At 39.8% G+C, this 70017-nt stretch overlaps 8 protein-coding genes and 1 long non-coding RNA gene across 9 annotated transcripts; 6 read left to right on the top strand and 3 right to left on the bottom strand.

Moving 5' to 3' along the window:
* The first annotated feature begins 11347 nt into the window (after nt 1-11347).
* On the top strand, nt 11348-14605 carry LOC122012084 (F-box/LRR-repeat protein At3g48880-like). Its single transcript, XM_042568539.1, has 4 exons — nt 11348-11872; nt 11956-13029; nt 14020-14182; nt 14278-14605. The coding sequence occupies exons 1-2, from the start codon at nt 11457-11459 to the stop codon at nt 12437-12439; spliced, it is 900 nt and encodes a 299-aa protein (XP_042424473.1). The 5' UTR covers nt 11348-11456; the 3' UTR covers nt 12440-13029; nt 14020-14182; nt 14278-14605.
* LOC122009826 lies at nt 12951-14494 on the top strand. Its single transcript, XM_042566130.1, has 3 exons — nt 12951-13029; nt 14020-14182; nt 14278-14494. The coding sequence occupies exons 1-3, from the start codon at nt 12951-12953 to the stop codon at nt 14492-14494; spliced, it is 459 nt and encodes a 152-aa protein (XP_042422064.1).
* Nucleotides 14606-17734: 3129 nt separating the features above from the next.
* LOC122007805 (cytochrome b5-like) lies at nt 17735-20223 on the top strand. Its single transcript, XM_042563331.1, has 3 exons — nt 17735-17925; nt 19604-19670; nt 19808-20223. The coding sequence occupies exons 1-3, from the start codon at nt 17842-17844 to the stop codon at nt 20050-20052; spliced, it is 396 nt and encodes a 131-aa protein (XP_042419265.1). The 5' UTR covers nt 17735-17841; the 3' UTR covers nt 20053-20223.
* A 17797-nt stretch (nt 20224-38020) lies between these two features.
* Nucleotides 38021-38847, top strand: LOC122012859. The gene has a single exon (XM_042569517.1). It carries the CDS (start codon nt 38174-38176, stop codon nt 38672-38674), a length of 501 nt encoding a protein of 166 aa, XP_042425451.1. The 5' UTR covers nt 38021-38173; the 3' UTR covers nt 38675-38847.
* Nucleotides 38848-39061: 214 nt separating this feature from the next.
* On the top strand, nt 39062-40207 carry LOC122012858 (RING-H2 finger protein ATL79-like). The gene has a single exon (XM_042569516.1). The coding sequence runs from the start codon at nt 39408-39410 to the stop codon at nt 39996-39998; it is 591 nt and encodes a 196-aa protein (XP_042425450.1). The 5' UTR covers nt 39062-39407; the 3' UTR covers nt 39999-40207.
* A 1095-nt stretch (nt 40208-41302) lies between these two features.
* On the bottom strand, nt 41303-46735 carry LOC122012077 (phosphatidylglycerophosphate phosphatase PTPMT2-like). The gene is made up of 7 exons (XM_042568534.1): nt 46414-46735; nt 46057-46306; nt 45235-45357; nt 42839-42932; nt 42325-42407; nt 42152-42241; nt 41303-41872 (listed from the first exon to the last, which is right to left on the bottom strand). The coding sequence occupies exons 2-7, from the start codon at nt 46267-46269 to the stop codon at nt 41540-41542; spliced, it is 936 nt and encodes a 311-aa protein (XP_042424468.1). The 5' UTR covers nt 46270-46306; nt 46414-46735; the 3' UTR covers nt 41303-41539.
* A 156-nt stretch (nt 46736-46891) lies between these two features.
* Nucleotides 46892-48152, bottom strand: LOC122012079 (homeobox-leucine zipper protein ATHB-4-like). The gene is made up of 3 exons (XM_042568536.1): nt 47855-48152; nt 47596-47780; nt 46892-47486 (listed from the first exon to the last, which is right to left on the bottom strand). Exons 1-3 carry the CDS (start codon nt 47979-47981, stop codon nt 47124-47126), a joined length of 675 nt encoding a protein of 224 aa, XP_042424470.1. The 5' UTR covers nt 47982-48152; the 3' UTR covers nt 46892-47123.
* A 1485-nt stretch (nt 48153-49637) lies between these two features.
* On the bottom strand, nt 49638-50272 carry LOC122012081. The gene is made up of 2 exons (XR_006120113.1): nt 50140-50272; nt 49638-49900 (listed from the first exon to the last, which is right to left on the bottom strand). It is a non-coding gene; the product is annotated as an uncharacterized LOC122012081 (long non-coding RNA).
* A 12-nt stretch (nt 50273-50284) lies between these two features.
* LOC122012078 (GATA transcription factor 4-like) lies at nt 50285-51689 on the top strand. Its single transcript, XM_042568535.1, has 2 exons — nt 50285-50860; nt 50935-51689. The coding sequence occupies exons 1-2, from the start codon at nt 50588-50590 to the stop codon at nt 51574-51576; spliced, it is 915 nt and encodes a 304-aa protein (XP_042424469.1). The 5' UTR covers nt 50285-50587; the 3' UTR covers nt 51577-51689.
* Nucleotides 51690-70017: the final 18328 nt, after the last annotated feature.

Raw genomic sequence — 70017 nt, 5'->3', positions numbered from 1 at the left:
ACAACGAGCCGTGTACAACAAATCAGGACTCGGTTACAAACCCAAACAAACAAACAAATCATACTTGTCTCTAATTAGTCAAAAAGTTAGAAGTCAAGTCCAAGCATGGGTCCAAACAAAACATTTAATCAAACCAATTAAACCAAACATCTATTTAATCCCTAAGAGTCAAATTCATTACTTAAATAGACCTTATCTAAGCTATGACTCAGGGGGAGCAACTAGAAAAATAATTCAACCAACTTGATTAACCAAACTCATATACTTAGGATTAGGTTTATTTCTGCTTAGAATGGTTAGACGAAAAAGGTTTACCAACCCCTACAACATAGCATCGGAATGGATTGGGATGATAGTACGTCAAGGAAGTTTTGTCGAAGGCATGTCTAGGCTGAATATGGAATTCTACCTGGTGCACTAGACTTAGTGGATCTGACCGAAGCTACCCCAATCAAATATGAGCTAGTTAGACCAAAATTTAGTATTAAGTTTTTTGGGTGGGAAAAGTTTGGAAAGTCTTCAGCAAGTGGTCTAATGATATTCAAGTAGGCCATATGCCTCGCCACTGAACTGAAAGCTTATCCTTAGGACGCCTGCTTGATTAACCCAAAGCTAAGTTTGAATCTAACATGGGTTCAATAACCTTTTTAAATAAATTAAATTCAAACTTAATCTAAACATAATTCAAACTTAATTAAATCTAAACTTAAATTCAAACTTAATCTAAACTTAATTAAATCTAAACTTAATTCAAACATAATTCAAACTTAATCTAAACTTAATTCAAACTTAATTAAATCTAAATTTAATTTAAATTCAAATTTAATCTAAACTTAATTCAAACTTAATTAAATCTAAACTTAATTCAAACTTAAATTCAAACTTAATTAAATCTAAACTTAAATTCAAACTTAATCTAAACTTAATTCAAACTTAATTAAATCTAAACTTAATTTAAATTCAAACTTAATCTAAACTTAATTCAAATTTAATCTAAACTTAATTCAAACTTAATTAAATTCAAACTTAAATTCAAACATAATTCAAACTTAATTAAATCTAAACTTTAATTCAAACTTAATCTAAACTTAATTCAAACTTAATCAAAACTTAATTCAAACTCAATTAATTTCAAACTTAATTAAACTAAAAAATTTATTAAAATTATTTTAAAAACCTAATCAAAATTATTTTAAAACTTAATTAAATTTTTTTTATTATTGTAAAACTTAATTAAAAAATTTAATTAAAATTATTTTAATACTTAATTAAAATTATTTTAATACTTAATTAAAATATTTTAAAACTTAATTAAAAGTATTTTAAAACTTAAATTAAAATTATTATTAAAATTATTTCAAAACATAACTTAAATTTTTTTTTTAAAAAACTTAATTATTTTAAAACTTAATTAAAATTATTTTAAAACTTAATTTATCTACTTTTTCAAAAAAAAAAAAATTATCTTTATACACTTCGTAAAATTCTTGGATTTCTAAATTTCTTAAAGCGTTCAAAATTAATCTTGAAAACATTTTCAAAAATTTTTCACTTAGTATAATTCTTCCATATTTTTAGAACTTTAATACATGTTCAAAATTAATTTCTTTATTTTTGAAATATTCACTAAAACTTTTAAGATCAAGGGTTGGACAAGGGTTGGACATTTCATCATAAGGACAAATTTTCCTTAGCTTTTCTAACCATGCTTGGAATTTTAGGGTTTTATCAATTCTAGGGGGAGCTTCAAACTCAATTTTACTTAGTTCTTTCAAATTTATTTTACTTAGTAAATTTTAAAATTATTTTTCTATTCAATATTAATTTTAAATTTAGTAAATTATTTTCTTAGTAATATTTCTCAAACTTTTATTCTTTTCAGCATTATTTTACTTAGCAAATCTTTTTAAATTTTTATTTTTGTCTTAGTATGTTTTAGCGAAAATTTTCAAAATTCTATCTTTTTCTAAATTCTTTTTAACTTAGAATGTATATTCAAAATTATTTTTTTCCTTAGTAATATTTTTATCAAAATATTATTCTTTTCAAAAATAATAATTTTATTTTGATTTGGTAAATTATTACTATACCTTGAGAAGTTTAATTATACTGAGGTGTTAGTTTTTCTTTTACAAACAAAAGGTTAACTCTCTTTTTAAACATAGCTAAACTTTTTAGAGTGTTAAACCTTTTCACTTTTATGTATTCTTACTTATGCTTGGTTTTTTAGTCTTCCCCTATTTTTTGATGTGTGTCAAAGGGGGAGAGATAGTGAATTCAGAGGGAGTTGCTTAACTCAGGGGGAGAATTAAAAGTTATATTGCTTGTTTATTTAGTTGTTGCATATTTTTAACTTAACTTTGAACCTTGGTTGCCAAACATCAAAAAGGGGGAGATTGTTGGTGCAAGTTACACCAGAATCAAACCTAAGTTTTGATGTTGTCAAAGGTTCAAGTTAAGTCTTGTAATGATCTGATGATTTGGCTAAGTGTGCAGGCTATCGGGAAAGTCCTAATCACTGCTAGACAGTAAAGTCCAAACAGGTCTGGAGGACCCAACGTTTGGCAGGTAGGGTGAGGTAAATAACTGAAGGAGCGATGGTGAGGTCGGTTCCTGAAGGGAACAACCTAAGGTCGCTGATCCAACTGAAGAAACCGGGAAGGTTTCCAAGTTGAGATCAAGACAGTTCTACTGTCTTATATTACTCATGCATATTACTACTCATGTATTATAACTGTGCTAACTTTGTTTTGCAGGAATATTATTGTTATATCGAACTAACTTTGTGTTGCAGAATCATATGACCCTTTGGACTTCAAATGGTCATAACTTTTGACTCAGAACTCAGAATCAGGCTCTGTCAGCGGCCACGCGTCCAGCACTCAGAAACCTCCACCTCCAGCATCTTCAAACTCGCCAATTTGTTCCAAGATGTTGCTTGGCAATAAATTGACCAAAAGCTTGGTCACTTTGTCATTGGCCTCACATCTTTGGATTTGGTCTTTGCTCCACTTGCTCCTTTTGAGTACTTTGCCCTTGGAATTTGTGGGAGCTTCAAAACCTTCCATGAGAGCAAACCATTGCTCTATCTCCATCATAAGAAAATTTTCGATTCTTGATTTCCAAGAATCGAAGCTTGTAGATGAATATGGTGGAGCCACCCTTGTGTCAAATCCAAATCCATCTTGGAATTGCATCTTGAAGTTGAGCTTGATAAAATCTTGAACTTGAAGAATTTGCTCCAACTTCTTCACCCCTCTAGCTTTTCTTGTTATGCTTGACCCTTCCGGCGATGATTCCGGTGAAGAGCGGCCTTGCTCTGATACCACTTGTTAGGACCAAAAGTAGCTAGAGGGGGTGAATAGCTCGTCGCGTTCGCTCGTTGCTCGGCGTTGCTTGTTCCTTCAAAGATATGCAGCGGAAATACAAAGAAACAATCACACAACGCTAACACGGTTGGTTTACTTGGTATCCACCTCACAAGAGGTGACTAATCCAAGGATCCACACCAACACACACACCCTCCACTAAATAAACCTCTCCTTTATGGTAACTACCAAGGGCGGAGAAGCCCTACAAGACTCAATACAAGAAGAGAGGGAAAGGATACAAGAAATACAAGCGCAAAGCTTACAATGAGTACAGAAAACCCTAACCCTAGCTTCTCTTCTTGCCTTTGATCCGCCTCTTGACTTGGAAAGCTTCCAAGATCCTTCAAGAACTGGCGATCTGATATTCGAGAGCACTGTGGAGGAGCTGACGAGTAATCTAGAGTGAATCGGAGAAGCGGTGTCGCAGCCATCACACGCCTGCAGCTATAAACGACGCCAACGGTCGGATCCCGATCGATTCGAATATTCCCAATCGATCGGGGAGGCTTTGGATCGATCCACGGATCGATCCAGAGCGCCTCTGTGCTCTGGAAACGCGCCTGGATCGATCCACGGATCGATCCAGCGCTTATCGCGTGAAGCAGCCGCGTCCCAATCGATCCACTGATCGATTGGGACCTCTGGATCGATACACGGATCGATCCAGAGGCTCTCTGTTCGCTGGGACAGGTCTGGATCGATCCACTGATCGATCCAGATCGATCGACTGATCAGTTGATCAACCCAAAACTCAAGTCAAGGTTCACAACCCCAACATCCAATCAACTATGACATGTTGGGACTCTCTCATGCCTAGCATCTAGTCAATCATGATCTGCTGGGACTTCGTCACCAAGTGTCCAGTCAATCCATTGACACACATAGACTTTTCTCCCCATGCCAAGTGTCCGATCAACATTTGACCCACTTGGACTTTTCTCCCTGTGCCAAGTGTTTGGTCAATCTTTGATCTACTTGGACTTCTAGACACTAGGTATCTGGTCAGCCTTGACCCGCCTAAATTTTCACTGCTTAGCTTCACTCACTAGGGCTTTCACCTGGATTCACTTACTAAGATTTTCTAATTGCCTAGCTTCACTCACTAGGACTTTCACCTGGCTTCACTCACCAAGATTTCCATCTACCTGACTTCACTCACTAGGACTTTCACCTGACTTCACTCACCAGGATTTCCATCTGCCTAGCTTCACTCACTAGGACTTCCTTCTGCCTGGCTTCACTCACCAGGACTTTTCTTCTGCCTGGCTTCACTCACCAGGACTTTCATACTGCCTAACTTCACTCACTAGGTCTTTCATTTTGCCTAACATCCCAGTTAGGACTTCCCAGTCAAGTATCCAGTCAACCTTGACCTACTTGACTCTTCTTCAATCAATATCTTATTGTCAAACATCTAAACCCAAACCAAGACTCAGCTTGGTTACCCAGGTCAACCTTGACCTGAGGGATATTGCACCAACAAAAAATACTAGGGAAGTCATCCCTAAGAGTATTTTTGCAATAAATGTGACTAAGACTTCTAAGAAGTCTAAGAAAGTCACAAGGAAGGTTACAAGGGAAGCTATCCCTAGAGTTGACCTAGAAACTGTGACCAAGACTTCTAAGAAGCCCAACAAGGTCACTAGGAAGGTATCTAGGGAAGTTATCCCTAGTGAGTACCTAGAGCATCCAAGGAGCACCAATAGGTGTTGGGTTCCTAGGAGCATCTTCTCTACCCCATAGATGGGTTAGAGAGTGTCAACTCCGATTAGAAGTGTAGTTAACCCAACTTTGAGGAAATTGACACTCAAGGAGCATTTTCAAGGTTTTAGTTAACCTTTGAAAATGAAATGGAATTATTGATTACTCCTTGAAAGAGTAAAATGTGTCTAATGGTAAAAAAAAAAAAATTGTTTTTATCTTAAATTGGCACAAATTGGGAAAACCTTGAGAAATACCAAGTTGGGATTTTGGTATTCTCTTGGAAATTTAAGGCAATCCGGGCCTTGATTTATGTAATCACTCTTGAGGAAAAATGGAATATGCCAACATTTGAGGACATGTTTATTTTCAATTGGCATACATTAAATCAAGGAAATTAGAAATGCCAATTTAGGCTTTGGCATTCTCTTGTAGCACTTTAGGGCAATCTAGGTTTAAGGTGTAAGTTTAGCTAAGACTTTAAGGATACTTAGATAGTTAATCTAGGTATATTTTATTTATGCTAAATCTTGCTATGATTGTTTGCCCATCATATGCCATGACATCATGTCTAGTTTTGCATTCATGTTTTATTATGAAAAATCCAAAAATACCATGTCATGACATTCATACATCATGTAGTAATAGGATATTTTCTTTTGAAAATTATTTTCTTTTGATTTATGCCATAACATAATCATGCATTAAGTTTAATTCCTTGTAATTAAGGACAAATGGCATTTAACGACACTTATTGACAAGTGACATCCTAGGTGGATGTCTAATATTTCTAAAATGCCTAGATAGATATGCATGATCCCTAGATTAGGGCAAAAACCAAAATCTACATCTCACAAAGACTATAAGGTGACTTGTATGTGATTAGTGCACATTAGATACAAGTGAGATGTTAGGAAGATGAACAAAACTCAAGATATTGACTTAGTGCATTCTTTTGAGTTTTAGGTTCATCAAAACACATAGTTATGTGTTTTCCCATCATTGGGAAAGCTAATGTACAAGTAATGTGCATTATGCCCAAGGAACATGATGGGATATTGGTTTTGAAAATGTTTTTAAAATGTTTTTGGAAAACCTTGGTGAAGGCTATCTTTTGATAGTAATCACCATTGAATAGTTAGACACAAAATTGAAGAAAAACACTAAAGTTTTTGCAAGTTTTCAAGTTTGTGTCAATCTTTGAAAATATGATGTATTTTCATAGAAAGCTATTTTTCCATGATTAAGTATGCCCTAAATAATGTCTACACGAAATTTCATGATTTTTGGATTTTTGTAGAATTTTCTAGGGGTTTCTGAAGTTGACTGAAATGGAATTTCAGCAACTATCAGAACTCCGATCGATCCATGGATCGATTGGAGTTCCTGAATCGATCCGTGGATCGATTCAGAAGGCAAATCTCGCGAGCAGTAGCTCGCTGGATCGATCAGCCGATCGATCCAGGTAGTCTGAATCGATCAGTGGATCGATTCAGAAAGGTTCAATCGATTGGAACCCAACTCCAATCGATCCAAGTTGCTGATTTTGGCTGGGAAGGCTTGATTTCAGCATCTTTGAACCTCTTTGAGTCTAGGTAACCATTCCAAATCCCTAAAATACATTTGTATACATACAAAGGGTGTTTTCATGTTGAAAACAAGGATGGATTGGTTAAGGAAGGCTTCATTGAAGTTTAGGTTGAGGTTTGTTTCAAATTTTGAGTATTTGAACCTCAAAACTTCTAAATTTGGGTTTCCTAAAGGTTTTAGGGATTCCAAGTCATTGTTGGTGCAATGACAGAAGTCACCACCATGTCTTTAGGGGGAGGGACTCTTTAAAGACATGAAAAATTACTTTTCATGAACCTTGGAAGGTGGTTAACCTTCTTTAAAGAAAATGCTCATGTATGAGCTTTTGAACTTGAAATGGGGAGTGGATATCCTCATTATTTCAAGTGGGAACTCAAGTGGTTAGATAATGCTCACGGTTGGGTATTTGTCTACATTGAGGGAAAAGTTAAGGATAAATGAAGGGTATAGGACCTTCATTATCGTGTTGATCACAACGAGTGATGTTGTGAACAATGATGAGTAACTCTTCAGGGGAAGAGTCGTCAACAAATGGATTTGTTGATGTGTACCCAAAATTGGGGCATGGGTTGTTGTGTGCCCAAAGATGGGTTGATGTGTGCCAATAGGGGGAGAATGAAAGGACCTATGAATGGGTATAAGTTAGGCTTTCATTACCTAGAGGGAGTGTGCCCTCGTAGGGGGAGAATGAAGAGCTTAATTTATATGTTCATTACCTAGTGGCATGAAGATTGAGGTTATAGGATTAGCCTAACTTACATGTGGTATTGTAAGTGTTATTGTGGTATTGTCAAACATCAAAAAGGGGGAGATTGTTGGTGCAATATCCCTCAGGTCAAGGTTGACCTGGGTGACCAAGCTGAGTCTTGGTTTGAGTTTAGATGTTTGACAATAAGAGATTGATTGAAGAAGAGTCAAGTAGGTCAAGGTTGACCGGATACTTGACAGGGAAGTCCTGGTGAGTGAAGCCAGGCAGAAGGAAAACCCTAGTGAGTGAAGCTAGGTGTGAAAGTCCTGGTGAGTGAAGTCAGGTGAAAACCCTAGTGAGTGAAGCTAGGTGAAAGTCCTGGTGAGTGAAGCCAGGTGAAAGCCCTAGTGAGTGAAGCTAGGCAGATGGAAAGCCCTAGTGAGTGAAGCTAGGCAGAAGGAAAACCCTAGTGAGTGAAGCTAGGTGAAAGTCCTGGTGAGTGAAGCCAGGTGAAAGCCCTAGTGAGTGAAGCTAGGCAAATGGAAAACCCTAGTGAGTGAAGCTAGGTGAAAGTCCTGGTGAGTGAAGCCAGGCAAGGGAAAATCCAGATGGATCAAGGATGATCGGACATCTGGTGTTGGGAAGTCCAAGTAGGTCAAGGGAGTGACCAGATACTTGGCATGGATAGAAAAGTCTAAGTGGGTCAAAGGGATTGACCAAACACTTGGTGGGAAGTCCTAGCAGGTCAAAGGAGTGACCAGATGCTAGGCATGATGTACCAACAGATCAAGGTTGACTGGATGTTGGTTTGAGAGGCTTGGAACTTGGTTTTGGGCAAAAACCAAGTGTTGGATCGATCAGTGGATCGATCCAGGAGCTGGATCGATCCGTGGATCGATCCAGATGTTCCAATCGATCGGTGGATCGATTGGGACGCGGCTGCTTCGCGCGATAAGCGCTGGATCGATCCGTGGATCGATCCAGGCGCTTTCGAGCGATAAGCGCTGGATCGATCCGTGGATCGATCCAAAGCCTCCCCGATCGATTGGGAACATTCGAATCGATCGGGATCCGACCGTTGGCGTCGATAAAGGCCGCAGGCGTTCATTTCCTTCGGTATCTCTTCACTGTTTCATCTCAGATCTTCGCCAGCTCCTCCACAGCACTCTCAAAGCTCGTGATCGCCAGTTCTTGAAGGTTCTTGGAAGCTCTCCGAGTCAAGAGGCGGATCAAAGGCAAGAAGAGAAGCTAGGGTTAGGGTTTTCTGCATTCATTGTAAGCTTTGCGCTTGTATTTTGTTTCCCTTTCCTTCTTCTTGTACCGAGAGTCTTGTAGGGCTTCTCCGCCCTTGGTAGTTACCATAAAGGAGAGTTTTATTTAGTGGAGGGTGTGTGTGTTGGTGTGGATCCTTGGATTAGTCACCTCTTGTGAGGTGGATACCAAGTAAACCAACCGTGTTAGCGTTGTTGTATTTGTTTCTGTATTTTCCGCTGCATATTCTTGAAGAAACAAGCAACGCCGAGCAACGAGCGAACGCGACGAGCTATTCACCCCCCCCCTCTAGCTACTTTTGGTCCTAACAGTTGCCTTCAGTGCTTTCTTTGTCTTGATTGTTCCTGCAAATAACGCAACACCTTCCTCGGTCGGAATAGCATTAGTCTGCTCAAACAATTTGTTTATTAAAACATGCTTACCTATTTTCGTATCAAGCATACCTTCGTGTAGCTCAATCAGATTCTCCCACAACTCCTTGGCGCTTGAGAATAGGCCGGCGCGATTTAGCTCCTTATTCGTTAAGCCACACTGAAGTGTATACGTTGCTTTTGCGTTTGCTTCTACCTTTTTGATAAGGTTCGCGTCCCAGTTCTCGTACGGTAGTGGCTTGCCGGCGCCGTCAGTTGGCAGTTGAAGCCTGATTTTGACGATCATCCAGACTTCAAAGTGAGTCTGGAGATACGCCTCCATCCGACCCTTCCAATCTCCGAAATCATCTCCGGAGAAGAGCGGTGGGCGAGCAGTGTTGTAGCCGTCTTGATGGGCCATTTTAGAAAGACAATCTCGCAAAATAAACACAATAAAACTTGTTCCAAGACTTAGTCTTGGATTAGTAGTGCGGGAGAGAAATAAAGATAGTAATTCAGGAATTTCGAAAAACAATAATAAAATATTATTAAAAAATATTTTAAAAAATATTATTTCAAGTTTTGCCAAATTCAATATTTTATCAATACTAATAAACCGTGAAAGGATGAAAATAAATTTTTTGAAAATAGTTTTGGAGGGAAAAAACGAAAGGCGTAAGGTTTTATTTTTAGCCTAAATAGACGAAAAAGCCACAAAAGAAATGATTGAATGGTGGTTTCACCTATTTGAAGCGACCCCGCTCTGATACCAATTGTTGGATCGATACGCGCTAGAAGGGGGGGGTGAATAGCGCTCGTGGCTATTTCGTTCGATTATCGAAATCGTAAAACTATCGGAGTAATTAAAACGCAGCGGAATAAAATAAAGAAACACAAACACAGAGGAATTTACTTCGTTCGGAGCCTAAGGCGACTCCTACTCGAAGGCCCGCGATCCTTGATCGCTTTCCGTGGGCAACAACTATAAGTTCGTTAAAAGTACAATAAGAGATTTACAATTGTAAGCACAATAAGAAATTATACCGACAATAACAGAATCAAAGTTGATGTTCCAGGTCGTCGGTATGTCGCAACAGCACCTCGGAATGATCTTGTTAGCAGCACGTTGAAGAAAGAAAGTCTGGGAGTTGTTGTTTTGAAGTGCTGCTCGAACCCTGCTTTTAAACAGTGTCCAAGGCGCCTTAAACAAGCTCCAAGGCGCCTTGAAGCTAAGTTCTATCCCGATCAGTTCGCTGCGATAAGTCTTTGACTGCTGGGACCTGAAGGCGCCTTCAACGCCCTTCAAGGCGCCTTCAGTCTTCTGTCCAAGGCGCCTTGGCTTCCTCCAAGGCGCCTCCAAGCTGGTTTCGCAGCCAGATCATGTTTTGCCCCCGAGGCGCCTCCAAACTCCATGGAGGCGCCTCAGACACTGTTCATCCGAGGGTAATTGTGCACTTTGGTCCCTGCAAGATATGTTAATCACAAAAAACACCTTGCAACACAAAGTTAGCATAAAATGACAGTATAAATATGATAAAGAATATCGTGACAGTCACAGGACTGTCCGGGTTTGACTTCGGATTTCCGACCGGAAACCCTAGGTCGACCCGACGCTTATTGTTCCTTCTACGGGGAACGCGTCCTCACCTACTCCACTCAGGAGATTTACCTGTTGCCAGTGCGATCCTCCAGATCGATTGAACTTTTGCTCAACACTCGACGCTTCCGGACTTTTTGCTGGACATCCGCTTCCCGGCTAGTCCAGTCTTTCACCTGGTTCGCGACACCAGGACTTTCCACCTAGGGTTACCACCCTCTAGGACTTTTGCCTGAAGCCATCGACCTGCCAAGACTTTCCGCATAGGGTTACCACCCCCTATGACCTAGGGTTCCCACCTCCTAGGGTTTTCCCTTTGCCTAATCGCAGTTAGAACTTTTCTCCACCTAGGGTTACCGCCCCCTAGGACCTAGGGTTACTACCCCCTAGGGTTTTCACCTACCTAACAACAGTTAGGACTTTCCTGAAATACTCATTCAACATGTTAGATAACAACAAGACTTAACTTTGAACCCTTTGTCATTATCAAAATTTGGGTTCGATCGTCGGATGCTTTCCGCATTAGTTCTACTAATTATATCAATGTTTTTAAAAAATAATTTGTTATAATATATTAAAAAATAATAATTTTTTAAATAGGAATAAGCCATTAAAAAACATCTGTCTATTTTAATAAATAAAAATTATCCCGACCAATTGTTATTCCGTAGGGGTAAATAAATTAAGCGGCGTAAAATGGGACTATGGTGGGGGCATTTTTAAAGTTGGATACGTCATCTGATATTTAGAAAACTGAGCTCTTCGGTAAGAAAAAATTGAATGGAGCAAACAAAACTTTTAAGACCGAGTCCCCCTGATCGTTGCGTGCGTAGCCGGACCCAGATTAGTGCCCAAACAAGACCGGTGTTGCCGACAGGCGACCCGATATGGTTTTCGTTTCCTCGCCTTCCCTGTCACACCTTTCATCGAACATGTTGAAGGCAGCAGTGGAAGAGGAAGGGGATCGGCGCTGGGACGAGATGCAGGCCGATTGCCTCATCAATATCTTCCGCCGCCTCGCCATCGGAGATCTCGCCGTCGCCGTCCCCTTCGTCTGCAAGTCCTGGTACCGCGCCTCCCTCGACCCTAGCTGCTGGCGCCGCCTCAACTTCCGCTCCCTCGATTTCACGCCCTGGAGCCCTTTCTCCCGCGCCTTTGCGCTCCGCTACCGCCTCCACTCCCCCCTCTCCTTCTCCGCCTTCCTCCGTTTCGCTCTCCACCGCTCCCGGGGCGTCGTCGACCAACTCGCCTTCCCCCTCTCCTCTGCCGTCTCCATCCACGACCTCGCCTATGCCTCTGTCAAGTGAGTCTACGCCTCCTTCTGGTTTCGTCGCCCTCATCGCTCACTACCTGTTCGACGAATTTGCTCATCGGTTATTAGCGCAGATGCCCGAGATTGAAGGCGCTGGCTTTGCCGGACAACCTGATGCTGGAGGACGACCTTCGCATCCCGGAGCTGGTGCGGCGGTGGAAGGATCTGGAGCATCTGGAGATGGAGACCAAGCCCTCCTCGTTCCTGGAGGCGGTCGCCGAGATCGGCCGTAACTGCCCGCGGTTCGTCGGGTTGAAGGTGCGCGGGCTAATCGGGCGCGAGGACGCCAAGGCCCTGGCGCGGTGCCTGCCGGAGCTGAAGCACCTGGAGTTGAGCAAGTCCTACTTGACCAAGGACGAGCTGTTGGTGGTCATCGGCGGCTGCCGGAAGCTGGAAACGTTGACCGTAAAGGATTGCCTCGGATTCCAGGCGGACGACGAGATTCTGAAGCTGGTGTCGCGCATCGAGCGGTTCGAGCACGAGGGGTCGACGCTTCTCGATGATTACGGGTACGAGACCGATGAGTCGGAGCAACAAACCGGATTCTTCCACCGGTGACGGTCTCCTCTTCTCGTCCCTCTTTGCCCTCGCCTTTTTTTTGTCCCCCACGAGTAATATATTTTAAAAAAATCGCAAAATGTTTCAAAAATGAACTGGCTTGCAAGAGGATTGAACCGGAGGCGAACCGTTCATTGATGATTTCAAACGTTGGTGAACTACGCTCGTAACGCTGGGAAAAAAAAGAATTTTGTGGTGGTTGTGTTATCGTGACGTCAGCGATGATCAAATTTGACTTGAATAAGAAATTAAATAAGGGAGGGGTTTGTTTATGTGATGATCGGCTACTCTTAAATTTTATAATAATAATAATTATTAATGATAATTCAACTCCCCAACATTATGTAAGTAACTCATGTGTGCGCGGGGCCCAGAGATAAAAAATGGAAATAAAATTTAAAAGTCAAAAAAATGGATCGATTGGATCACAAAGGAAGCGAGCGGAAAGAAAAGGGGTCAAAGGGAAGCATCGGATCTGCAGCCTGCTGCCTGCCTTTCGGCTCAGGATGAGATGGAGAGATTGCCGGGGGAGTTGCTGCTTCGGATCTTCCACCCCTTGGACCATCGCTCGCTCGCCGCCGCTCGTCAAGGTTGGCCATCCTTACTTAGTGTTTCCCCTTAACTCTTCCTTCTCCGGTGGACATTGTGCCTTTTCGAATTCTTCATCTTCACTGAGTTTTCACGAATTTTGCTTTCCGTTGCACGTCTTTGTCCTGCAGCTTATCGAATTCTTCATTCGGTCTGAAAAGTTTGCTTCTTGTCGTGTTTTTTCTGCGGGTCTTCCATCTCTTCACATTTTCCCCTTTCGAATTCTTCGTATTGATGGAAGATTCTCAAAATTTGCTTCCCTTTGCATGTTTCCGTCCTTCCGCCGGCTAAATTCTTCATTCATGTCGATGAAGTTTGCTTCTTTTTGTAATTTTCTGTCGCCATTGACTTTTATGATTGTTGTGGTTGGTAAATTAATTCTTCACCTCGATGATTGTTTCTTCGAATTAGCGACGTGTTTATGAGTCAAATAAACGATTAGTCAATTACTGAACACAGACGCATCTGTCTTTTATTCGTAGATCTCATGGATCTTCTATCTAATCACTGAACTTTAGATGTCGAAGAAGGAAAAAAGTGACAATTTGTACAAATCGATTTATTATTATTTTAGAGAAAAAAGAACTGTTCGTTGCGTCGTGTGGAAATACCATGTTCTTCTCTATGGCCATAAGTACTGCCGTTTCCTGAGCTTGAATCTAAAATTTATAGTCTTAGCCACCAGACAAACATGAAGTTGTCTTGCTTCATGCTTAATCTGAACATTATGCAGGACGCACCTGATCTGCATACACATGTAGGCCTTTGATTGCTCTGGCATAACCTCACTTCATGTCCTTCCCTTCGATGGATAAGGATTTACAATCAATGACTGACTAAGCTTCCTTTCATCAAGGATTCTTTACGACTAGAATTTGCAACATTAAATCAGAATTTTGTTGATTTAATTGCTTACTGAAGTCTTAATTGACAACCACTTGTTGTGCATCTCGTGGTTAAATGGTTTAATGCTCTTTGTTTCTGTAACATAGTTTGCAGGAAGTGGAAGGCCGTGGCATCTGACGATGCACTCTGGTCAAACCTATTCAAGGAGAGATGGGGAGGAGATCGAGCGACAACATCCTATGCCCCGAATGATTCAAAATCCTGGAAAGATGTTTACATTGTGCAAGACCGATGCCACCGTTTTGGAGTGTGAGTTGTTGGGTGATCACTCTTTTCACTTCCACGAGTCATTAGAGCTTTTAACATAAGAATATGCTCGACTACTCCGTGCATTTGCATCGCAGTGGCACGAAGATCATCAGAGAAGGAAGTGATTACTACCTCATCCATCAAGGGGAAATTCGAAGGTTTCTAGGCACAAGTCAGCCAATAGCTGGAGTTGAAGGCAGAGCAGCGCGTCGAGATGATGAAGAACGTGCATCAGCGATCTCCGATAGGATTCTCTTCTTCCTTGGGGACCTTGAGACGGTCTGCACGGCTGCCAAGCGTGTGCGGATGTAAAGATTCTGGCCCAGGAGAAAGTGTACAAGTTGGAGGCTTTGATTATTCTGAAGATTCGTGCAATTGTATTTTCCTATCCTATATAATTATCATATTTGGGTCTTAGCTCAAGACATCTCAATAAAGTAGCCCAGGGAGTGCTATGAGGGGCTCGTCGCATATATGAAGTTAATCAGGGTGCTACTTCATCATGTCGACCATCTAGATGATATTATACAACTTCTTAGAGAGGATCCCAAAAAAATTAAGAAAGATCCAGAAGAGAATCCGAAGATTATATAAAGAGTTTTGATGTCAGACCGTCTAAGAGTATTAGATTATATAAAGAGTTTTGATGTCAGACCGTCTAAGAGTATTGTCTCTGTTAAGCCTAGAGATATAAGAATTGCGTTAGTCATTACTCTCATTAGGATTGATATTAGTACAGTAGAGATTAACACAATTCCTTTCTCTCTAGGGTCAGTAGGAGCATCTCAGGTAGGCTGACAGCGGAACTCTCTATAGAATCCTCATTTGAATTCTCTTCGGGATCCTTCTTAATCTCATCGAGATCCTTTCAAGGAGGTAGTATAACATCATCTAGATGATCGACATGACGAAATAGCTCTCTGATCAACTCAACATATGTGACGCGACCCTCATAACCCCCTACCCCCATATGGGGTGTGCTACTTTATTAAGATGTCTAGACAGTGATCGAATCAAAAGGCTAAATTTGATAATTATCTAGGATATGAAAATCATACTGCTTGAGTTTCTAGAATAATCAATTGAGTCTCCCAATATGTCCTCTAACTCCATAAGCAAGGTTGTATATTATCTTCTAGATGATATTTCCGCCTATAGCCTGTGTACCTGCATGAACCTCCCGCTATATCCATAGGATCGATATTAGGGGGGCCGCTAAGATAGTAAACCTACCTTTTTTCTAGATGGCATTCCGCCTTTGGGGTGTAGCGTAGAAGGTGGGTGCATGACGTCTCTGACCTAATGGTCAAGGATTCTCAGGAACTAACGACCTAAGATTTATTCCACCATACGTCATGAATTATATATTTATATTTATCTCCCTTTATATTCATGGAATCAACACTAGGAGACAGCTAAAATAACGAATCTTTCTTTTCTAATTAGAACATCTTAAATTAAAATCAATAAACTCACTATAAAAATGACAAACTAATAATGAAATTGATTCAATCAGCCCACTAAAAGCAAATTCGACAACTTTTTTTCAAACTCGAAGAATTTTTATTTAAATTTAATTTTCATATAGAAAATTCAATTTAAAATACTTAAATAAATTTTTTTAAAGAAATCATAAGAAATAATGTGAACTGACCCCTAAGCTTCACGTGTTCACATGCACCGTGCACGCACTAATCGTCCAAATCGGATCTTCAAAATGTCGTTTTGAACTGAAAAATAAAAAACCCCATTTAAACTGCTTTCATCTCAGGTGTCGAATGTATGAAGGGATACATCTTAAATCGTCAATTACTGATAATTAATCCCTTACTATTATGTTAGAAATATTATGCGTCCTATTGTCTGTCTACATCCTAGAAGCATGTGTTCTGTATGATAAAATTATGATGAGAAATGGTTCTGAAATTAGATTTTCAAAATGTAATATTTTTCATATAAATTTATTAGTATTTTTTTTTTATTTTCTACAATCGATGCTGCAATCAAGAATTTATATTTCTTGATTGTTTTTTTATTTAAAATGATATTTTTCTTCTATTATTTAACTAGTGGGATGAGAAAAAAGAATTACATATTGAAGATCTGATTTGTTAATAGTCACGTATCCAAAACAAGACTTATTTTAGGATTTCTGTGTGTTTTTTTTAACAGCGCCTTCTAACAAAAATTCACGTCAACTTATCATCGACGGTCCAATTAGAACTATACCTTGAGAGGAAGATGAGTTCCTAGGAGGATCGCCATCGACGCAATCAGCGTCAGAAACTGACCAAATCTGAGTAGGGCATAAGAAATCCTACTTAGATGCGGTCTGATTCCAACGTCGATCGTGCCGACAACAATCTCTTTATATTCACCTTCCCTTATGATATAGTTCTAGTCAGGTTGGCAGCTTTCAGTTGTTGACAATGGGTTGGGAGCAACGAGTAGGATACGGAGACAAGAAATTTAAGGGCAGAGGATCCAGTTTAAAAAAAAAATGCATTTAAGTGATGTTCACGTTAACTTGCAATCGCTTGCTAAAAAAACATGCATTCAAGTGATATTCTTTTTCCATTGAATTCGAACCTGTATATTTTGACAAGGCTATGATACCATTATTGAACTTAAACCATGAGCAATTGTTTTTTTAAGAATTCAATAACGAAAAAGGAAACTCATTGGCGATTGATGTGTTATTGTTTATGCTTGTCATCCGATTACCACAAACAGGCTTTGGATGTTTATATTCTTGTCAATTTCAGAGCGCTATCTCTCTCACCTTTTATTTATTTGGATAGTTGGATGCATCTTATAAAGAGTACGTGGGCAGTTTTTCCAACTGCGAGTGGGGAATTATGACAACTACAAATGCAATTGTAGTCCACTACCAACATTTGATACTGTAACTGAAGGTGGATTGTGTTGTAACTTTTAAATTATATTGTTTTGTTCAGCTAATTCTTTGTAAAAGACAGTCAAGCTCCAGAATTCAAGCAAAAAAATCTTAGGACATCTTTCATGATTAAAGTTCTAAACAAATTTATTTGTATGATTTCAATATGTCATGTCAATATTATAAAATTTTATTGAAACATTCTTAATGATTAAGTTGTAAGTGATTTTTTTATGATATAATTCATAACATGTAATTACATGATTCCATACATATATATCAATTTCAATAAATATAAATTTAAATTTTCATTACTATTCTAACCTCATCTCTATAATAATTTAAGCTTTTTTATTCTAACTGTTTTTCATTTCAAAAACCTTTCACAAATTTTATATGGGAGATGCTCTTATCGTACATAGATTTATCACCTCGAATCCGTGCCACAGCTAATTCTTTGTACCAATACAAATATAAGAGAAATTCGAAGAGTTTGATTTTAAAAAAATAAATAAATAAATAAAATAAGGGGAAAATCATTTTTTAGGGTGTTAGGTGAGACGTACAAGACAAGTGGGCCTAACTAATAGGGTCTAAACGGGCCGATTTAGGCCCAACAAGTTGGCGTCTTGAGTCTTCTTTGGCAACTAGCAGCCAAGCGAGATGGGGTCGTGCGAGAGGTGCGACAAAAACTCTCAGAATAAAAGCCCTCGTCTGCTTGATTCAAGATCCACATCGCTCGTCCTCGGGCTCGGAGCAGGAAATGGCTAGTTCCAAGGTGTATCACTTCGATGAGGTCGCTAAGCACAAGGTCGTCAAAGATTGCTGGCTCCTCATCGACGGAAAGGTCCGTACTCCTCCATTTTTATCCCCTTTTTAATGGTCCGCCTGCTTGTTTAGTTGGTTGCCCTGTTTGTAAGGTTAGCGAAATATTTTTGCTCGAGTGTCGATCGCTTATGATCTCTGCTGAAAAAGTTTTCTTTTTAAGGATTGTTATTTCTTCGACTTGATGTGTCTCAAGGCCAAGAATTTGTTCGCTGAAAACGAACGAACCAAACAAGCCTTACAAAACTAAATCTTCTCGGAATCTACGGTTTGCCGTTTTTGTGGTACTCTTAACTGATTTATTTTATTTCTCTTTTTACCATTTTCTGTTTTTGAGTGAGAAATCCAGGGTTCTGTACTGGGAGTTGTTCTGGTAGAATAGATGTGAGTCCACTGAATGGAGAGTAAGAAAGCGTCAGTATTGAAAACTTGAGAGTTGAATATTCATTCATTGGCCTCTCAGTGATGCTGATATTTTACAAGCGTCATAGTGAGGTAAGGTCGTTTTGATGTTATGTTGCCTATGGCAAAAACAAAAGGGGGGTCAAACACTAATGTTGCATTTGGTTCACAAAATGGAATTTAAAAAAATATATATAGTAGTTATTCTCAGTGATCAAAATATAGTAGAAACATGTATTTCTTTTTTTTGCTTATGAATTAACAATTGCAGCATATTAGCATAAATATAACTGGCTTTGGTAGAACACATTAGGCACTTGTCTGCCACTGGAACACGACTTGAATGTGTTAACAATGACCCAGTGTTCATCTTGACTAGGAGTCTAGGACTCAGATCTACATGATATTCAAGTATATGTGCCAAAATGCATCAAAGTGAGTAAATTCACCCGAAGTATTTAAGTTTCAGTTAATCCTAATGTGAAACAAGCTATTACGACAAAGATTGGTGAAATTGCCAACTTTCGTTAATAATTTCATCTTTGAACAAGAGACTAAATATCCATTCTGATAGAATTGGTATTTTATGCTTGTTTTATAACTATATGCTGGAATAGTTATTCCATCAGATTTCATTGAGAATAGAGGGGCTATCTTGCTAACCAAAAATGCAATGTAGGATATTGATGCCTCTTTCCATATAGGTTTCTATACAAGATTATGCCTATATTCTTTTCCGTGGTATACCAACTACCAATTTATATTTCTTTATAGAGAAATTTTGCATCATCTTGGGGTTTTGCAAAAAGATACTTGAATTAAGTATGTACACTTCCAACATTGCTTTACATAAATGAGATATATCACCTTTCAAGCTCATATTACAATTAAACTACATTTCTTCTTGTGAAAATTTGGGTATTTAATTTTTGACTGGGATTCAATGAAAATTTGTATATGCTGTTATTTGATTGGATATCTTTGCATATATCTTGGATTATCAAACTGTGCTATCTAAGAGTTAAAGTTTTTTTTTTTTTTTGTGAAAATGAAGATGTTGGTTACACAATTTAGGTTCATTTCATATATCTTGGCCTCATCCTGGCTTTCAAAATTCAAAGTAATATTTAATCTCGAAGGGCAATCAATGATTCATGAATGCTCAGTAGACTATATTTTCTGCAGTTGCTTTCTGCGGCTGAGTAAACCATGCTGTCAACTTTCACAAATGCTTCTGACAAGAAGATCCTAAGATCTTGGATTTTATATTGATTCCATTTTTATTTTCTTCCTTGTAGGTTTACGATGTCACCCCATTTATGGAAGACCATCCAGGTGGCGATGAGGTTTTGCTTGCATCAACCGGTACGAAGGCACCGTTGTTATGTTTTTTTGTGCTATTAGTTAAGATTTATCAAATCTGTAGAAATGTTGAATCTAAAAGTTCTATCCTCTGGCGCCATTATATTGAAAGTTAGATTCTTCACTTGATCTCTCCCTAGGAAAGGATGCCACCAATGATTTTGAAGATATAGGCCACAGCACCTCGGCCAGGGATATGATGGCAAAGTACTACATCGGCCAGATAGATTCTTCAACCGTTCCATCTAAGTGTGCTTACGAACCGCTTCAACCCAACAGCACAGATAAATCATCCGAGTTTATTATCAAGATATTGCAGTTCCTTGTGCCCATATTGATCTTGGGCTTGGCACTTGCTGTCCGAATGCTCACCAAGGTAGACTAGGCTTGTGCAATTTCCCAATTTGGCTTGCTGTTCCTTTCAAGAATAAGAAACATTGGTTGAAAGCATATCTTTGAAAGTACTGAGCTTATGATGTTATTCTGCTTTCTAGGATGAAGTGATTGTCTAGTTGTTTCTTATAGTGAAATCAAATGTTAAAATTTTGATGGAAAATCTGGTTTCTTGTTTGAGAATCTAGAGTTCTTGGTAATCATATGCTGGACGTCGAGCATGGGCGCCTCAGTGCATGCGGGCGTCCGGAAGTGTTTCCGGCATCCATGTATCCCGCATGCACCTAAGCGCCACCCAACGTATCATGACTCTAAAGTGCAATGTTAGGCGCTCAGCGTGGGCGCTTGAGTGCACGCGTCCGAAAGTGTTTTAGTTATTTTCAACCAAAAAAGTAGGATAATTACTTTTTAAAATAACTTTTAAAGTTGTTTATTTAATACCAGGTTAAAATTGCTCTATTCCAAAATTAAATACTAAAATTAATATTTAAAACAGTTGGCATGATTCGTTAAAATTAAGTATTCAAAATTCTAATAAGAGCAGTAAATAATTCTCATTAATATTAGGAATGCTAATTAATTTTCTAAAGGTACACAGAAATAATACAAAACCAACTAATATTTAATATCAAAATATGGCTGCATTTTTTTTTTTTTTTATCAATTTCAAAATAATAGTGGCAATAGGTAATTTCTCATCCGAGTGTCTTTGCCGGTTTGTCTCCAGATAGTTACTAGTTTTGGGCGGTTGAATAAGTATGGGAGAGGGTAGATACCTGACTACTAGTCGGGATTTGACTCATAAACCTCATAGTGATAATACCACTATGCACTAGCCAATTATCTATCTCGATGGAGCAATCATCTCAATTGCAACTTACGATGTTCGCTATTGTTCTGCGATATAGGTGGCTCTCATGTATCATTAGAAAGTCAATTTTTTAGTTGACATGACCGTCAAAGTTTAGGTAAGTTAATCCGAGTGAATTACCAATCAAGATATTAGAGATTACCAATTGATTGGACAATTTCGATCCCACGGGTCATGCTCCCTCAGTACTTCACTCTGCTAGCCCAGAAATTACTATATGATCAGACAACCCTGATCTCACGAGTCCTGCTCCCTCTGTACTTTACTCTGCTAGTTCAAAGATTACCATCCGATCGGATCCTCTCAACTCTAGAGGCTTAGCACCCTTCAACTCCATGTAAGATGGGCATGCAAATAAGCATCTCTATTAGCCCATGATAAGAGATTGGGTTTACAAACCCATTATCCTACTATTTGGGTCATGCCTAGAAAGTTCAATGGGCCCTTTGACTCATGAACTCATTCTATAATTAATGTTACGCATGGAGTTGCCAGAAACACATGAGATATTATCTTTGTACAAATACGGAATATGAGTAGTGTATACGCAATATAGCAAAAATACAGTGGAGACATTTTCCTTATCTTGGCATGACATTTCATTAATGCGGGGATTACAAAGGTATTATAAAGGGTCTCGCCTCCCTAGGCGCAGATATATTTTTTGCTTCGCATGGATCCCATATTTTTCTACTGTTCCTCTTCCACATATTCCTCTATTTTGTTGACTTAAGCGTCGGAGTGGCTGCGTCAGGGATCCCCTGACTTGCTTACAAACGCTCCTTCCTCCACGTGGTGATCTTGCAGGTGATCACACTTCGAGGTTTTCTTCCAGTCAACTTTGAAATTATCTCATCGGTAGTCTATCTTTCACCGATTTTAGATATGATCAAATTTGGGGTAGCTTGTAGGAACACTACGCCTAATTTGAAATGTGAAAATGGACAACGTCTCATAACTTGTTAAATCGTCACTAGAAAACCTTGACGGCTAGTGATGGCTAAAGTACAAGCACTTGCACAAAGCAACAATCAGCAAATTCTTCTCCTTCAAAAGCACCTGCAGCATCAGCCGAAGGACCACAAGCTACTAACTGAAGATCCAAGCTAGTGTAGTCGACTAAATTCCTCAATGCTCTGATTCGGATGCTCGTGGAAGAATCTTCTAGATTTGAGCGGTCTTAGGGATCCTCCACTAGAAATACACCTCCCCGAGATCCGAAGCAAGGCAAAGCCCTCGCTGCTAGCAATTTATCAGAGCGACCAAGTATTCCTTTCTCTCAGGGGATCCTTGAAGATAAGATGCCCCTTTATTTCCAGCCACCACAAATCGGAGAGTATGGGGGCACAATCAATCCCGAAAACCATCTTCGCAAGTTTGAAAATGTCATCCTGCTACATTAGTACACGGATGGTGTCAAGTGCCAGTGTTTTTAACAACACTCTTAGGTTCGACACAGGTGGTTCAATCAACTCCCATCGGATACCATCTCATGTTTCAAAGATTTCAAGATGGTTTTCACAATCATTTTGCTAGCCAAAGATACCACAAGACCACATTGAACTTGTTCACCCTCAAGCAGGGGCCAAAGGAGATATTGAAAGCATATATTAAGTAATTCAATCAAGTCGCTCTGGATGTCTCCTCTGTCACATTTGAAATATTAGTAAACGCTTTCTCTTAAGGGCTCATCGATGAAAATTTCTTTCCTTCCTTGGTAAGAAAGCCCCCCCCCCCCAAGGATTTCGACAGCCTGTTAGGTCGTGCTGTCAAGTATGTTAACATCAAGTAGCTCAAATTGCTAGGAAAAAGGAAGTTGCCGGTCCAACCCCCTCCTTGCAAGCAGAGTGCAAGACTCCTCCACCTCCTCTATGTCAAAAAATATCGACTGAGTCATCATCCCCCAACTCATGAAGAGAGAATAGTCCAGCATGTGGAAGTCGCTTGGACTTCATTCACCAAGTCTCAATGGTGGATACCTACTTTTTGTACATATCACAAATCCAAATTTCACAACACCCGCGACTATTACAATATGCCTAGGAACTTCATCGAGCGACCAATCAACACGTTCAAAATCAACAACCTCCCCAAATTGCTCACTAACTGAGCGGACCTCCCACGTTTGATCCTTCTACCACCGATTGACAAAACAATACTCTGCAACAACAAGATAGCGGAGCCCACTCCTCGAATGAAAACCCATAATGCTCTAGACCCGACAAGAAGAAAATCAAAAGAACCCCGCTCAAGGAAATGTTGACATGATCTCCAGAGGTCCTACGGACGGAGATTCCTATCGAGCGTGAAAAGCTCACGGTTGCTGACTAGATATCTATGAAGTATGCTAATAAATCCAATTTTATCGTGAAATGAGTATCAAATAATAAAATACCGAAACCTCCACTACACTAATATAGTATAGGGAATGACTCAAATCGTCTCTTACAAGGAATGTAGACAGTGAATTCTAATATTAGAATTGAGTTATTATTGGGTTAGGGGTTGGGTTTGGAATTCTAGAGCTATTGACAATGTAGTTAAACATAACCTAATCTAATATAGGAATGCAAGGAAATAAGCAAGAACATAAAGTGAAATATACTCAAACCTACTCTACCCTTGCAATCGAATTAATGGTTTGCAAAGAACAATTTAAACCTAAGCCTAACTTCTGCATTGCAAGAGCAAATCAGGATTCTAACTACCACAACGTTAACTAAACAAATCGAATGACAACAAGCATGAAAACAGGTGGAATTAACCAAATCAAACTACAAGGAATTCAAAGGAATGAACACCTTCAAATCAATCCTAGGGATCTAAAGGAACGTACAACCCGAGCTAGGGCATCCTCGAGCTCGTGCCGGATCATACTTGGAATATAATGAGGAAGAACAGAGGACATCGGCAGCGATCTGATGTGCAAAAGATGTGCGTCGGAAATGGAATCAATGAAGAAGGAGGAGGACGCAGTCATGAGGAACGTCGGAGATGAAAGGAAAATCCCCTTCTCTCATGGTGATTGATGGCGGATGATGATCGGCGCTCAACGGGTGATGGTATCTGCAGATGGGTGGAAAATGGATCACCGGAGCTGGATGGAGTGGATAGGGAAGGATAAACCCTAAACCATCGACGGTGGGTGGAGCTTCGGCAGCCGACGGCGGTGAAGATGATCGGAATCACCTTCCTCTGCTCTCGCGCATGTCTTCCTTGCAGCCGAAATCGCGATCCTCATCCTCTACTGTTGCTTCCCCTTTTTAAATCTCATAGATCTAAATGGAAGGCTGATAATCTTCCGGATCTAATCCAACGGTGGGATTTGATCTAAATCTGATCCAAAGGATCGGATCTAGATCAGCAGTGATAATTTGGATGGATCAAATCTTTAACGGATGGTTCAGATCGCTTTGAATCTTGGATGGACGTCCTAGATTGCTTTAGAGCTTCATCTCTCTAATTAATCTTAGAATCAAGTCTAATTTGAATCTTTTGTAATTAAGTCCAAAAATGAATACAACTCATGCAATACAATAAAAACATAGATTTAGCACATGAGAAGATGAAAAAATATGGATATAGGAGCCTAAACAATATAACAAGATGATAGTTATTAATTTTCCTATACTTATTCTTGCACGTTTTGTGCAGGCAAACAAAACTAAAGATCATCTCTCTAGTTTTTCTATCTATAAAAGGTAATTAACTAGGACCATCTAAAGATCAAAATAATCATAAATATAATGTCTACAATAATTAATAAGCATGGCGATTTCAATACATTTGAAAAACTAAGAAAGATGCAACCTTACAAGGTAGGTGTTTCCACTCTAGCTCTCATAATCATAAATGAAAAAATGGAGTTCACTCAATGTCACTTATAACATTTCATTGCCATAGGCTTGCTTGTTTTCTAATTCTCCACCACCATCAAAATATAACATATATGAATCAAAAGGATTTATTAAGAATTGAAATAGAGTAAAAAAGAACTAAGTAAAACAATCAAAATGGGTAAGAGAAAAGAAATCAATGAAGGATATAAGGAAATGAGAGTATTGGAAGAATAACCAGACGAATTAACCAATTTGATGTGAAAAGAGATGAACACCATTTGTAAATGATAGAACAAGAGATCTAATTAAGCTCTTCTTCAATTTGATAGTTACTCAAAGAATTTGGCAAGCTATCCCCCCTTCTTGTTACTCTCGTTGCCAAATTTCTGAATTCAGTTTTAGAATTTGGATTTAGAAATCAAAGCCAAGGAAGTTGCTGGCCTTGAGCTATGAGAAAGTTGAGCTTCAATTGGGAGAAGGAAAGAAACCAATTGGCAATGAACTAAGTGCTGAAATATCTTGAAGTTCTGAAATAACCATTCCATTTCTGCATTTCCTAGCTTCTGCAGTAACCATCTTCTCCAGATTTCAGAATTTCTGAGTTTCAGAAATCTGATTCTGGTAATTCACAACTTTTCAGTATTTAATATCATCTTGGTATTGATTCCAGCACTAAAATGAGGCTGGCAATTTCAGAATTCACCTCCAATCATTCTCTGTTTTCTTCAAATCTCACACAGATGTAGCAAGCAGATGCTAAAAATTAGGAATAGACCAGCTCCAATTTTTTTTTTAGCCAAATCTTCAGATTCAGAACTTCAAATTCTGATATCTTTCATAATCAGAATTTTGGGCCCAATTAGTAATGAATTTAAAAGAGCTTCAATTGAAATTGTTATTTGCCAAAAACTGCCATTGCATTCAGCTGCAACTTTTATTCTTCCCATTCCAGAATTCTGGTTCAAGGCAACCCTTCAGAAGTTTCAGGCTTAAATTATGAAGAGTTTTGTAGAGGAGAAGATTCTAATTCATCTTTACAATGAATTGACAAGAGCCTCAGTTGAAGTAGTTGCTGTTCAGAAAAAGGAATTAAAATTGGCAGACGGAATTTGGGACAATTCTCTTGGTCTCTTTCTGAATTCAGGAGATTACTTTCAGAAACAATTTCAAAATTCTGATCCAAGGAAATTACTCTTTGAAATTCAGATCCTTATTCTGAATTCTGAATCATTGGTGACTTGGAAAGAGAAGGATTCCACTTGTAACCGAGTAAACCAAAGCTTCGTTTGAGTTTTTCACTTATCAGGGAGTTCCATAAGAAACTTGGCACGCTATACTACAATTTGATACATTAGTTCCAGGAACTGATCTGCAGTTTTTTTTTTCCTACTGTTAGTGTTTTTTTTTTTTTCCTGTGTAAGTCTATCCAACAGCTGGCACTTGTTTCCTAAACCTCTTGAGAGTTGCATCCACTTCACATAGGTAGGGAACTGAAACGAGATTTATAAACACTAACAGTAGCTTCCAATTCATGCATTCATCTTCCTGAAATGTCACCTCTGAAATTAAACTCAACAGATTACCTTCACTTTAGTTTCAAAATTCTGATTCCCAGGTGATTACAGCTTAGTAGCACTGGAATAACAAAAGATTGAATTCAAGGCAATGCTGGTTAGGAACTGCATAACCATTTGGCACACAAACAGATTTCTCTCCAGCAGTAACACTTACTAAGTTACTATTTTTTTAAGGATTTGAATCACCAGATGATTGAGGCAAGAATAACACCAAGCGTGCATTAATGGACAAACTAGAACTTCTCTTGAGGTAGTATTCGAGTAGACAGCTGTAGTATCTTGGAGAGAATTCAGTTAGCAAAGTGTCTGTCTTCTCTTGACAGCTTCTACTTACTTGAACCTATGTTTGCAACTCTAAGAGCCGGTCATCAATTCTTGCATGCTTTTAACTCTTTCCCATTCACATAACAAATTCTGATTTAATCTCAAAGTCATTCTGCATTACAGATCAAGAATCCATATTCAGATTTTTTATTTATTTATTTTTTTCAGAATTGAGGCTAGCATCATACTAGTTATTTTTCTTTGTATGAATTCTAAATACAAGAGACAATTAGATCTAGTTTAATCGAATTTATTTTTCGATTTTATGTTTTCTTCTTTTTCGAATTTATGATTCGATTGTTCTTTTTGGTTAACCTAGAGTTATTTAAGGAAATAAATATTAGCTTTCCTTAAAAGGTTTTGCCTAGGCGGTGGTGGTTGCTCCCATATCCAAGAAGGCCATGTGCTTCGCCATGCAGTCCTGGAAGCCAATTTTGGAAATTAATATTTATGGAATTAATAACCTAGGTAGATTTGAATCAATAGTGTTAAGTTCCGCTTGCGATTCAAATCTGAACCATTAAGAACAGATAAGTTAAATTTGGAATCAATGATGTTAAGTTCCGTCTGCGATTCCTAATTTAACTTCTAAAGAACACAATAGGTTATTTAAGGAAAGGTTCGACACTTGTACAAAAATTTTTGTACAGTGGAATCGGTACGTTTTCCTAGGACTAACCAACAATTGGTATCAGAGGTAGGGTTTGCCTCTGTGTATTTTTAGAATTCAAATAGGTTATGCACATGTCATACATAATTTAGGCAGGATAGTAGTAGGATGTGCTAATTCTTTAGTTGCAGGCTCCAACTATTATGACTTATTGTTATTGTGTGTGATTAGACCCTTGGACATGTCAAGGGCATTATTTGTGTGCATGATTGTATGTATAAAATACAGTAGGAGCTGTATTATTTTTAGAATTTTATTTTTGTTCGATCTAGAATACATGTACATTCCCTCGTGGAATATAGGATCGATATATGTAAAATTCTATTTTTGTCGCGGATCGGATTCTTGCGAGACGTGGTACTTTTGGAGCACCAGAGGTGCAGTGAAATAAGAAGCGAGATGGATGCGACGATTCGACCCAGTGGTGGTGGCTAAAGATGGCAGCAGCTAGGGTTGGAGCATACTGAAGACAGTGATGGAAAAAGCCATAATAGTTGAAAAATTAATTTTCAAATTTATTGCTTTTATTTACTGTGATGTTTATATGCATGTGATGTATGCTAGGATAGGTTAAAAATCCTCATTTTTAAATAACTAAGTGGGAGAGGGATTTTAATAAATCCCATGCTCTCCATTACTGGTTTGTAAGTGATGCAACAAGCTTGCGTGTTGGCTCTGAGTGCCTCCCTCCACAACGAATGGGTTTGTTGCGAATCACTAGATCAAACTTCCTTTTATGGATGGTTATAGGAAATTATTTAGGAGCGTGTGATCTTCTCCAACTGAAGGGGCACAATCCTATTTAATGGACTTAGTATCAAGTAATTGTATACACTTAGACGCATTCAATAGTATCCTCCCCAACGGAGTCACTGCTATTGTCTTGTGTGACCAAAGTGAAACCAACTATTAATTTTATTTGTCATAAAGTTATGATGACAAGATAATAAAATTAATGGGTCACACCCTCCTCTTACAAATGATGAATTTGTATACGTCCACACTAACGTGGCATGCAATATTCACGGTGATTTGAGGTGTTGATTAATTTAAAATAGTATTGTTTGAGGAATCAATATTATTCTAAATTTAGAGTCTTGACCAAAGTTTATTTTGTGATTCTTAGGATCACTTTCAACCCACTAGCCATTATACTGAAAGAGAACAAACTTACTGGTCCCAACTATATTGATTGGAAAAGAAACATGGACATTGTTCTTACTGCTGAAAGCTATAAGTTTGTACTGACTGAGGCTTGCCCTGATGCACCTGACAGTGACTCTACCCCAGAGGAGATTGAGTATCATAAGAAATGGGTAAAAGCTGATGAGATGGCGCGGTGTTACATTTTGACATCTATGTCAAATGTATTGCAACATTAGCATCAAGATTTACCAACAGCTTATGATATAATGAACAATCTCAAAGAACTCTTTGGGCACCAGAGTCGGACTGCTAGGCAAGAGGCAATGAGGAAGCTCATGACAGCCACCATGTCTGAGGGGACACCCGTAAAGGATCATATCCTCAAAATGATGACTTATTTAAATGAAATACAAGTAGAGCTGTCAGACGGGTCAACCCGTGGCGGGGTGGATCGGCCCGTGGTGGGCTAACCATTTGGCCGGGCGGGGCGGGCCAACCCAACCCATTCTAAGACGGGTTGCGGGTTTGACTGGTCAACCCGCGGGCCCATCAAAAATTTTAAAAAAAAATAAAAAATATTTCATATCTTCAACATTTTACTTCGAAAAAGTTTTATACAATTAAATGTATACATAAGCATGTATTTTAAATATAAATGAACACAAATGAGTACTTATATTAGATGAAAAGTACTATTTTTATATCAAAATTATAACAAAAAAAGATAATAAATTGACCTAAAACTTAGCTTATATGTGTTTTTCAACCCGCGGGCCAACCCAAGCTCGAGCGGGCCAACCCGCGCGGGTCGCGGGTCGCGGGCCTAGGCGGGTCAGCCCATGGCGGATTTGGGTTGATAAAATTCAAACCCAACCCGCTTAAATTGTTTGGCTGGGCGGGCCAACCCGACGGGCCCAACCCAAATTGACGGCTCTAAATACAAGTCCTTGGAGGAGAAATCGATGGGGAAACCTAGGTCGATATAATTCTCCAAACGCTACCCAGAAGTTTTGAGCAGTTCCGCCTGAACTATAACATGAACAAAAGAGAGTATACGTTGGCGGAACTTCTGACAGAAATACAGGCAGCAGAAGGAATATTTCGTCACAGTTCTCAGATTCATTATGCTGAAAATGATTCTACTTCTAAGTCGAAAGGCAAGAAGAAGAAGAAACAGGTCTTTTCAGCAAAGAAGGTGAATAAACCTCAGAGTACAAGGCAGAAAGCTGGAATGAAGAAGCCAAAGGGCAAGTGCTTCATCTGCAAGCAATCTGGACATTGGAAAGCGGACTGTCCTCGTATGAACCAGAACAATAAAGGTATATCTCATACTCTAGTAGTTGAAACATGTTTAGCGGTGTTATCTACCAGCACCTGATGTGTAGATACGGGAGCCACTGATCATGTCTGCAATTCTTTGCAGGGGTTCCAGGAAACCTGACGACTATTTGATGGAGAGATAACCGTCTACATGGGCAATGCTACTAAGGTGGCAGCTGTTGCAGTGGGAGACGTCTACTTATCTTTTGATAGGAATAGAAATTTGATTTTAAGAAATTGTCTTTATGTACCCAGTTTTAGAAAGAATTTAATTTCAGTTTCTAAACTGTATTTGGATGGATATTCAGTCTCTTTTAGTAACAATGTCATTATAAAGAGAAATAAGATGATTATCTGTTCTGGTGCATTGGTTGGCAATTTATACACTTTAAATCCAATTTCTCCCACAAAGCAAAATATGGAAATTAATAACACATCTTCTAACTCTAAAAAGAGAAAAGAACCTTCGGAAATGAACCAAACATATCTTTGGCATCTAAGGCTTGGACATATTAATTTAAGTAGGATTCAAAGGCTTGTAGCCGATGAACTATTGGGTTCATTAGAGTTGGAAAACTTTCCAACATGTGAATCCTGCTTGGAAGGTAAAATGACCAAGAGACCTTTTAAGGCCAAGGGGTATAGAGCCAAAGATACGTTAGAACTGGTTCATTCTGATTTGTGTGGTCCTATGTCTATCCAGGAAAGAGGTGGTTATGAATACTTTGTCTCCTTTATAGACGATTATTCAAGATACGGATATATTTACCTGATGCACCGCAAGTCTGAATGCTTTGACAAGTTCAAAGAATATATGGCTGATGTGGAGAAACGTCTTGATAAAAGTATCAAGACACTACGGTCTGACCGTGGTGGCGAATACCTCTTTGGAGAGTTTAGGAATTACTTATCAGAAGTCGGGATTCAATCCCAATTGTCTGCGCCTGGTACACCCCAGCAGAATGATGTTGCAGAACGAAGGAATAGGACTCTTATGGAAATGGTTAGATCAATGATGAGTTATTCAGAATTACCGAATTCGTTTTGGGGATATGCTTTAGAAACAACAGTGTACATTCTGAATATGGTACCTTCTAAAACAGTTCCTTCTACTCCCATGGAATTATGGAATGAGCGCAAGCCTAGTCTGAATCATATCCGGATATGGGGAAGTCCAGCACATGTGCTGAAGGGAGATACTGACAAGTTGGAATCACGTACAGAAGTTTGTCTGTTTGTGGGATATCCTAAGGGAACGAAAGGTGAATTGTTTTATAATCCTAAAAATCAGAAGATCATTGTTAGCACCAATACTCGATTTTTAGAAGAAGATTATGTAATGAACCATAAGCCCATGAGTGAAATAGTTCTAGAAGAAATTAGAGAGGACACGTCTACTTTAGTATCAACAGTACAAGATGAAGTACCACAAGAAATTGCAACACATGTCACACATGATACACAACCACAGACGGTGCCTCATCGTAGTGGGAGGGTTGTAAGGCAACCTGAGAGATTTATGTTTTTAGGAGAGTCTTCGGACTTCATCCCGGGTAAACATGAACTTGATCCCCGGACATATGATGAAACACTCCAAGATATAGATGCAGGATCTTGGCAAAATGCAATGAACTCTGAAATAGAGTCTATGTACTCTAATAAGGTCTGGGAGCTTGTAGAACCACCTGATGGTGTAAAAGCCGTTGAATGCAAGTGGATCTACAAAAGGAAAAGAGGGACAGATGGAAAGGTAGAAACCTTCAAAGCAAGGCTTGTTGCGAAAGGGTATACTCAGAAAGAGGGAATTGACTATGAGGAGACTTTTTCACCGGTAGTCATGCTTAAGTCTATCCGGATACTCTTATCCATTGCTGCTCATATGGATTATGAAATTTGGCAAATGGATGTCAAGACAGCTTTCCTTAACGGAAGTCTTGAAGAAAACATCCATATGAAGCAACCAGAAGGGTTCATTGAAAAAGGCAAAGAGCATCTAGTGTACAAACTTAATCGGTCCATTTACGGATTGAAGCAAGCTTCAAGATCTTGGAACATCCGGTTTAATGAAGTAATCCAGTTATTTGGATTTATTCAGTGTCCGGATGAGTCTTGTGTATACAAAAAGTGTAACGGAAACGTGGTGGTATTTCTTGTACTATATGTAGATGATATTTTGTTAATTGACAACAATGTCAAAGTATTATCGGACGTAAGGGTATGGTTGTCTAAACAATTTGATATGAAGGACTTAGAAGAATGTGTACACATTCTTGGGATCAAAGTTATAAGGGATCGCAAGAAAAGAATGTTGTGTCTATCCCAAACTTTATATATAGATACGATCCTTGCTCGTTTTAGCATGCAAAACTCCAAGAAAGGTTTCTTACCTTTTAGACATGGAGTAGCCTTATCTAAAGAGATGTCCTCGAAGACATCAAAGGAGATTGAGGACATGAAGACAATTCCTTATGCTTCGGCTGTAGGAAGCCTTATGTATGCAATGCTGTGTGCGAGACCTGATATCTGTTTTGCCGTGGGCATGGTTAGCAGATATCAGAGTAACCCTGGACAAGGACATTGGACTGCAGTAAAGCATATATTAAAGTACCTGAGAAGGACTAGAGATTATATGCGAGTTTACCAATCAGACGATTTTCTCCCTATGGTTACACGGATTTGGATTTTCAATCAGATAGGGACAATAGTAAGTCTACGTCAGGCTATGTGTTTACTCTAGGAGGTGGAGTCATTGCATGGAGGAGTGTTAAGTAGAAATGTATCTCAGACTCAACCATGGAAGCTGAGTATGTTGCAACCACTGAGGCAGCAAAAGAAGCCGTATGACTCAGGAGCTTTCTAATGGACTTAGATGCGATTCCTGGTTTGCCCAAGATCGTCACAATTTATTGTGATAATAGCGGTGCAGTTGCAAACTCGAAGGAACCACAAGCTCATAAGGCAAGTAAACATATAGAACGCAAGTACCACCTGATACGAGACATTGTCAAGCGAGGAGAAGTTTTCGTTACCAAGATTGCATCAGAAAATAACCTAGCAGATCCTTTCACAAAGGCCCTTTCGGCGAAAGCTTTTGATCGGCATGTGGAGGGGATGAGAATAAGATGTAAGGCAACAGATATGGCAGCTTAGTCTTTTAGTATAAGTGGGAGATTGTTAGAGTGTATACTAAAAGCCTAGCTTTTGTAAACATTTATTTGTTGAAATAAAAGAATTACATTGGTCAATATCTACATTTATTTATTAAATGTAATTGTTCAATTAATTTATATAGTAGAGAACATGGAGTGTGGTGTCACACTCAAAAGATCATGTTGTCGGTTCTCTATAAATTATAAACAGTTGCTCGCGACTAAGATGGAAAGGAACAAACCATCAGAATAGTCGTAGTGTAATAAAGTATTAGTTTATCTTGACTAATAAATTACACTGATACACTTTAAGTGTATTGAGTAGGATCATTTCGGTAAGTTCTTTTTGTACTGACTTAGTAAAAAACTAAACCTTAGTTATTATGGAAGTGTGTGCTCTTAATCCTAATATAATAACAAGCACATATATTTAATATTTATTTCTTTGATTTACTAAAGGGTGAGGTTTAGCTCGATAAATCAATATGCCCGATAAGTTGGGAAATGATATTACTTATAGTGTGTGTTGTTGATTATAGAAGGAATCTGTGTCCTAATTATCTAGGTTGAGAATGTCCCTAAGAGGAGCTCATAAGGAATGTCATGTTAAACCCTGCAGGTGGGCCTAGTTCGACATGACAATAAAGTTGAGTGGTACTACTCTTGGAGCTAGATATTAATTAAGTGAGTTGTCAGTAACTTACTTAATTAGTAGACATTCGTAATCTTAAACACAGGGAGACTAACACACTCATGATAAGAAGGAGCCCATAATATAATTTGGGATTGGTGCGGTAGTGCGGTAATAACTCTCTAGTGGAATGAGTTATTATCTATGAACTTGAGTTGTGTGTTCAGGGCGAACACGGGATACTCAAGCTCATCGGAAGGTCAAAACCAATTTCTCCTCTAGGTCCCTGTCGTAGCCTCATTATAGCCTCAAGTCTATCCAAATGTAAGACTCTTCTTGGTGTCCAAGAAGTGGGCCGGTCCAATGCTTGGTGATCAAGCAAGGGCCGCTCACATCCTCTCCTATAGGGGCCGGCCCTTTTGCTTGGTGACCAAGCATGAAGGGGCCGACCACATTAATTCAAAAAGGGAGGGTTGTTTTGAATTTTTAAAATATTCTCTTTGTAGAAAACTATAAGTTTTAAAAGAGAGATTTTAATTTTTAAAACTTTCCTTATTTGAATTAGGCCACATGTTTAAATAGAGAGTTTAAAAGATTTTAAAACTTTCCTTTTTTAACCATCCTCATGGTTTAAGAAAAAAAAGAAAAGAAGTTTTAAAATTTAAATTTTCTTTCACCATGTTAAAAAAGAAAATTTTATAAGAGAAGTTTTAAATTTTAAAACATGGTTTTAATTTTTAGAACTTTCCTTTTTTAACTCTTACATTAGGAAAGAGAGCTTGTAAGATTTTATAAGAGTTTTCTTCTTGTAAAATTTTATAAAAAAAATTATTATTTTTCTTTCCTAAATATGGTGGCCGACCACCTTGCTTGGTGTCCAAGCAAGGGGTCGGCCAATCCCAATCCTAAAGCAAATAGGATTGATCATAACCATTGATTGGTGATTAATTCAATCAAGAGGAAAGAAAAGGAAAAATTAAAATGGAAAAGGAAAAACTCTTGGATGATTTTATTTTTTGTAAAAAGTTTTTCCTTATTTGCCTTGGGCAAGTAATATAAAAGAAGGCCGTGAGGGGGCTTCATGAGACACAACTCTTATTCTTTTGCTTGGGTGATCTCTTGGTGGTTGGCCCTCTCCCTTCTCCTTTTCCCTTTGCTCTCTTCTCCTTGGTGGTGGTGGTGGCCGAATTCTAGAGGAAGAGGAAGGACTCTTTTGGGTGGTGTTCATCTTGGAGGATCGTTGCCCACACGACGTCCAAGGCGAGGCGAGGAATACGGCAGAAGATCTCGAGGTCATTAGCTTACAAAGAGAAGGTATAACTAGTATTTTTCTTCCGCATCATACTAGTTATTTTTCTTTGTATGAATTCTAAATACAAGAGGTAATTAGATCTAGTTTAATCGAATTTATTTTTTGATTTTGTGTTTTCTTCTTTTTCGAATTTGTGATTCGATTGTTCTTTTTTGTTAACCTAGAGTTATTTAAGGAAATAAATATTAGCTTTCCTTAAAAGGCTTTGCCTAGGCGGTGGTGGTTGCTCTCATATCCAAGAAGGCCATGTGCCTCGCCATGCAGTCCTGGAAGCCAATTTTGAAAATTAATATTTATGGAATTAATAACCTAGGTAGATTTGAATCAATAGTGTTAAGTTTCGCTTGCGATTCAAATCTGAACCATTAAGAACAGATAAGTTAAATTTGGAATCAATGATGTTAAGTTCTGTCTGCGATTCCTAATTTAACTTCTAAAGAACACAATAGGTTATTTAAGAAAAGGTTCGACACTTGTACAGTGGAATCGATACGTTTTCCTAGGACTAACCAACACAAGGTGCCTCCAAATGAATAAACATCTATCCAAATTCCAACGGCCGTATAAGGGTTACTATAACAATTATTTATCGAATCTGGAGGCGCGAGGGTGCCTCTAGCATGCTTGAGGCGCCTTCCTTGGAGGCACCTCTAAGCTTCCTTAAGACGCCTCCAAGGGAGGCTCCAAGGCTCCTCCGACCCTTTTGGAGGGGCTTCCAAGAGGCCCTCTCCTTTGCTCTCCACGTGGGTGTTGTTCTAGATGTCTGAAATTGAGTTCACCTGAACCCAATTCCGACCTTCTCCTCGAGCAGACTTCTTCCTAGACTTCTCATTCCTCGGAAACATCACGCACATCTTTCTCGTTCACCAGTGTGCTCTTCCGTAGCTTCTCGTCTCTCGGATGCTTCAAGCCTGTCGATTCCCTTCCCATATCATCCTTCTCATCTGTTGTAACTTTCGCTTAACTTCTTATGCTCCTAAGTTTCTGTACATTTAGACACAAGACATCAAACACAATAAAGTCTAACTTGACTTGGTTGACCACATCAAAATCAACTCAGGGTACTTACAACCTTGATCTCATATGTCATGCTCCCTTCGTACTTCACTCTGCTAGCTCAGAGATTATCATCCGATCGGATCCTCTCGACTCTAAAGGCTTAGCACTTTTAACTTCCTATAAAATGGACATGGATATAAGCAAACCCGTCACTCAATGATCATAGATTGCCTCTCTTTTACCAACTCATTATTCCACTATTTAACCCATGCTCAGAAAGCATAATTGGTTCTTCGATTCATGAGCTCATTCCATAATTAATACTCCGTGTGGAGTTATGAGAAGCACGTTAGATATTATCTTTCTAAAAATACAGGATATGAATAGTGCATGAGCGATGAAATTGTGCAATACATAAAAATACAGTGATGAAATATTTTCCTTATCCTATTTTTATATGGCATTTCATTAATGTAAAAATTACAAAGGTATTATAAAAGGTCCCGCAGTCACAAGTATGTTTTTATTTCGTACGCATCTTATATTCTTCTACTATTCATTTTTCGTATCTTTCTCCACTTCGTTGACTTGAGTATCAGAATGGTTAGTCTACTTAAACACGGGATATGAATAATGTATAAGCAATGAAACTGTGCAACATAATAAAAATATGATTATGAGATATTTTTCTTATCCTGATATGACATTTCATTAATATGAGAATCACATAGGTATTATAAAAGATACCGTCATCATAGCTGCAAATATGTTTTTACTTTGCACGCATCTTATATGATCCTGTCTGAAAGCTGAATCAACGGGCGCTGGGCACGTGGCGCTCTCCAAGCTGTTGACGTAGATCTCCGATTGATCGCAAGGTGCTCCTGTGAACCTGCACAGAAGTCAGGCCGGGAAGGGGTTCCCGGCGACGACCCTCCGACGCTCAAGTCAGGCAGATGAAAAACAAGAGGGTGGCTTCCAAGATTCGAGAAATCATACCTCCGGTGAAGTTCAAGGGCTCTTATATAGAGCTATGGGGGCTTGGTGCAGACAAACCGAGGTGTGCACGTGTCATACACCATACCGCAGCATGGGCTTGTCAGAAGAGCATGTCTGACGCCATACTGCTACAGTCTGAGCGTCTCCTTGATGGGACAGCAGAACCTTTTGTCGTACGATACTGAGTATGGTCTGGTCTTCGAACATGTCTGTTGTCAACAACAGGGGTTACTAAGATGACGTACCCGCTGTCCCATACTCAGATACTCTGTGACTTCTTCCCGGATCGGCCATCAAGCCGCTCGGCCAGACTATTCGCCTTTGGTCTGGCGTCGGTGGTCGTCCGTCCAGGATGGTTCAGAATCGCCGCCCGCTCGGCTCTTGTAGCCGGACACCCTGGCCGAGGGGGAAACCGCTCGGCCTTTACTCTTGATTTGCAATGCGGCCGAGCGGACTTTCCGCTCGGCCATATGATCTTTTTCCCTTAATTGGAAATTTGGGCTTACGGCCAGATGGTTGTTTTCTCGAATGAAGGTCCTTGCCTAGTGATCAGCCTGTCCCGCTCGCTTGTCGAGCCCCTTTTGACTATTGACCTCCACGTGTCGTTGACCTTGCCCTCATGAGGACCCCCGGCCTTGTCACCGGATCATTATATTTGTTTTTTTTTTTTTTTTTTTTTTTTTTTTTGAGAGTAACTATACAAAGATCCCCTAGTCTACTTATTAACGTTCCTTCTACCTCCTTCACTTAGTGATCGAGGTCCTTTTCTGGTCAATACCTCACCGGTAATCCCGTTTTCACCGATTCAGACGGATCAGCCAGGATATCGAAAACAAAAGCGAGAATACTGCGGTGGCGTCCCTTGCTTTGATCTGATAATGGATCGGATGTTTTCAATGGCCAGAAGTTCCATCCGATTCTCGTCTTCATGGAGCTCACATGATCCAACCATGCTTTCTAAATCGGTACGGGTGACCTGATCAACCTGCCCATTCACGATTTTCTCCGACTCATGTTCTTCCAATTCTCATTTCTCACGCCATTTAATTTTTGACCAAACCAATAACAAAATCTAGTTGAATTACATTAAATTATTGGGTGGTTCACTGCTGCGGAGTTTGGCGCCTCTTGATCACCTAACTCACCCAGTTAGCTCAACTCCCCGCCACCTCCCACCGCCTGCTGCTCGGCCTTTTAAAGAGCCCCGCGGCCACAGCCACTTTGTCCACAACGAATCCCAACCGAACTACAAGAGAGCAGAGCAGAGCAGAGCGAGATGGCCGGGTCTGTGGCGGTGGAAGAGGAAAGGAGGGCAGGGGCGGAGGTGGTGCACGGGGCGGCGGAGTGCTACCAGCACTCCCTGAAGATGCTGGAGGAGCTGGGGTTCCCCAAGGGGGTGCTGCCTCTGAAGAACCTGGAGGAGTGCGGGTGGGTGCAGGCGACGGGGTTCGTGTGGATGAAGCAGCGGGAGCCGTACGAGCACTTCTTCAAAGGCACCAACACGCGGGTGCGCTACGACAGGGAGGTCACCGCCTACGTCGAGAGCCGTCGGATGAAGCGCATGACCGGGGTGCGCAGCAGGCAGGTCATGCTCTGGGTCCCCATCACCGAGATGAGCATGCAGCCCGACGGGGAGAAGATATACTTCAAGTCTGCCGTCGGCATCGGCAGAGCCTTCCCAGTCTCCGCCTTCGTCGACGACGACGAGGAGGAGGAGGAAAAGAAGCTCGACGAGGAAAACATGAATGGGGACCAGAAGGCGGTGGAAGCTCCGTAATCGATTTATTATGCTTTACTTCTATGTTCGTGTTAAATTGTGTGATGCCTTTAATTTGCTATCCATCGTATTGAATAATTTGCTCCTCTGTTCCTTCTTTTCTACACAACAAGATTGTCTAGTGTTATTTATGTTACCTAATGACAAAAAAAAAACTTTGATTTAAATACTAATTTAGAAGTGTAGTTTTAATAATTCCATTGGCTTTTTCAGAATGGAGAATTGGAGATAAAGTTTTACCGTGTACTTAATTTTCACACTTTGCCACAATGCCACAATTATCATTTTTTTTTATTTATTTAATTTTCTTTTGCCAAGATGAGTCGAATTGGTTGTAGACTCATAAATTAATTTTAACTACCCTGACGATCAAGCAAACAAAGTCTTGTGCTGGCTGTAAACTCTCCATTAAAGCTGAAGCTGCAGCGGAGCAGAGCAGAGGAGAGCAGAGCATGGGGACACCCGCCCTGGACAATGTCCAAAGCTGCCTCGATTCTTAGGAGACTTCTCTGAGCCACTGCAAAGTTTACCACTCTGAACAAACGTAAACAAATGCTCACTGTTAAATTAATGAACTCACACTGCGCCTCTGAACCACCCAGCTAGCTAGCGTTGCAAATTGCAATTCAAATTAAAGAGAAGAGGATACCATCTTCACTGCTTTTGAGGTCGCAGTGAGGCTGAGGAACACGATGAGTCTGGTCTACTGCGTCCTGTCCATGATCCATCGTCTATGCACGCATCCTCATGCGTTGGGATGGATCACGGAAGGGAAGGGGAGTCGCGTTGCATGCCAGGGTCCATCGCGTCCTCACTAAAAACCGTCGACACCCTGCCCTATCTTTGCCAGTTAATTTCCATGACCTTTCCTCCTCCTCCTCCTCTTCCTCTTCCTCTTTCCCCCGTTTCTGCCAACAAGTGGGCGCCCTTCTCTGGCGCCAGGGACTTCGACGCCAGCATGGCCGCCGTCCTCCTCGTCGTCGTCTGCGCCGCCGCACTCGCCTTCGCGCTCCACGCCGCCCTCCGCCTCCTCCTGCGCCGCCTCCGGGCTCGAGCGCCGCCGCGGAGGGAGCTCGATAAGCCCCTGCCGGAGTCGGCGGTGGAGATCCCGAGGCTGCCTGGGTCCGTGGTGTTCTCCGGCGGCGCGACGTCTGAGTGCGCCATTTGCCTCGCCGAGATGGCCGAGGGGGAGCGCGTGCGCGTGGTGCCCGACTGCGGCCACGTGTTCCACGCGATGTGCGTGGACGCGTGGCTGCTCGGGAGGTCGACGTGCCCGACCTGCCGGACCGACTGGCGTCCCCCGCCGGCGGCGGAGGAACCTTGAAAGAACAAGAAGACGCGTCGCGGCCGTCTTCTGGATCGATGATCGTCGCAGTGAGTCTTGATTACAAAGTAAGTGGGATGCCGTCGACTGGTAATCCGCCATGGCGTCTATCTTTGATGTTAAATCGACGAGGGAAATTTATGGAGGGATTTTCCTTTGTGAATTACAATACGAATTATCATAGGCGTCAAAATCGTTATATTATCTAAGGTTCATAAACTCTTCTGCTTCTCCTCCTCATCCTCCTTCTTCTTCATGGATATTTGGATGCCCAAAGCTTGCGTTGATCAGTAACTTGCTGGCCCGATCTTTTTCTTTTTCTTTTTCTTCTTTGTCAGCTTGTCCTTTTTCCTTGTTCTTTTGACAAAAAGTCCTGAAACCTCTTTATTTTTTTTATTGTTAAATTGATTACTAACCATACCAATAACTCAGTGTTTCTTTTTAAAGAAAAGAATGGCTAGCAAGTTCGATTATTGACAGATCTCCATTTATCCATGAACAGGACCAACATTGAGTAAAGTATAAAATTATGATAAAAGACATATTCCACGGGATTATGCATGCAATAATTTTACATTTCAGTCCAACAAATTTAATAAACTTAGGTGTATTAATTTTATACTTTTAATAGAAGTATAAATTATGTAGGCACCAGGTTTAGCATTTAGACTTGTACAACACTTGACCTTTCTCTCATCTTTGACTATACAATAGGTTTTACATATATTAGATTTTAGGTAATAACTTATTGAAAATAAAGTGACTAAGATTCAACCCACTTGGACTTTTAAGCTATCCAAGTTTTATTTCAATTCTAAATGCATGTGTCTATATTATGCTAGCTTTAGCTTTTTTTAGATGGGTGGCTCGACACAGTGCCTCCTAAAAATTGTCGGATGTAATAATGTTAGAGTGGAATGATTAAAAAATCTGACAAGTTTGTGATTTGAATAAAACGATCTGCGGGACACAAAAAGATTTATTACTACCAAGCTTTGTCCTCTCACGCTTACTACACCTTACGTAAGTGTTCCTGGCAATAATGACTTCGATAAAGCCCAACCAGACTAGCCAATTCATTTGGATAAACCGATAATTGGGGACAAATCCGTTGGCTGAACCGGTGCAAAATTAAAATTGATAATCTGATTCCGATTTCAGAACATTGGATCTTGGCTCCGCGTGCAGGTCTCACATGGCTCTTCTGACTCTCAACATGATTTCATTTTTATCAATGAATATGTTTGAAATTGAGTCCAGTAAAACATAGGAAGATTAACACGAGCCATTTTGCCAAAAAGATGTGGTCTATGAAGCCAGCAAAGAGGCTTTTATTATTTACACTTTCTCATGACAGCATGGAACAAGCTGACTCATCTAGCCGCGGGATTCTTGCCTAGCCAGGCAGAAAAAATTTGATTGAGGAGTCCACACTCTACAGGGGATTAGACGCAAATTCGTCATACAAAGGGTGTACACTATAATAGACGGCAGAACACTCGTTAGGCTACGAAACTTGAACCAGGGTGGAAGGGGCTCATTTACAATTCCAGTAGACGGGGATGTGCCATCCCTGATCTGCAGCCATGTACACGGCTTCTGAACCAGAAATAGGAGAGCCTTGAAAGTACTGCTCGCCGAGCAATTTGAACCGTGTACACTGAACTTGGCTCTGTCCATGGGCCTTCGTTGCCCGCATTGGAGTACCCATTGTATCCGACAAGGTCGGAATGGGACACGATCTCAAAGGGGCTACCATCAAAGGATATGTGGTTTCTGGGGATAACAACCCATGACGACTTTACACTAAGATCTGTCGAGTGGGTACTTGTTTCAGTTTTTTGAACCCTGAGTTGGTAGAACTCTTCAACAGCCTGCAAAAAATGAGTTACCAAGAATCATGTAGTTAAAATTAGACAGGACTTTTTTTCTTCTTCTGCAATGGTATATGGAGGCAAATTTAGCTTCATAGTCTGGTACTAAGCTGAAGCAAAACCTTGTTCTCCATAATTTCAACAAATCAGTAGCATATAGATGATTCGATAAATCATAGAACTTTGAACACTTATATTTTATAGTAATAATTTTCACTAGCACTTTCAGCCATCTAGTTCTATTTTTTTTTTTAAAAAAAAAAACAATCATATACTGACCTCCTTCTGTGCAGAAGCTAAAAGCACTCTTGGCCTTCTCATTTTGACATACTGGTAAGCGGCCGTGGGAGTCATTTGCTTATATTGCACCTGTAAAATAGTATTTCTGTTGCCATTCTTTCAACAAACATGTGTTATCAAACAAATGTCCCTTGCTTAAATTAAAGCAATACCAAATAGCATAGGACAATGGTTGTGCTACGTCCTCGACCAGCTTTGCAATGAACATATGTCATTTCCCCCTTTTTGCTGTTTTCTTCATAAATTTGGCATTCCAAAGAAGATAATGTAAAATGGAAGTTTGAATGTTAGCAACAAGTTGATTGTAGAAATATTACAAAAAATAATGATTATTTTATCAAAGATATTAGCCATATTTAGTTTAAAGGACGGACTACATTTTGACCATGCATTAGCTAGAAATTTTTTGAGCATTTAGAGAAACTCAAATTGGCACCTAAAGGCATTTCCGAGCCATAATTATAAAGCATATGCAAGTTACTTTTTAAAACTAAGCATAACTGCTTTTCAGTTGCCAGGATTGTAGATAGAGATGAAATGCAAAAATCAGAATCTTAAAGCTGAAGTTGTATAAATATAAAAAGAAGTTGCAAAATGCACCATTTTCGGACCCCATCACTAAATTAAATAACATGTTTATAATGAGCCTAAGACGGTAATGCTTACTATGGATGAAGTCCACAGCTAGGCATATATCTCCAAATGATGGAGCAAAGAGGTAATCTCTGGTCGGGATCAGCAAATGTTCAATCCTGTGTGCCTACTCAGAAGAACCAAAAGAACAAATGACCGCTTACTGGTACTTGGTTCATTAAATTATTGACAGGGCTAAAGAGATTCCAGAAGCACCTCATTACACCCCATACAAAGAAAATAATATACAATATGAATACAAAGAATAAACATTGAGCTTGACACAATGGTAAAATAGCTTCATTTGCTAACTAGGACACAAAGGAACAAGTTAAGAAAACAATCACTTACTTTTCTATTTGAGTTACCACTTTCTGTATGATATGAAGAAATTTAAACTAAAATCCAGCAAACACAAAGGAGAGAAGAGATAAATGAAAGAGGTTTTAGCATAGAGATAAGAAGTTGCATCTAGGAACACTGTCTTAATTCAAATGGATGAATTCTAACTTTAGAATGTTTCATATGTTAGATATAATGATGTCTGAGATTAATTCAAAGAATATGGCTCTTGTACTTTAGATATTGCACATTGTCAAAAAGAATTTGGGAGTTAAAAGATTAGTGTCTTGCCCTATATTAATGAAGCTCTAGTACTGGAGGCTTGATCATATGCAGTAATGCTTCAAAGTTATTCGGATGTCTTAATGGAGCATAATATAACTGTGGCTTACGCTGCAAGGAAACAAAGATGAAGGGAAGAATTATTCAACATATGATTATCAATTAGCAGAGGTAGAATTATCTTTAGGGTGAGAAATGGAGATATTGAATGCCCCAAACATAAAGAAGACTTATATATATCCTCAGAAATACTTATTGCATATAAAAGTTTTAAATTATATTTTTACTAGGAAAAGCAAAAGTAATTGTCAAAACACCTAGTAGAATAGTTTAGATGAGTATTTAAGTATTTTTTTTGCATGATAATCATCTTCTTTCTTGATTCATGTGGCAAACTATTGGAAGGATAACATCAATGCAATTGATCCTAAATAGTTGGGACTTGCTGCTTGTTTGTCTGTTTGCTTGCTTGCTTGTTGTAATGTTGTAGATTTATGATTTGTTTTAAGAAATTCCTTGATAAATCATTTCCGGCTCCAAATTTGTGACATATAAGTTGGCACATGACATCAAGTAGATCAAGATAGTAGGTGCTTGGATTTTGGTTTTTCATAAACTTGAGGCATGCACAATTTTGGTATATTTAAGAAGATTGCTGTAAGGTTCAACTAATTGAATAACTAATGAGTGGCATGAATTTGAGCATTGGGTTCAAATAAAATGTTATTCAAGAACTTGAGTGGGTTAAAAGAAGGTAAGAATTCCTATAATGCAAAGGACATGCAAATTGGCTAACGTAAAAGTTGAGCATTTATTTGCAATTAAACAAGAAACTTTTATATATTTGCAAATGCTTGTTAGAGGAATAATATCCTGCTCACCTTATGTTGCGCACGTCATGCATGTGTATTTTTTTTCACTTCCTTTTAGCCTAAATACTATACCCTAAACTCTAAACCCTAAACCCTAAACCTAAACCCTAAGCTTAAAAAAAAATTACACTTGGTGCGCACGGGTGTGCAGCAGCATAAGGAAAGTAGAGTAACATTCTCCATGTTTGTTAATACAAATACAAATAAATCACTTTAAAATAAAGTTTAGTTACAATTTTATTTTATTTTATTTATACTATATAAAATGTAATTTTTTGTATTTCTACTTTCACTAATTGCAATACACCTTCATCTATTTTGCCTCCGTCTTAAAGAACAATGGTAATTGTAAAGTCTATGAAAGAGATTCTATCTGATTATTTTATTGGAAGTACTAATTCAGGCAATAACACAACATTTGTTGACATTTAGAAGGCTATTTGGTCACCAATGGATTCCTACGGGCATAACTGTCTAGAAAGACACCAAACATAAGAAACCTATTAAGAATCTTGGGATAAAAGAGATTAAAATTGCCATGCAATCCGACATATTTGTTATAAGGAATTAATGAAAAAGGGGAAAATAAACAAATAACCGATGTAGAAAGACTCCAGCATTCTCTACAACCTAGATTGCAAAAATTGGCATGGCTGAGCCACTCTACTACTCTAATTTGGCGCACAACATATTTCAAAATAAATAAGCACAAGAAACTGCTTCAGAATGTGGCAGGAACTGGGTGCAAATTGGTAAGTATCATCAAAGAGTAAATTGCAAGCCTTGTATTTAGCAGTTCCAGTCATGGGTTACAGCTAAAACAAATTTTCTCTTTGTGCTTACTGAAGGATAGAGTAGCTATTTGCTAACATCAGCTCTATTGCACTCTTTCTAGGCAATAGAAAATGACTGACCAGAAGGGAGAAAACTCACATCATATAAGGAGGTAGGCACAAGTGTCTCATATGGTTCAGTCAACGTAATAACACCACAGACACCAAGTTTCTTCAAGAGAGGAACATGACTGGGGAATGGAACAGCACCTAAGAGCAAACACTGAAACAACAAAGGTGAATGAGTTACTCAATATTTCTAACAAAGAAGTTATAAGTTATAACTGAAAGGAGAAGAGGACAACAAATCTGACAAGAATTACAGAGTTCGTAAAACCATAGAACATTTCAAAAGAGTTCGAGCCTAACAATAGAACATTTCAAAAGACTTCGAGCCTAACAATTAGTTCCCTAGATTTGTTTTCTGGAACCACTTCTTGGAGGTGGACATCAAATGGTATATCATCTCCATGAGCTCTTCTTACAATATGCTTTCACATGATGTACATGTAAATAGACCTTTTGTATCAGGAATTTTTGGGTCATTCCTAGGATAAAAATTTTCATTTGGCTTGCTTTGCACAGGACGCTGACATCTACTCATCTAGGGATGTGTTAATTTGATAAAGAATTACTCTTCCTGTTGCTCTGTGTTTTCTGCTCATAGAATCAAAAAACCTCTTTTCACTTATTTTTCTCATGTGGTTTGGCACTAACAGGGTGAACTGTTTAATCTTTCCCTGGATGGATTTTCCTCAGCACATATATTGAACAACAGAAAACTTGAAATCAGCACATATGTAGAACCATTCATACTGTTGCACTTTAATAACATGTAAATTCCAAACAACACGAAGTTAAATTTATCCAGCGAGTTCTAAGAAAAGGAAATTTACAATTCGGTGAGTAAAAGCAGACAAACCTCATCGACTTGATCCCACCAATGGAACTGGGGTTCGGTCACATTCCGCACACAATTGTACACCAGCGTAGGGTAAAAGAGAATCCGAGCCCCGACTCCTACCGCCGCCCTCTTTGCATTAAAGAGCGCATCTCTTCCGCTGAAAACCGTCGAAATCGACCTTTCCTCCTGTCCACCTTCCGTGCACTCCTCCCCAATCTCCTCAATAAGCATACCGTAAATCCAATTCCTTCTGCACAATTTCGTAAGCCTAGACGAGAGAGGAAAAGTCACTCAAACAAACATACAATTTCTCAATTCCGATCGAGAAGAAAAGGGAGAGCAAATCGAAGGCAGAAACAGCTCTGCTAGGGTTACCAATCGGAGGAGGTGACGGATCAAAATGGCGAAGGAGATTTCTGCCGCAGCGGCACGCGATCCTTACCAGCGTTTGTTTGGACCATGGAGGAATCCCACGGCGCCCTCGTTTTCGCGCTCTCTCTTTCTCTCTCCGATTTCTTGTCCCCCTCTCTCTCTTTCTCTGTCGCTCGCTCGCTCTCCTCGCCCTTTTGACAACTACCCAGCTGTTCTCTTCTTCTCAACCACCGGTCCACCCCCAACATGGCAAATCAAACGTGCATCAAGATTGGCGACGAGGTACATCTCCACGGTTCTTGCATTCGTAATGGAGCCCACTTGAGGTGAGTCCATTCAGGATCCGCACTGCGGACCCCGTGGACAGCTGGCCATATGTGGGGCCCTGGCCCGCCACGCTCGCTATACGCAGTAACCGACGCGAAGTGAGGTCATCATGTGTCTAATCCATCGGTGTAGTACGTCAGCCTTGCACGTGATATTATCTTAAAATCTTATTCGCCATTTCTTCATTTGGTGCTCCCGTAATTTCAAAACGATACACTTAAACTTTCGAGAGCACGTCGAAAGATTCTGAAATTGAAATGCCACTCAACGTAACGACGGCATATAGAAAACACTGGTGACACACACACAAACACAGAAAGAGCACAAACGTCCGAAGGTGATCAAGGTCAAATCCATCATCAAACACACGTTGCTGTCTACACTGGCTAGCTGTTCGCCAGAGATTCGTTGGCCCGCAGGCGGCGATGCTGAGGAAGTGCTTCGGCGGGCGAGGAGACGGCGGTGGCTGTCGAATTGGAGAGTCGGCGGTCGCAGGAAGGGCACATGGTGAGGGTGGTGGGGGGCGTCATCTGCATGTAAACCTGCGGCGACAGCTTCAGAGCTCGTAGTTCCTGCACTTCTTTGTGCAGCCTCCTGTTCTCCTCCGTCAGGTTCTCGCAGCACTTCTTCAGGAACTCGCAATCTACCTCCGTCTGCTTCAACTTCGTCCTCGCTCTCCTATTCTGGAACCACACCTCTACCTGCCTCGGCCGCAGGTTGAGCTGTTTCGCCAATGCCGCCTTCAATTTCTGCATCGATCCTCACATTCATCGGTTGACGGGATCACTACTTAGCTTAATCATAATATATCGGCGTAATTAGCTTTATGGTGCTGTAAATTAAAGCGTAATTTAGTACAGGATTGAGAGTCGTGTGCTCCTTGAAGCTGTCCTCGAGGACGGCGGATTGGTCTCTGGATAGTCGGAGTTTCTTGCGGCAGCCGTCGCCGTCTTCGTCCTCGTCGCTGATTCCCTGAGACGAGCAGCCCCCTCGCTCGGCCTCCCCAGCCTCATCCCCCGGCGCCGCCTCCCCTGCTCCTCGATCTATATCCAAGATCACAGCTTCTTCTAGAAACACATACTTGACACTAATTAAACCTTCTCCTTTAATTAATTACCTGAAGAGGACGGGAGGAGAAGGTTCCACTGCATTCTTTGGCGGAAATAAGACGACGAAGAAGAAGGCGCGAAGTGATTGGTGTAAGTGCTTAAGCTGAGGCTCAACGATAAATCCTCCTTTTCCATCGTTTATCTCATGCGTTATTACCTCGATCAATTTGGATGGAAGTGGAGAGGCCGAAGATAAAGCAAGGTAAGGAAGAAAGAGAAGATGAGGAGTGCGGAGGAGGAACGAAGGGTGTTAAATAGCGGCAAGTTTGGGGGCACTGCAACACCATGTCTGCAAGTCAATACCAATGATGATGAGCCGAGCATGGCGAGGAGCTGCCAATTATTGCAATCATGAACGCTGCTGCTAAATTCCATCTACTTTTTTTTCCCCCCGCTAGGTACTGTTTTCCTTTTGATTTTTCAGAAAAGAGATTATCTCCATGGTTCTTTACCTGTTTCAGATCCGCACGCGCCCCTGGGCTTTTGCTCCATTTGACCTTTGACTCGATGTCTCTGCTTTCTCGTACGGGTTCACCTAGTTTGATACAAACAATGAGTGAAAGACTGGCATATCTCCACCCAACACAAGGCAATCCAGAGCAGATGATGGGCACTGAGAAACTCGAAGGAAAAGGCATAAAGAAAAGAGGCTCTGCAGTCCACAGCTCGAGTCAATGACTGGGCTGTGAGTGTCGTGTCAGGTGAAGCCTGAAGTAAGCAGCCAGTGAGTCATCATCACACACATGGTGCCAATCTGTCTTTTTGAGTTGGCTAATTATCACAGTCAATAGATGAAGGAAGAATTGATGAAAGACGAGACCCATCTCAGTTACTCAGAGGAGGAAAAGAAATGAGCACTTTGTCCAATTATTTGTGCGTGAAGGAATCTCTCCTCGTAGTCGAGTCACTCTATCCAGTAAGTAAATAATTGCACAGAGGTAATAAGTTTTGTGCCAGGTGAAGTCAAAGGACGTTGATTATATTCCTTCAGTGCATGGAGTAGTGGAGTACACAGCACAGCATGCATGGCTGTTGGTGGAGGAGTACTTTGAGTTGAAGCCAACCGAAATAAAGGTTTGATGAGTTTGGTTTCGTCCACGATAATAGGGTTTAGGGTTTAGGCTATGATTTTAACGTTTTAAGAGAGTTGAATTTGTTTCTCCATCATTTTTTAGAGTTTTGTTTTGAGACCGAACATTTGAGAAAAAGCAGCCTCTTTGTGTGCAAGATGATCAGGAAAAATTAGTTACAGATTCAACTTAACATTTGACACTATTTTTAAAATAATTCTAATAAAGTTATAAAATCATTATAATTATTTAAACATAAGAACAAAATTATAGGGTAAGCTTAGATTTTTACTATATCAATTTTAACATCCAACCAAACTGATTTTTTTTTTTTTATCCTTTGAATTACATCAAAATATTAGTTATCAAGATCTACTTTAAATAATTAAAGATTTATAAAATCCATATTAAATAAAAACAAGACATTTCATAAATAAAATTTCAATTTAAAATATTGATTTGCAAATATATGATAAAAATAATTAATGGGTTTTATTGATAGACTATTTCCATAACTATTTTATTATTGAAATTTTCTATCACTCGAGTATAAAATTATGTTCCATTTAAAATAGAAAAATAAACTAAACACTTTGTAGTACCCAAGATAGAATTCAAACATTTAATCTTTAAATGAAAAATCTTTCAAATTTGACCTGTTTGAAAATTTTCGAGATTTAAGTCATTTAACCAAGTAACTGAGTGTTGATAATGCAGTGCATTTCTTAGTTGTGTATTTGAGTTGCTGTTTGGATTAAGCCAACGTGCGTGGTGCATGAACCGTCGAATCTCCTAGCTGTCATTACACATGGACCGGCCGGTGGCTCCGGTTTCCTCGTGGCGACAGCCACTCGCGTTCGGTGGTGGGAGCTCCACGCGAGGAGCCCGTCGGCGTAGAAAGCGACGGCCACGTGCGGCGCCCCCACGGGAGACTGACAGTGCTCCCTTCCTCACCGCGCGAACCTTCTCGCCGACACTCTCTCACTGCACACGAATCAAATATCCAAAGAAATCTAACATATATCACCAAATAGTTCAAGAAATGATCATGAATTAAGCTTCAAGACTTGCAAGAAACATACATATCGAGATAATAAATTAACGATCAGGAGTGGGCATGCAAGAGTACTGTTAAGACCACCAATTTTGTCAAGCATCGAGTTACTGAAGACGCTATGAACATAAAAGCTATGCTGTCAGGGGTTTGCAAACAGGAATCTTACTTGCATTAGCATTTAGCGATGGGCTGTGAGTGATCATCAATATCTTTTTGCGATGTCAGACGATCATCAATAAATGTGCCCAAGCTCACATGATCAGAGGAAGACTAACGCGAATACGAGTGGGGAAGCTGGGACAGCCGAGGAGAGACCAAAGCAACGGGGCTTTAAAGAGGTGTGAGGAGGAGCTAGCGACATGGGCGAAGAGCATGAATAACCATGAAGCAAGTGCAATGAGCCACGCTCCTCATCATTACTCCCATTATTGTCTTCATCATCACTCCCTCCATTATTTGTACTGAAGTCACAAACTCACCGTCACTTGTTGGAGCTTTTGATCAACCACCGCCACTCTCATTCCCACTAACAAGGAGAAGAAAAAGGAAGGAGAAAGAAAGAAATTAAAGACTACGAGTCCACGTACATACGTCTGTGCTGCTGTGGTTCAGCCATGGAGTGGCAGATGGCAATGGCAGAGGATGGAGGGGGTGTAATGGCTGCTTATTATTCCACCGGCGCCTCGCGCTCTGTTCCACCATCCAATACAACATCGGCTTATGGCTCAGTTATTCCGCCTCAAACCTCCAGTGTTTCTTACTTTTCCGGCGGCTCTGACACCAAATTCTTCTCCGCAATGCCAGCGGAGACGCCGTCGTCAATCGTTGCCGGTTTCGCCTCTGTTTTGCCATCGCAGCAGCAGAGCTCGCTCGACCTTTATGCCCCAGTTAGTGTAGATTAATATATGTGATTTTGGTAGAGAATTGGTAGTTGGTTAAGGTTTTGTCTCTATTGGTACAGCAATGCGAGGACGAGGCAGAGCTCGAGTGGCTGTCCCAGTTCATGGAGGATTCTTTTTCGGACACGCCGAACGAGGTCGGTTGGAGCTCAATCTCGCCTCCCCTTGCCTGCGCTGAGCAAGTCCACAAGGAGACGCCGACCACAGCTCGCGGAGCTCGAAGCAAGCGGTCCAAGGCCGTCGCCTGGTCCTCATCGGTGGCGCCGTCGCACCAACCGGGGCTGAACTCGCCGTCCTCCTCCATTTCTTCATCTTATGAATTTCCGACCTCGGAGTTGAGTTCCTCCACAGGCTCCGGGAGAAACAGGAGGAGGGAGAAAAGCAGAGCGACCGAGGAGGGCAGCGCGACACGTCGTTGCACCCACTGCGCGTCGGAGAAGACGCCTCAGTGGCGCACGGGGCCGTTGGGGCCGAAGACACTGTGCAACGCATGCGGGGTGAGGTACAAGTCCGGGAGGCTAGTGCCGGAGTACCGGCCGGCGGCGAGCCCCACCTTCGTTCTCGCGCAGCACTCCAACTCCCACCGCAAGGTCATGGAGCTCCGACGCCAGAAGGAGTTCCTCCTTCGACACCACCAGACCGACACTTCCTCCGTCTCTCGGTCGGAAGTTCTATATGATGATCATGGCTACGGTGTCTCCTGAACTGCCGGCGCCGGCAGGCGGCGGCGGTACCTGGTCTTTCAAAATCTAAATTAGCAGATCGTTTATCAAACTGTTTGATCATCTTTAATAATAAAGTAACAACTTTCCTATAATCTTATATTTTTATTCTAACTAAATCTGAATGCTCAATTAATTTGCCATTATATCAAAAAGTTCCTCTTAAATTCGAGTTTAGGCTCAACTCAGAATGGATCGTGTAATAATTAAAATCAAAAGCTCATGATGGGACCATTCTAAATAAGTTTTAGATGTTAACAAATCGGGTTGAATGAAAAGGTTCCCTAAATGGAAAAACATAGAGGGATCCGTCATTCACGTGAAGTGCTTCCACCAACGCTGCAATTCTGACAAAGGAAAACGAAAAGTAATGTTGTCGCCGTCCCTGTCGTTAAAAGAATACATTTGTTCATTTATTATTAAAATACTATACCGTCTCTCTGTATTTTTTTTTCTAAAAATATGTACTCTAGCACGCGTATGAGATCATAGCTACGATAGCACGTATGAGATCCTAACTACGCATTTTAATTTTAAACGATAGCAATAATATTATGTCATAGTAACTCTAGTTCATAACTAGAATAATATAATCGCTCCGATCGTTTTTATCTCTACGCAGTTAACTAAAAGATAAAAGATTTATTATAATAGGATAGTGGTCAATTTTCGATGGACATATATCTTTAGAAAAAACTCCTTTCATTCTTTAATCACTTCGCGGTTAGCTATAAATAGATCTGATAATTTATCTCCCTTCACATAATTTGGGGATAGACTGTAAGAGACGCCTGAAGCGATCGTAATCATCTTTTACTACAATACAATATAATCACTTCAACCCCCAATGCATAACCAAGTTGATCACCACATAGTAGATTTGTAAAAATAAGTAATCCGAATAAGGATCGGTAGGACGCCATGTAAATGGAAGGATGATGAAATTGACAAAGTAGTTCCAAAGACATGTACAAGGCTCAACTCCTGGCTTCTAAGTTCCTTGGGCTTCTCGGCTCTAGAACCTCTCGGACTTCTTGTTTTCTCAGTAATATGAGATGAAATATCAAAACACGAAGAAAATATGTTAATATTGTTATTTTAGGAAAAAGATGATGACATGACTAAATCTTGTGCTATTTAAGGAATAACTAGTATACAAATCGAAATAGAAGGAAAGGACATGTTAATATGATCGTTTTAAGAAAAAAGCAACGACTAGATTAAATATTACATTATTTAGGAAATTAAATAATAACCACGTAAAAGGAAAAAGAGGAAAAGGTTTGTGGTTTCTCTAAAAGAGGATCATTCATAATTTCAAGGTAAACATATACAAACGCTGCTCTACATATCAAAACCCTAATTTTCATCTTTCTCGTTTAACTTGAGCGTCGAAGTGGTTATGAAGGGGCATTCCCTAGCCTTTACCCTAACCCTTTTTTTTTGTTGTCATTTTTCTTCTGTACAAGATTTAGATCACATCGTCGTCCTCCTTGTCATTCAGCTATAGGCGATTAAGTTGGCCATTGAGTTAGCTCGCCGATGAATTATCAATCGACTGATGTGCGTAGGTTATATATGTTTCTAGATATTTTTTAATGTACATGTACTTATATTTCATGAGTATAATCTATGTTTATTTCACCTTATTTCATTATATTATCATATTTCTACTCCTCTTGTTTAGAGATATGCTCATTACTTGTTTTGATTAATATGATGCAAATTGGAGCATAAAATGGAGTAGAAAAAAGGCTCAACACGGACTAGCTAAATACATGAAACATACATAAAGGAAAAGACTTTCAAATTGGAATTTGAATCAAGAAATATGCTCTAATCATATTCCTTGACACGTGCATATTCTTATGGAAGAAATTTAATGAAAAACAAAGCTAAAATGGAGTATAGAGTCTCTAAAATATCTTACCCGTGCTTATGAGACATGACCATGTGAAATATGACACAATCCAGAGTTTCACACAGCCTGACTATGCTTAAAAGGCACGGCCATGCATGTCTTTTTCAGACACGGTCGTGTCAAAATTATAGATTTTCTATACCGCGAACCAAAAGTAAAATGGTCATAACTTTCTTCTCAATTAGAGTCTTAGGTCGTTCAAAATATTAAAATATAGATAATTTCAAGATCTACAATTTTGATTCAGACGTCAACCAAAGAAAACCACGTTCAGACATGCTAAATTGCATTTTAGTGAGGCACGCACGCCAGAGAGCATTCTAAGGTAGGTTGTGTGAAATCACATGGTTGTGTCCTTTATCCAGAGTTTATTCATAAGTGGCTGTGTGAAATTGCACGGCCATGTCTTCTTTCTTGAGCATATTCATGCTATAACAGTGCCCAGAGTCACGATTGTAACACGGGATAGATAGGGGTTGTGCCCCCTGCTTATAAAACGGGAGTTTTCTCCCCTTTTAACCTATCCTTGGTTTGAAGCTTTGGCTCCTTCCTTTGGGAAGCATTTTCCCCTCTAGGCAATATTCTAGAGCCTCCTTCACAAATCCACATCATCCATCCTCTTCCGAAGCAAGGAAACATCCGAAAGACACCGACAATCTCTTTAATAAGCATTTTTTTCTTCTCTATTTCACATTTTGAATGTAAGAATGCTTCATTTTGTGTCTTTAGTTTATATATTCTTTGTAATAAAGTAAATTCTCTGATTCTTAGAATGTAAGGAGTATGTATGATGTGATGTTGGTGTATGAACTTTGTATTTGCTTATTTTCTTGTTCAATAAAGTGTTTATCATTTATTTTATATGTGTTGTGCCTTATATATGTTTGACGAAGTATGTGTATGGTGTATGCATGTGAATTGTAGTGAATTGACCACCTTGTAGAGGAAAGTGCTATAATGTATGACCTCGAAGCCCTATGATAGATGATAGCTCTTTAAGCGGATTTTCTAGAGCGATCCTCTTACAAGAAGACCAATTCTCTAAAAAGGAATATCTACTTATGCTCTGTTTACTTAAAGGAGTGGGCGATGGATGGATGAAATAAATCAAGGGGCATGAGAAGAGAATGGAAAGGGAAAGAAATTTCTTTCTCTACATGCTTGTTTACCTTGATTGAGGAAGTTGGGTACATACGATATAATTTTTATAACTAAAAAAGGGTACATGCATTATTTTTTAAATATATGATGTAATTTTATAAATTAAAAATGGTACATGTGTCATTTTTTATATGTGGTGTAATTTTATGAATGAAAAGGGGTACATGTGTCATTTTTTTCATCTGTTGCTTTCCGCCCAATTTTGAAGTGATCGATTTTGACTTTAAAATCATCTGCTAATGGATTGTGTTTTTCTTCCCTTTTAAAATTTTAATAAAGTAAACGATGGAAATTTTTCTCTGCAGAAACTTTTCTTTAGTTTTGCTTTTCACTCTCTTAAGTAAACATAGCATTAGAGTTTAGGGGGTTTCTCACAAATTAATATTTGAAAGTTACTTGTGTAATATAAATTTGTATTTGGGGTCTTATGACAGAAAACAACCCTTTAACTGAACTTTCCAGATGATCTCTTCTACTTAGTTACATTAATCTACCATTAGGAAGTAAATTACATAACTCTAGAATTACATGATTTGGGGGGGCCTTTGGATAACCTTTTAATCTAACTTTCTAGAGTTGCTTATTTACTTAATAATGTTAAAACTTGGGTAAACTCTATGGCGCAATCTTTGTGGGGTTGTGTCGAACCTTAGTTAGAAACCCTACAAGAGTGTAGGCATGGATGTAAGGAGATAAACAATACATAGAGACATTAATTAACTAGTATCATAATGAATTTGAACTCCTAGAATCATTCACCTCCAAACCCAACCCCACCGTCACTCACTTACGCTCTCTCTCTACTCTCTCTTTCCTTCTCTTTCTCTTCTCTCAATCCCTCTCAAGCGTTTGTGAACCACCTTTCAATTGTCTAGATAATTTACCGTATGAAATCGACTAGTGACTAGTCAACAGTCCTCGTGGGATCGATATTTTTATTACTGACGACGTAACAGTACACTTGCGGTAGCGTAACAAGTTTTTGACACCATTGCTGCAGACTATTTTCAATTAATATTAGTTGATTAACATTTAAATTACTTTAGACTTTTTTTTCCTTTTTTCTTTTACATTTTCTTTCTACATTTTCTTTCTTATTTTCATTATGCATTTATTTCTTATCTTTAATTCTGTATTTATTTTTTAAAAAATTAATATAAAAATTGATTGAGTGTTTTGATTATTTTAGATATTTTATATCTATATATAATTTTATTACTACTCCTTATGCTTTGTGATTTTATTGTTATTGTTTTAAGTGAGACTAGAAATTTCTTTAACCATAGATAAGTACCTTTTTTGCTTCAATGTAACTTATTATTTTGATGGTGAGAAAATGTTGAACATATGTAGAATATGTGGTAGCTTAATCCACCCAAATGACATATGCTATCTATTCTAAAAAGATGCTAACCCTTCCACTGAACCAACAAATGACATCTACAAGGTTTGTGGCAGCTCATTCCATCCAACTATTTTATGTCACTTCTTCCAAAAGACTGCTACCTCTCCCACAAAACTTCAGAGTTTATTTATCCTAATACTTTTGGCTATGACTAGGTGAATCATCAAACTCAGAACTTTCAACCTAACACACTTCTAAAGAGAATGAGTAATTACTACCATAGCAGCAAATTCTTAACCCACCTCAACACTACAATCAAGATTGGATGGACCATCAAAATTTAGACTATAATTGTATACAAAGTGTTGAGCTTATTTCTCAAGTAAATCAGAGTTCGTCAGAGTTTTAGAATGATTCATCATTAGACGGACCACATTATTCACAATCAGATGAGTCGACAAAATGGGAGGACTCATAAGACATAGATATTCTACATTACAAAATTTAGAAGAGCTCTTGGTGCAACAAGGGATCATGTTTCTTTGATCCCTACAGCAAGTTGATGAGTAAAGTCCAAATTTAGAGTCTCAATTGAATGTTATTTTGGAGGGGATGGATTGTGAAGCTGATGACATTCTTGTTTATGATTCTGCAGCTCTATAGGACTCCTCTACTGATTTGCATGACAATAATATATCTGATGATACTCCAAACATTGAAAAGACTTTTGATGAATGTTCAAACAACCTTGCTATTGTTCTTATTGCAAATCCTGATAACACATGCTTGATTGATGATAGGATTATAGATGAGGAAGATATTGATATTAGTATGCAACCCTTTGAGTGGGAAGTGGTGAATAGCCGAAGACCCTAAGGCTGGACACTCCTACTTTTGCATATACCTCACTTTCATCAAAACAAGGGCTCAACATCAACTGTAATAACTATAGGTCTCATGCGACCAACAAAAGAGTAGTGAATTGTCCTGAAAATATAACAATTATATCCTTTCAGAAACTTTCGACTTTAGATTAAAAAAATCCTTTAATAAAAGAAACTAAAATGCATAAAATAAGTATGAGATATAAACAATTTACTTAGTTTATAACCAGAAAACTTGCTAATCCAAGTCAAATGAAGCTAATATAATCACTTACTCTGATTTAATATTATCTTATAATTTCAAATTATAATTACCACAACTTAAATAATTTATTTTTATCAATATTATATTTTATAACTGTTGGTGCAACCTTAGGTCAAGGTTGACCTGGGTGACCCGACTCGAGTTGACCTGACTCGAGGTATATTTTAATGTTTGACAAGAATGAAGAAGTTATATTTTGATATTTGACAAGAATAGGAACTTGGGGGATTGTGGGTGCAACCTTTGGTCAAGGTTGACCTGGTTAACCCGACTTGAGTTGACCTGATTCGGGAAAAGTCCAAGTATGGAGACTTGGCACGGAAAGGTCCAAGCAGGGAGCTTGGCACGGGAAAAGTCCAAGTATGGAGACTTGGCACGGAAAGGTCCAAGCAGGAAGCTTGGCACGGGAAAAGTCTAAGTATGGAGACTTGGCACGGAAAAGTCCAAGCAGGGAGCTTGGCACGGGAAAAGTCCAAGCAGGGAGCTGGGCACGGGGAAAAGTCTAAGTATGGAAGCTTGGCATGGGAGGTCAGAGAGGGCTCGGTAGCTCGTTCTCCGGACTAGGTCAGAGAGGGCTCGGTAGCTCGTTCTCTGGACCAGACGTGGGAGTCGGAGAGGGCTCGGTAGTTCGTTCTCCAGACTAGGTCAGAAAGGGCTCGGTAGCTCGTTCTCTGGACCGGACGAAGTTGGAGAGGGCTCGATAGCTCGTTCTCTGGACTAGGTCAAAGAGGGCTCGGTAGCTCGTTCTCTGGACCGGACGTGGAAGTCGGAGAGGGCTCGGTAGCTCGTTCTCCGGACTAGGTCAGAGAGAGCTCGGTAGCTCGTTCTCTAGACCGGACGTGGAAGTCAGAGAGGGCTCGGTAGCTCGTTCTCCGGACTAGGTCAGAGAGGGCTTGGTAGCTCGTTCTCTAGATCAGAAAGGCTTAGGGTTTAAGGCTAGGAAATTGGATCGGTCTGCTGATCGATCCAGTGATACTATGGGTATCTGGATCGGTCTGCTGACCGATCCAGTGATACACTGATTCTCACTGTGGATCATCTGATCAGTCTGGTGACCGATCAGTAACCAAACAGATTGGGAGAAGGAATAAGAGGGATCGGTCTGTGGACCGATCCACCTATGGCCTGATCGGTCCACAGACCGATCAGGGCTCTGCAACCAACTCTCTGTGAGAGTTGGGATCGGTCTGGGGACCGATCAGCCTAGGGCCTGATCGGTCCATAGACCGATCAGGGATTTCCTGGACCGATCAGGCCATAGCCTGATCGGTCCAGGCCTAACCGTTGAGTCACAACGGCTAGATTTATGTGTCTTCTTTATCTTCTTCGCAGGTTAAGGTTATAAATCGAGGTTGAATGCAGGGAAGGTGAATTCTTCTTTCTTCTGCGATCTGAGCTTTGTTGAGCTCTCCACTGCTGAAACTTCGTGTGAGCTTCCCTCGGCTGGACTCCAACTGATCAGTTGTTGCTGTTGTTGGCATCCGTGAAGTGGTTGCTTCATCAACAGTCGACGAGAAGGCAAGCAAACTAGTGTTTTTACATTCGTATTGTTCTTGGCTTCTTGCTGTATTTCTTGTACTCTGATCTTGCTGTTGCAAGAGAAATTGTGGCGAGGTTTCTCCACCCAGAAGGAGTTTTCATTAGCCGGTTTTCCGGGGTCTCATCCACCGATGGATTGATAGGATTCGTCCACCTTACGGACACGCCGAGGAGTAGGAGTATCATCTCCGAACCTCGTTATATCGTCGCGTTTGAGGTTTGATATTCTCCCGTTTCGTTTCTATCTTTTATTTCCGCTGCGCTAACTCAAATTGTAGGAAGAAACGAGAATTTGGGGTCGGCTATTCACACCCCCTCCTCTCTAGCCGCGTCCGAAGGTCCTAACAATAACAACTGCACAATTATAGCTATGGTACAATTTATAACAATAGTCCACCCTAATGATCAATATTATAGTGCAGTAGTTACAAATTATAATTATAATAATAGACCGTTTAATTCTAATCTACCTAGTTAATATTATATTATATTAATTATGAAATCAGGATTATAATTATATAATTGTATCAATTATGAAATTATAATAAACATAACTATTACATTTGTATAATAATTATAATATCAAAGCTACTATAAACTCATCTAAAATATATATATATATATATATATATATATATATATATATATAAAATTTCTATGGGACTGAGTCGATCGTCTCAGGATTAATAGGTGTAAGTTAAATATCTCATATCAACTAAAAATAAATAAATTAAATAACATATCTTATTTACTACTTGGAAAAATAATTAGAGGGAACACATAAGTAGCTTGCATAATTATTAAGGACATTTGTATTTATTTGAATATTAATATATACTCTCCGAGTAAAAAAGATAAAATGTGTTTAACCCCTCTATGTTTAGGGTTTATCAATTTAGAATTTTGTTTTTTTATTTGATGAGGGTAATATAATGAGTTTTTAGCTGATTATCCTTTTTAAAGTGATTATGTTTCTGTCATTTTTACGTGTGTATATATAAATTTTATGAAAATTTTTATCAAGGATATAATGATTAATTTAATATGCTTTTTTCATATTGAGATTATTATAGAAAAATGATAAACATGGAGGCATAATTATATTTTACTTTTATATTATTTTTTAATTTTTTTTTATAAAATCTGTTAAAAAATTGAAAGTTGTTAATATGTTGTGTTATAACCTAACTCCTATATATATAACGGTCATCCTTCACTTACCCATGAATGAGTGGCTTCATTCGAACGACACCGAGCCCCGCTCCCCTGATAACCATATAAGGATACAAGGACCACTGGCACAGGTTTGGATCGATGTTAGGGTCCATGCAGCGACCATCTCCCCTGGGGAGCTCGCGAACTGTCATACCCGAAAGGCCACTGGGATAAGTACACTGTCCTCATTTTACGCTTGTTTATATGTCTATCGGCCATGACTAACACACTCTATTATAGTTTTTGGTCAAAAGTCTGGCCATGTCCTAGAGGCTGGCTTTCCTGGAATACAAAGTCTAGTAGCTGCGAGCCTCGGACAACCAATCAGAAGCTTCTCAAGTGCATTTAGGGCAATTGACTAATGAATTGGCCTAGTTGAAGGCCGATTTGTAGAGGAGTTCTGAACGACTGCAGGCAGAGAGGAACAAGAGTGCCGAGTAGGCCTTACAGCTGGAATGGCTCAACAAGCAAGCAAGCTCCTTTGAGGCGAAGATCAATTCCGCCAAAGCCAGGAAGCTCTGAGCCATTAAGGACCTGGATATTAAGAATAAAGAGGCTCTTGTCTTAGCTCAAAATCTAAAGGAAGCTGATGCAACCCTGAGTGCCGAGCGGGAGAGCCGATCAGCTGAGCAAGCCGCGGTGGGGGTCCAACTCGTTGCCAAGGATGTCGAGTTGACCTCTTTGAGGACCGAGTTGGAAGTGTCCTGATCAGCCTTCCAAATTTATCAAGATGCAGATCCTAGTTGGTTTGAAGTATTCAAGCATGACTATCTCCGTTCGGACCCCTTCAAAGATCGGCTTACTGATTGGGCGCTCCGTCTCTTCAATTTTAGCATAGATGGGACCCTCAACCAACTAAAGGACGGCAAATATCTCCCTACCACAGTGACTAACAAGATTATCAATCGGGACAAGCTGACCGAGTCGCTACTAGACGACGCGCTGGATTATCTCGAGTGACCTCCCCTCTCTGCTTCGCATGCCTCCTTTTGTACTCTCTCTAGATGTTATGTATAAAATTTTCTAAGTATTAATGCATGAATGTCTGTCCGGTGCTTCTTCTTTTTGTCAGATTTTGTAAGTGTTAATGAATGCATCGTCGTTCAGCTTAAGTGGGGTTGTGTACCACTTAGGGTTTGCGAAAATTTTCAAAGTATAATTCTCTGCCATCCCGATCATCAATGTTACTGGTCGTTGAGATGTCCGAGTGATCACTTCATTGTGGTTGGACGACCATATTTAAGCGAAAAACAACTGCTTCTAGCCGTAGCTTGACTTCTTATAAGCTTGACTTCTTATAAGCTTTATTCTCGGCTTGTATAGTCGTCGATCAGTTTTATTTGTCATAGGCTCGGGTTTTATAGCCGTTGCTTAGCTATTGATGTTGTAGACTCAAGTTTATAGCCGTCGCTCGGCTGTTGATGTCGTAGACTCGGGTTTATAGGCATCACTCGGCTGTTGACGTAGACCAGGGTTTATGGTCGCCGCTTGACTATTGATATAGACAAGGATTTATAGTCGCCACTCGACTTTTGACGTAGATAAGGGTTTTTAGTTGACTATTGACGTAGACAAGGGTCTATAGTTACCGCTCAACTATTGATGTAGACAAGGATTTATAGTCGCCACTCAACTGTTGACGCAGACATGAGTTTATAGTCGCTACTCGACTGTTGAAGGTGTAGATAAGGATTTATAGTCGTTGCTTGACTGTTGAAGGCATAGACAGGGGTTTATAGGCACCACTCTACTATTGAAGGCATATACAGGGGTTTATAGTCGTCGCTCGACTTTTAACTTGGCCAGTCGGCGCAAGAGTCTGGGACACTTGTGAATTTTATTTATTGTTCACCTGCATTTACAAGACATATGTTGATACAATTTTATCTGGATTTAACCACGTATCTCTCACCCTACCCTATAGGGCTAAAGATGGTTCACACTCTAAGGTTGTTCGAGCCTTCTCCTGTCCTTATCTTGTAGGTAATTGGCTCTCGAGCGGAGTTTCGATGATATAGGGTCCTCCCCATGAGGGTTCCAGCTTAGTGACGTCGCTGACTGGCTTCACTCTTTTCCACACCAAGTCGCCGACCTAGAAAGACCTGAGGATCATCCTTCAGTTGTCGTTCTACTTCATGCACTGCCTATACGCTATTAGTCGGACGACGTCCTTATCCCGCGCTTCATCCACCAGGTCGAGCTCCATGAGTCTCCGCTTGGCATTTCCATCGTCATAGAGGTGCAACTAATCGGACTCTACTCCAACTTCCACTGGAACTAATGCTTCTCCTCCGTACACCACTGGAGCTCCATGAGTCTCCAATTGTTAGAGTATATACTAAAAGCTTAGCTTTTGTAAACATTTATTTTGTAATAAAGAATCACATTGGTCAAAAATGTCTACATTTATATGTTAAGTGTAGTTGTTCAATTAATTTATATTGTAGATAACATGGTGTGTGGTGTCACACACAGAAAATCATGTTATCGGTTCTTTATAAATTACAAGCAGGAGCTCACGACTAAGATGGATAGGAACAAACCATTGGAATAGTCGTGGTGTAATTTGATATTAGTTTATCTAAAAGCCTACTCCATGAGTCTCCAATTGTTAGAGACTTTCACTGGTGCTCCATGAATCTCCAATTGTTAGAGTGTATACTAAAAGCCTAGCTTTTGTAAATATTTATTTTGTAATAAAGAATCACATTGGTCAAAAATATCTACATTTATATGCTAAGTGTAGTTGATCAATTAATTTATATTATAAAAGGTAGATCCGCTACTTTAGCGGCCCCCTAGTGTCGGCCCCACGGATATGGAGGGAGGTTCATGCAGGTACACAGGCCATAGGCGCATGACGGGGTAAACTCCAGATCGTCAGTTCCTGAGAATCTACCCCTGGCCATTACGCAGAGATACCATGCGCTCACCATCTACGCTACGCCCTGGGGGCAATTAATTTATATTATAGATAACATGGTGTGTGGTATTACACACAGAAGATCATGTTATCGGTTCTTTATAAATTATAAACAGGAGCTCACGACTAAAATGAATAGGAACAAACCATTGAAATATTCATAGTGTAATTTGATATTAGTTTATCTTAACTATAAAATTACACTAATACACTATGAGTGTATTGAGGAGGATCATTTAAGGTAAGTTCTTTTTATATTGACTTAATAAAAGAATAAAACCTTAGTTATTATGGAAGTGTGTACTCTTAATCCTAATATAATAACAAGCACATATATTTAGTATTTATTTCTTTGACTTATCAAACGGTGAGATTTAGCTCGATAAATCAATATGCCCGATAAGTTGGGAAATGATATTACTTATAGTGTGTGTTGTTGATTATAGAATGAAACTGTGTCCTAGTAATCTAGGTTGATAATGTCCCCGGCCAAGAGGAGCTCATAAGGATTGTCATGTTAAACCCTATAGGTGGACTGTTGGGTTTTCAGGCCGCGAAAACCACTTTTCGCATCGCGGAAACCCCGAATCACCCAAAGCCGTAGGATCCGTGCAAAGAAAAATTTTGAAAACACGAGTACGAGTTATTAACTACGATCTACAGTAGATCTACAAAGAAAAACATTTTACCTTTGATGTGTGCCCTCGCAAAATCCCGCTTGTCCAAGGTACGTGTCGGATCTCCAAAGTATCAAGATAGATACTTCTCTAGTGATATCCACACGAACAAGTAGTACTCTCTAGCACTCAAGGATGGAGAAGAAAGACCCCAAGTGTGCTAGCACTCTCTCTAGGGCTCTCGGATGGGAATGGAAGAAGAAAGAAAAACAAAGAAGAGAATACAATACACTCCTCTAAAAATATTACCTTTCTTCTTGGACTTCTTGGATTAACTCACTCAACCCCCTTCTCCTCACCATGAAAGTCACGGCAACACCTAGCCAAGAGAGGGGAGAAGCAAGCAAGAAGATGAGAGAATGAATGCACACATAACTCCACAAAATCAAAACCCCCTATTCCATTAGTGTGGCCGGCCACATAATGTAACTCCCCATTAATGTGGCCGGCCACATTAAAACCATGGAAGAGTGTAACCCCCATGAGGTGGCATGCCTCATGAGGTGGAGGTGATGTGGCAAGGATGAGTCATCCTTATGATGTGGCAATACATCAAGTCAAACTTGATGTTTCAATTTCTACTTGGTCAAGTCAAACTTGACCAATTGTCTTCCTTGTTGAGTTAAATTCAACCTTTGACTCAAGTCAATTTTAATTTAATGAATCTCAATTCATTAATATAAATTGACTCAATGAATCAAATCTAAATTAGACTCATTCAACAATTGAATCTAATTGAGTCTAACTCAATAAGTCTAATTTGAATCCAATTGGTTCATCATATGAACCCAATCCAATTGGTTCATCATATGAACCCAATCTCCATCCACTTGTTCTTTGTGTGTGACCCAATAGGTTCTTGTAACGTTGGCAATGTTTCTAAACTCCTTTAGAAACATAAGCAATGAGCGGCATCTAGCAATACATCATTGCTACCCAAGTTACAAGAAATGTTGAGATCCAACATCACCTTGTGACTCCTCACAATATATGACAAGTGTCCTTCTATCCTAGACATCTAGATTGATCAATGTGAGGCATAGACCGTGTCATCCTCTGACCAATCTAAATCTTGAACTCCAAGTAGACTCACTCAATCAAATGAGCTCAATATCTCATATTGACTCATTTGGGTATGGCCATACACTTCGTGGTCTTACTCTATCAAGAATATCGATGTCACTCCCGTCATATAGGAGGGATAGATCCCATCTACATCACTCACATCCCTCTGCATAATTCGTTACATACCCAGTAATCGCCTTTATAGTCCACCCAGTTACGGGTGACGTTTGACGAAACTAAAGTACATAACTCCTTATGTAGGGATCCATGGTGACTTCAGGTCTAAGGACTAATAGTCATACTAATAGCCACATGAGAAAGTATATGACACTCATATAACGATCCATGATACTTTCTCATGGCGGGTCATTCAGTATACATTCTCTAATGCATACCCATGTGTCAGCTTGATATCTCTATATCCATGACTTGTGAGATCAAGTCATCGAGCTGACCTACATGCTAGTCTTATTGTATTAACATTGTCCCTGAATGTTAATACTCGACTAGGAATGATTTAGAGTAGTGTTCCCTATATCATCTCACTATCGATTCAACTAATCGATTGATATAGGTATGAACCTTCTACTCAATGACGCTATTATACTTAGTCTATTTGGCACTAATACAAATAAGTATAATAACCAAACAAATGCCTTGATTTTAATATACAAGAATATGATACAATGAGTCCATACAATCATCAAATGATTGGCTCTAGGGCTCTAACTAACATGGACTTAGTCCGACATGACAATAAGGTTGAGTGATATTACTCTTGGACTAAGATATTAATTAAAAAGAGTTGTCAGTAACTCATTTAATTAGTGGACATTTAACATCTTAAACACAGGGAGATTAACACACTCATAATAAGAAGGAGCCCAAAATATAATTTGGGATTAGTGCGGTAGTTCAATAATAATTCTTTAGTGGTATGAATTACTATTGATGAAATTAAGTTGGGTGTTCGGGGCGAACACGGGAAGCTTAATTTCATCGGGAAACCAAAATCAATTCCTCCTCTCGGCCCCTATCGTAGCCTCTTGTATATAGAGAATTATATCCACCTATACCCACCTTCCTACCCACCCTTAGGTGGCTGGCCAAGTTAGCTTGGAGCCCAAGCTAGGGTCGACCAAGACCAAAAGGTTGAGTCAAAAGCAGGTGGCCAGCCAATGCTTGGAGCCCAAGTATGGTGTGGCTGACCCTAATCAAATTAAAATGTTTTTTATTTTAAAATCTTTTCTTATGCGGAAGCATGGTTTTAAAAGAGAGTTTAAAATTTAAATCTTTCCTTTTATAGCTTTCTACAAAAGATTAAGTGAAAGATTTGATATCTTTCCTTATTTGTAGTTGAAAGGAAGATTTTAATTTTTTGATAAAACTTTCCTTTTTTGTAACCATGCTCATGATTTAAAAAGAGAGTTTTAAAATTAAATATTTCCTTTTATAAGTTTCTACAAAAGATTAAGAAAAGATTTGATATCTTTCCTTATTTATAGATTAAAAGGAAGATTTTAATTTTATAGAAAAGTTTTCTTTTTGAAAATCATCTACATGTTTTAATAGAGAGATTTTAATTTATAAAATTTCCTTTTATAACCAACCATGAAGGGAAAGTTATTAGAGAAATTTTTATTAAAAATTTTGGAAGCAAATTAGGAAATTTTAATTATTGTGTTATTAAAACTTTCCTTGCTTGGAGCTATGAGGTGGCCGACCACTTAATATAAGAAAAGGAAATTGGTTTTAATAAATTAAATTTTCCTTTTCATGGTAAAGAAAATAAAGAAGTTTTTATTTAAACTTTTCTTATTTACCAAGACCAAGGATTATAAAAGAGAGGGAGGGGGTGCCTTCATGAGACACAACTCTATTATATTTTCCTCTCCTCTCTTCCTTGGTGGTGGCCGGCCCTTAGTCCCTTGCTCTTCTTCTTTTCTCTTCCTCCTTGGTGGCCGGCGGCATCAACACAAGAGGAGTCCTTGGTGGCCGGTTCTAGCTTGGAGAAGGAGAGAAAGGAGGCTTTGCTCTTACATCCCTTGGAGCTCATTGGTGGTGGTCGAATCTTGCTAGAAGAAAGGAAGGTGTTAGTGGTTCTCATCTCGGTAGATCGTTGCCCACACAACGTCCGAGATAAGAAGAGGAATACGGTAGAAGACTAAGAGGTTATTGCTTACAAAGAAAGATATAACTAGTAATTATTTTTCGCATCATACTAGTTTTCTTTGTATGAATTCCAAATACAAGAGGCTAGTGATTCTAGATTTTCGGATTAGATATTCGAAGTTGTATTTTTTTTGTTTTGTTTTTCGAATTTGTGATTTAATTGTTTCTTTTGGTTAAACCTAGGGTTATATAAGGAAATTAAATATTAGATTTCATTGAAAGACTTTGTCTAGGAAGTGGTGGTTGCTCCCATATCGAAGAAGGCCTAGTGCCTCGCCATGTTTAACCTGGAAGCCAATTTTTGAAATTAATATTTAATTGAATTTATAACATAGGTGGATTTGGATCAATAATGTGAAGCATCGTTTGCGATCCAAGTCTAAACCATTAAGAACATATAAGTTAAATTTGGAATCAATAATGTTAAGTTCCGTTTGCGATTCCGAATTTAATTTCTAAGGAACACAATAGGTTGTTAGGAAAGGTTCAGGACTTGTACAAAATTTTTGTACAGTGGAACCAGTACGATCTTCTTAGGATCAACCAACAGGGTCCTCCCCATGAGGGTTCCAGCTTGATGACGTCGTCGACTGACTTCACTCTTTTCCACACCAAGTCGCCGACCTAGAAAGACCTGAGGATCATCCTTTGGTTGTAGTTCTACTTCATGCACTGCCTATACGCCATTAGTCGGACGACGACCTTATCCCACGCTTCATCCACCAGGTCGAGCTCCATGAGTCTCCGCTTGGCATTTCCATCGTCGTAGAGGTGCACCTAATCGGACTCTACTCCAACTTCCACTGGAACCAATGCTTCTCCTCCGTGCACCAGATGGAATAGTGTGACGTCGGTCGCCTCTCTTGGTGTGGTGTGATGGGCGACAGTAGGCTAGGGAGTTCATCGACCCAGCTGCCTCCAGTATAATTGAGCTGAGCCCGTAACCCCCTAAGGATTTCTTGGTTCGTGACTTCCGTCTGGTTGTTGCTTTATGGGTAGGTCACCAAGGTGAAAGTCTGCACAACGCCATAACCTTCGCACTATTCTTTGAGCCTCCGTCCTGTGAACTGTTGTCCGTTGTCCAAGATGAGCCGATGAGGGATGCCGAACCGACATAAGATATTTTTTCATATAAATTTGATTACCATATGCTTAGTTATCTTGGCTAGCGTCTCAGCCTCTACCCACTTTGAGAAATAATCTATTGCGATGGGTAGAAATTTTCGTTGATTAGTTGCCATTGGAAATGGTTCAACGATGTCTATGCCTTATTGGTCGAACGAACAAAACACCGTGGACGCTTTCATCTCCTCGGTGGGTTGGTACAGGATGTTATGATACTTTTGTTGGTGCGGTTAGCACTAATGGTTTAACTCAAGTTTTGATGAATGACAAAATAGGTTAAGTTAGTTTTCTTGTTATCTAAACACTCTAATGGAGTGTGCAAGAGAAGTCTAAACTGGTCGACGGGCTAACCTGATGTATGGCACGAAGCCCAGGTAGGTCGACGGGCTGACCGGATAGTTGGCACGAAGTCCAAACGGGTCGACGGGTTGACTAGACGTTTGGCACAAAGTCTAGCTAGGTCGACGGACTGATCGGATAGCTGGCAGGAAGCCTAGACGGACGAAGGGCTGACCAGACGTCTAGCAGGTAAGTGAAGGTAAGTCACTAGAGGGGAGTGACTGTGAGGACGCGTTCCCGGGAAGGGAACTTAGGCGTCGATCCGACTTAAAACCATTTCGGAACTCTAAGTCGAGATCTTGACTAGATTCTGGTCTCGAAGAGATGGAATCTAATTAATATTCTGATTAATGTTAAACTGTGCTAATACTCCGTGTTGCAGGATATATCTTACATTTGCCTCCGGACTAACGTTTTCTTGCAGAAAGGAATCTGCTGAAAACTAAGGGTCCGGGCGCCCGAGGGTCCGGGCGCCCGAAGTTCCGGGCGCCCGGGAGGGATCCCGGCGCTCGGAGGTGAAAAATTATTCTCAACGTCATTTCGCCGCGTGGAGCTCACTGATTGGTTCGGCTACGTCACATCCAAGGTGTCTTGAAGGTTCTAGGCGCCCCGAACCTCCTATATAAGGAGAGTCAAGGCCGAAGCTCCAACAACAACTGACAATCTGCTCTCCTGTGCTCCAGCGAAGCTACTCCGACCACGCGCTGTTCTTTTGTTTTCTTCCTTTTGTCGGTATTTCTTTTCTATTAGCATTTCTGTAATTTAGTTTGCAATCAAATATTCGAATTGCTAGTGTATTGTCCATCGAAAGCATCCTTGCGTGCGGGCCTTGGAGTAGGAGTCGACAAAGGCTCCGAACCAAGTAAAAAACGACTCTTGTTAGCATTGCTTTATTCTTTCTTTTTCATTTACTTTTCCGCCGCGTACTCTTTCGACAAGTTTTTAATGGATATTCACCCCCCTATCGAATTTACGATCCAACAACTTTGACATGATAAGCAGGTGACCATCATGCGAACGACATCATCTTGCAATGTGGGCCAAAAGTATCTCACCAACAAGATCTTTCGAGCCAGTGATCTGTCGTTCGGATGACTTCTGCAAGAACCTTGATGAATCTCCTTCAAGATATTTCGATGTCCTCCTATCCGACGCACTTGAGCAGCGATCTTGAGAAAACTCTTTTATATAGCTGATCCCTAATCATGGTGAACCACCCGACCCTCCTTTTCAACAAGCGAGCTTCCTCCTGATCGACTGGGGTATTGTCCGATCAAAGGAATTCTATTAATAGGGTCCTCCTGTCGCTCGGGTAGGTTATTCCTTCTGTCGATCCTATCGATGTGTGCCACCAATAAGACCTGTTTGATCGGCTATTATATCACAATCAGCGATAACGAACTAACTAACTTAACCAATTCATCCGTAACTTGATTATCCGATTGGGAGATTTCCTGTATAACCACCTCTAACATAGTATACAAATTTACTTGTGAAATTAAGATTGCAGGCGAAGTAAACCTATTTAAACAATGTGAAGTTACAATGAAGATTGATCCGGTAGTAAGAACAGGGGACCTCGCCCTGTGGAGTCGGCGCCACGTGGAAGTCACAGTGGTAGTTGTCCATCCGGAGAGGGCCAGGTCCGACCGGACGTCCGGCCGGCCGCCCGGTGGAATCGGACGTCCGGAGAGGGAAGGGTCCGATCGGCTGGTCGACCGGACGATATTCGGCTGATGGTTAAAGGCGCCCTGTCGAAATTAGGGTTCCGGCGCTCAGTGGAAAAGGTCGC

Source organism: Zingiber officinale, chromosome 8A (genome assembly GCF_018446385.1).
Source record: "Zingiber officinale cultivar Zhangliang chromosome 8A, Zo_v1.1, whole genome shotgun sequence".
In the NCBI taxonomy this organism is placed as follows: domain Eukaryota; kingdom Viridiplantae; phylum Streptophyta; class Magnoliopsida; order Zingiberales; family Zingiberaceae; genus Zingiber; species Zingiber officinale.
Note: the sequence above shows the minus strand (reverse complement) of the source record. Positions and strands in the feature narration are given on the sequence as shown.

Bases quoted from the DNA above. Each gene is read 5' to 3' on its own strand.
- LOC122009826 (XM_042566130.1), top strand. From the start codon at position 12,951: ATGGAGAGATTGCCGGGGGAGTTGCTGCTTCGGATCTTCCACCCCTTG. The intron at 13,030-14,019 runs GTTGGCCATCCT...TCTGTAACATAG, and splicing joins GCTCGCCGCCGCTCGTCAAG to TTTGCAGGAAGTGGAAGGCC. The intron at 14,183-14,277 runs GTGAGTTGTTGG...TTTGCATCGCAG, and splicing joins CGATGCCACCGTTTTGGAGT to TGGCACGAAGATCATCAGAG.
- LOC122007805 (XM_042563331.1), top strand. From the start codon at position 17,842: ATGGCTAGTTCCAAGGTGTATCACTTCGATGAGGTCGCTAAGCACAAG. The intron at 17,926-19,603 runs GTCCGTACTCCT...TCTTCCTTGTAG, and splicing joins GGCTCCTCATCGACGGAAAG to GTTTACGATGTCACCCCATT. The intron at 19,671-19,807 runs GTACGAAGGCAC...ATCTCTCCCTAG, and splicing joins GGTTTTGCTTGCATCAACCG to GAAAGGATGCCACCAATGAT.
- LOC122012084 (XM_042568539.1), top strand. From the start codon at position 11,457: ATGGTTTTCGTTTCCTCGCCTTCCCTGTCACACCTTTCATCGAACATG. The intron at 11,873-11,955 runs GTGAGTCTACGC...TTATTAGCGCAG, and splicing joins CTCGCCTATGCCTCTGTCAA to ATGCCCGAGATTGAAGGCGC.
- LOC122012078 (XM_042568535.1), top strand. From the start codon at position 50,588: ATGGAGTGGCAGATGGCAATGGCAGAGGATGGAGGGGGTGTAATGGCT. The intron at 50,861-50,934 runs GTTAGTGTAGAT...CTATTGGTACAG, and splicing joins CGCTCGACCTTTATGCCCCA to CAATGCGAGGACGAGGCAGA.
- LOC122012077 (XM_042568534.1), bottom strand. From the start codon at position 46,269: ATGCTTATTGAGGAGATTGGGGAGGAGTGCACGGAAGGTGGACAGGAG. The intron at 45,358-46,056 runs GTTTGTCTGCTT...TTGTTGTTTCAG, and splicing joins GGTGGGATCAAGTCGATGAG to TGTTTGCTCTTAGGTGCTGT. The intron at 41,873-42,151 runs GTCAGTATATGA...CATTTTTTGCAG, and splicing joins TAGCTTCTGCACAGAAGGAG to GCTGTTGAAGAGTTCTACCA.
- LOC122012858 (XM_042569516.1), top strand. From the start codon at position 39,408: ATGCACGCATCCTCATGCGTTGGGATGGATCACGGAAGGGAAGGGGAG.
- LOC122012079 (XM_042568536.1), bottom strand. From the start codon at position 47,981: ATGGAAAAGGAGGATTTATCGTTGAGCCTCAGCTTAAGCACTTACACC. The intron at 47,781-47,854 runs GTAATTAATTAA...TCTTGGATATAG, and splicing joins TCTCCTCCCGTCCTCTTCAG to ATCGAGGAGCAGGGGAGGCG. The intron at 47,487-47,595 runs GTACTAAATTAC...GGATCGATGCAG, and splicing joins AGCACACGACTCTCAATCCT to AAATTGAAGGCGGCATTGGC.
- LOC122012859 (XM_042569517.1), top strand. From the start codon at position 38,174: ATGGCCGGGTCTGTGGCGGTGGAAGAGGAAAGGAGGGCAGGGGCGGAG.